The following is a 72089-nucleotide window of genomic DNA, read 5'->3' on the forward strand; positions in this document are numbered from 1 at the left end:
GGCAGTTAAGCCTATAAGTAACAGTCCTAAAAGTAATTCAGAGTCCAATAACTCAAACAAGCAGGTTTTCTTCTTTTATTCTTTTGGTCTTCTTTGTTCTCGTTAAAAGCACCAAGATAAGAACAGTAGCCAACACGTGTTTCGTCTCGGGTAAGTTGCCCGGCGACTTCCTCAGGGCTACAACAACAATAATAAAAAAAAGATTCTATTCAGAATATTAGCCACTTATAAATTTCTCACAAAATCTGAGTACAAATAAGGGCAAGCTATTAATAAAAGTGTAACTCAGATAGAGAGAAATGAGAAACTATAGGTTAAAAAAAAAAAAAACAGAAAACTCCACCCAGTGAAAAATGACCGGAAAGTCGTGGTGTTAACCCACACCAAAGATCAAGAAAAAGACACTCGCAGCAGAAGATCACCTCTTAAAAAAGAAGCAACTTCTTACTACGCCTTCAATGTGTTCCCATCAATGTGAAATTAAAAAGGAGGCCAAGACTTTCTTAATATGTTACAGAAAGTAGCAAAGAACTCTCAATCACAGCCAGAGAAAATGCTTTCCAAGCGTTTTACTCACCCTAGAAATATAATCGCATATAAGGTGTGTGTTTATTGGTCCGCCACACCTATAATATATTGTTGGTGTGGATCCATACACTTACAATCATAAATGTACAGACGTCTAAAGGGGAAAATACAAGGAAAGGCATCAGTATAACTCCTGTCCCATCCTTGTCACACACAACCCAAATCAGGCAACCCTGATGTCCCAGAGTCCCAGTGCGAGATGGAGAACCCTTTCTGTAAATGCATAGTACTCCCAATCATATACAGATAGCACTACCGTTTAGAGCAACTTGAAAGAGTAAAGTTTAGACCTTTCTTGTTAAACTGATGTCTTGTAACGGACACTGTTTTCTGAAAGTACTCAAAAGGCCAACTAATGAGCATATTATAAACATTATACATGCGTTACCTTAAATAATTTCACAGTCCCGATCAAAATCTCAGATGAAAGGGGAGGTCAGTATCTACGAATGAAAGACCAAAAATAAGGACAAACATAGCTATCACAATTACTGTCCCAACTATACACAACGTAAATCCATTAAGAGAAATATATCGGAGATATAAAAGTCACCGACACGCAACATCTATTATTATCTGCAGTAAGGATTCATGAGTATCAAAGTTCAATATTCATATACCATATAAGACACATTATTGCGCGCCGTAACTAAGTTAAAAACCAAAAGTTAAACGTCAGCTGTAGACAGACGCAAAAGAGCCGATAGTTTTACAAAGTCCCACACTATCTATATAGTGTTCTGATGCACATTGACGTTCTTCTTCCGCATTGCGGAAAAGAGATTTGAAACAGAGCTCACCTAAATCCGAAAAGCAAGAAGGGAGAGTACACCGATCATCGCCAGTATTCAGTTCGCGTATCAAACCGGGCGCTCCCTTGGGTTCCATTTTATCTGTATGCACGCCAATCAGGCCTGGGACGGCTCCGACAGGTGATTAAAAGAAGGACCAGTTGTTACGACCTCAACATTGGCCGCCATCTTATAAGGTGCAACTGCTCCGTATTTGGCTACCGAAATATATTTAAAAGCCAATAAGGGCACTCGACAGAAACAATATCATATATAAAGCACAATATTCAAAATTCAATATTCCAATGCCAAAATTGCATAAAGTCCAATAAAGTTACCACTTAATATGCCGGTATCGCAACCAATCTGCCAGTCAGATAAACCATGGCTCCATCATATAATTAGTTAGGAGACCAGTCATTTGAAAATCTATACTGGCCACCATCTTACAATGTGTAAGTAACCTGTGTATAGGTCCCAAATCGTAGGTACCGCATCGTATCAACAGCAACCTAATTGGTGCGATTTTCAAGTCGCCAAGAATATCTGATGCTCAGGCTATTGTCCCCATTATTTATCAGTACTGAAATTTTCTGATGCCCGATCAGCCGATCACGCATCATAACCGAACTGCAAATCGCTGTACGGTACCTAAATAACTAGTAACTAGCGGTATCAGTAATCAGGGATCATCCCGACCGCAATCAAAGGTACCAAGGGGGTCCAGGGAGAAAGGAAAGTGAATCAAAGAAGCACAGATATGTGCAAAGGACAGATGATGTTCTTGATACACGTGACGGAAAAGTAAAAGTGTAAAAATTTAAAAATAGGAAGTAAAACTTGTGTTGTATAGGGTCATTAGACCAAAGATCCCAAGAGATCAGTTAGCATTACAAGTTCTGTTATACAAAATAATACATTGGATCAATTAGTATTACAAATTCTGTTATACAAAATAGTACATTGGAACAATCACTGTCATTCACAAAGACTAAAGATGCATATTGGCAAAGACAAAAAGTATATGGAAATGCAGTAATGCCCGTAAGTTGGTACATACATGTAAATTCATAAATCCATATTCCCTTATTTGTACTCAGATTTTGTGAGAAATTTATAAGTGGCTAATATTCTGAATAGAACAATTTTTTATTATTGTAGCCCTGAGGAAGTCGCCGGGCAACTTACCCGAGACGAAACACTTGTTGGCTACTGTTCTTATCTTGGTGCTTTTAACGAGAACAAAGAAGACAAAAAGAATAAAAGAAGAAAACCTGCTTGTTTGAGTTATTGGACTCTGAATTACTTTTAGGACTGTTACTTATAGGCTTAACTGCCTTGTTTCTGCTCGGGAACGTCTATTTTCTTTTTCATACTCATAACCCTCTGCGGTGGGGCGCACGCTGCGGGAGCTTGATCCCTAGTCAGTGAGGGGAGCATTAGGCTCTGGCAGAGCGAAGGTAGCAGGCCATGGGGGCACCGAACGCGGCGCTTTCGTCGGCTGGGGAGGGCATCGGGCACTAAGCTACTTGGGTGTCGGTCTTCCCCAGGCTGCTCATGACTGGCGACTTGGCCGGTCGGCAGGGCTGGCTCAGTTGGGGCAGTGGGTGTGCTTGCTGGCCTTCTCCGGACGACTGGTCGCATGCTTGCGTTGGGTATGTGTTGCTTTCTTACAGCACGATGTGCGGCGTTCCACGGGGGTCATTGTGGCCAATGGAAGGATTGAGTCTCTGTCTCTCAAGATTTGTGTAGAGCTCAATGTACATGTAAGAGCTCAGTAGAATGGAAGGCTTGTTGCTAAGGTGGAATGTTGATGTTTGAAGGAGAGAAGAAGATTGTGAGCTGGAAGAGCAAGCTGGAGGTATCTCTCTCTCATGCTACAAATAAAGTTTACCAACTTATGTTCCTGTGTTGGGTAAATCTTTACATTGGCGACGAGAATGGGATCCGAACCTACGCGTGCAGGGAGCAGTCTACGAGTACCTCCATCCCTGGATAAACCACTGAGTTTAATTGATTCAAGAACCTACGCAATTGGCAGATTGGCAGATTCTGAAGATAAACAAGCAAGATATTCACCCTTGGTATGTACTGTATATCGTGCAAGTATCTTTCTGCAAGCTCTTCCAACACGTTGAAGTTTAATTGATAACGTGTGAAAGTTTACTACGGATTTCAAGTTTCATTAACTGGAGTTTTGCATCTGCATCTGGCTAATATAGCTAACAAAAGGAAACTGTATTTGATTTCGAATAATCAACAAGCATGTTTACAAGCTACAACTAACTTTGTCTAACACGCTCCCACAAAAAGATTAACTGTCCTAGCAAGCCTGCATCACATCTTCCCCCTTACATATATTACGTAACACATTAAATGTAGCGGCATTGAGGGGACTCTCTCTTACTTGTGGTTTTGAGGGGCTAACAGATTCACTTATACGTGATCAAATTGTCAGATGCACCAATAATAAGAGGGTATGAGAAAAGCTTCTTATTAAAGATTGTAAATTAGAGGAAGCAATACAAATAGCCAAGGGATTAGAACATTCGGATTTATGGATAAAAGAGATGGACAAGTGTAGTAGTTTACTGGCGACGAAACAAATCACATCAAAAGATTTGGGGGCAAAAGATTTAAATTCTAAGGAGTCTGATATTCAAGCTTTTGTTGATGAAACCAAGGTTGTGAAGTACATGGGGAAAACACAACCTAAACCAATAGCTAAGTCTGCTGATAGCCTCCGTACAAGAAATAATATACCAGTGGCTACTACACGTTCTGGAAACTTGTCGCAATCAACTAGTGCACGTAGCTTTAAGTGTTACAGGTGCGGTGCTCCTGGGCACATTGCCTCAAGTCTCAGATGCATGGCTAGAAATGTGATTTGCAGAGCATGTGGCAGGAGGGGACACCTTGCTAAGATGTGCAATCAAAAATTAGCTAGCATTCGTGCCAAGAATTTTCAATTCTATTAAGGACACGGAGGCAAGGATTATGCTTCTCTTTCTTGTATTTGCTACTCACAGCAGCCAATGAAAAACGTTTTGTATGCAAACAAAAACTACATTTCCCATGATGCTCTTCCATACATCACATCCTGTATAGCCCCATAAGAGCCACAGTGTCCCGTTTCTCCTCCTCTTTCTTTGCTCGAACCTTAATAATCAATAACATTAATACAGTAGTCCAACATAAGGAATATGAGTCCAATAATCATCCTCCAATCGTGGCAGATCCATATCCAAACCGGAATTGCACGTCTTCTAAACCAGAAGTACACCTGCTCCGCCTTCTTGTCCGCGAACCTGAAAGGAAGGAGACAGGGAAAACCCGTAACTTCTGCTTACACAGAATATCAAGTACATGCGGGTGGGTAATTATTACCAATATTGTAATAAACCGGGTGGGATAATCCTCGCCTCCGTGTCCTTAATAGAATTGAAAATTCTTGGCGCGAATGCTAGCTAATTTTTGATTCTATTACAGGACCGGAGGCTTCGGATTATGCTAGTTTAACGCTTATCCGACACAACTACAGTCATATCACCCACCGGTTTAATAATAACTGTTTAAATACAGAGTGAGAAAATCAATCAGTAGATCTTGAAACATCCTGTACTATGGAAATCAGCAAACAATATTGAGAGATATGGCCCCACTAACAGACTGTCTCAAACAGTTGGTGATGGATACCGAATGCTGGCATAACTGCCATCAACCACCGGCTATAAAGCCTGAGACATATGTAAAGGGTCTATAATGTAATACACAGTTATAGCACAACAATTATATCACAACCGTAGGTAGTAACACCAAGTAATCTCCCATGTAAACCTTGAGGCATGGAAACCACAAGTATATTGCATTAGTTGGAAAACATAGCATGAACAGATCTTGACCAGAGTAATTCTGACATTAATTATAATGAAACTTCCTGGAGTAGATACTGTACCTGTAAAAGCGTGGACCTGTCCCGTTGTCGGAACACCGAAAGGTAAAAGATCTCGTAACACAGCCTGACGATAGTCTAGTCCTTGTCGACATATTTTGGTGGCCACCTTTCAAAGAAGAAAAACGAGCGAACCTTCACAGAGGATTATTTTGGTATGGGTGTTTATGCTACCCATTGCCTCTCAACAGCTCCCAGGGAAAAAACAGACGCAAGCCCACCAACTTGCCTGTATCGAAAACGACCTGCATAAATGGCCGAGATGGCCAGTGCGAAGTGAACGCCACGCCAATCCGAATTTACCTAATAAAACATACAAATTAGGAAAGTCAGCCCTCACGGAGATAACACGACGTGTACGTACCAACAAGCGCGATCTGTCGACGCCGAGAAACTATTGTGTTTGCATGGAAGGACCCAGGGTTGGTAAATGAACACCGACGATGTGTCCGAAAACGAAGAACATAACAAAAAAACGATGCTTGAAAACATATACCACCTGGGAAAACTGAATGTACAGCCCTGACAGGTTTCGAACCCTGACCTTGTGCCACCAAAGGCGCCAGCCTAACCTTTGAGCTATAGTTCCTAGGTATACCATAAAGGACCACTGCCCAAATTCACCATGCTCGCCTCTGCATGAAATGTAATGGTGGAAAGGGTCACGAATAACTCGGAGTCGGGCGTCGCCGACTCAAGGAGTACTGAAAAACAACAATGGATACTTCCTTACAAGCGCTGTAAAGATCGCTTTCGCTAATTATTGCAATTTTTTGCGTCCCCCTCTCCGAAATGTGGATGGAATGGAGGAAAAACATAGGTCAGTCCCACCGACGATCGTGAGACAAGGCATACATCCTTTACCCCATGGATTTTATCCCCAGCGGAATATCTGCGATGAAACAGTCCTGCCACTAAAAAGGGGTCTGCAGAGCAAGAACCCAAAAAGGCTTATGACCACTGAATGTCCTTCGGATGAATCTGCCACCTCCTGCCCTCTGGAGATACCAGAATCACCAGTCCGCCACTGCGCCCTGTTGTTATGGATTCTATTCCGTAACGATCGAAATCTGTCACTACCGGCAGAATGCCAACAGTCTGTGACCAAATCCGCTGGGAACATGACCTCGTACCCTTTGGCCTATCGATAGCTCTCACAACCGAGATATTACACGTGGTGAGAAGAACGTGTCAAGAGACCTATGTGGAAAAGACTCGAAAGGAGTGGAGGGCAGGAAAAAACCGTTTGCCAGACCATGCTAAGCGCCCCACTACACCGGCAACCGCCCGAAATGGAACTCACTGCATGGGTAACGTCAGAATGGGCTCCATTGAAGCTCCCAATTAGGGCTTGTAAGACATAGCTGATCTGCGAGGAAGGAGATAACACTGGAAACAAAATTGAAGCCAAGCGACACCAGTGTACCCAAGTGAAGAGCCGAAAAGGCCATGACACATTGTAGCCCCGAGGGCAATTGGAATCCAAAGAGGAAGTCTGACGTCTGGAAAGATGCGGGGCTAAGGCCTATGTCCGTGTTAAGATAACACACACACATATATATATATACACATCTATACATACCTACCGACATAGACAACCCACGAGATGCTCCCCGAAAGCAATATAGTAAACATTTGTGGAACATAGTGGGAAAGTAATTGCTAAACCAACAGAATCCCTAAACGGTCTACAAAGGACCGGCCTCGTGAGAGTCCTCCCGAAATCCAGAGGTTGTGACCAAAGGTTAATGATGCCTACCTATCTTAGTTGCGACCCGTAACGAAGCTGTCCCAGACGGGGTCCGTCGCCACGGGTCCGCGCAGTCAGGACGTCAGAATCGTCCATCGCTGCTTGCGTCCGACCCTGACCAGGGAGGTTGCCAAGGCAACCTGCCAGCTCCGGGAAAACCTTTTCTGAGATTCTTGTACAAGTAGCAAGTAAAGGAGGAGACCGGTGTTGGCGCCGGACGACTCTTCCGCCGAAACCCGCGTATCCGGCCGCGGTACCCGAACTATAACTATTGTGTCCTTATCTAAGTCCCGTCGCGCGCGTGCGATGTCATGTGGAGTGATATGAGAAAATAGATGCCCATGGAAAATGACTCAAGAATGATGGGCGTCGATCAAATTTTGCGTCCCCGAGCTAGGGGCGGTCACATCTGGGGCCCGGTTGACCTACTCAAGGACGTGTAGAACCTGAGCGTCAACATAATTAGTGCAGGAGCCTTGTGCGCTCCGTTCGACTAAATCACATCCTCCTCATATATCTCACCCATGCGTTGCCATGGGGTGTCCTGTATTCAATATAGCAGTAAAGAGAGAAATATTCCCTTGTTGTTATACTTAAAAGAGCATACAATGTTATGTCAAAAATAAAAGGGGGTGGGATATTCTATATCAAATATTTATTATTCTCTTAAAAAACATGTTTATCCTTAAAAACATACACAATCATAAAAACATTTCATGGTACATTAAATCACATTAGTAAAAACATCATATAATACACATTCATTTGATCTCAATCACATATACAATTGTAACCCAATTATAACCAGCATAAATGGAGACAGACAAAAATAAAAAGATCCAACTACTCTTTTTCAAATGCACATCAAGAGGAACCCTAAAATACAGCTTGTTACACGTGGATAAATCTGTGCATAATTGAATCTGTATTGGGGCTTTGATTGTGCAAATCCTCTGCGTCAACGCGTTTCGATGGCTCAATGGGATGCGACCATCTTTATCAAGACAACTTTATACTGTCTCCCTCCACAATACATGTAATTCCTAAAACAGACAAATACAAATAATTAATTTTACTGTTCTGGATTGTCTATATTTCTCCCAATAGGGTTCTTAGAAATTTTTGGAGATTTTTCCGTGCTAGTAATCTTATGGGCCCTCTACTTGGTTGATTACATTCCAGTGGCCCTCTCATCCGATATGGCACATACTATTTAAATTACGCATACGTTATTAGGCTCTCAGTTCTACTATTAGCTTTTTTAGTTGTTCGAACCAACCTACGTTTATCCTTCCCCACATTGGGTGTAGTTCTATGAATTGATTCTACCAAAACTTATTTTTTACCTTTTTTCTATCAATTGTTAGACTCAAGCGACTCCTCACCTGTATTATAAGAGACTTTCCTATGTGCTCCTGGCTCTGTAGATATTGAGCAAACACCAACTTGCCATATATGTTTCTCCTGATAAGTACAATGGTGTGTTGCCTATTGTCTGCAATAGAGGCAAAGAAATATGTAACATCACTTCAATACACTACCATCCTTATTACTGGACTAACTAAATAATAACCGTGTCTCTGTTATTTGTCTAATAATTACCTTTTCGTTGGTATAAAAGGTGTATATATTTTTAAAAAAGTTTCTTCTTTGAGTTGATGGTGCCACTTAATCACACCGAGGAATTATATACACATCTTCTTCTTTTCTACAGCGTGTCTACAAATAAAGAGGGAAGAGTGGGGGGAACACTATAAACATATTTAGTCTATACGCGATCAACGGTTTTACTTTCTACCATATAAGCGTTTCTATTCCCTCACCTCAATTACGCTGTGTTCTGTCCGTCGTGTTTGTTGCTGGATCGGAGCAAAATCGCTCTCTTGTTTTGGCATTTCCAATTTATAATTAGTAAACCTATCTCTTATTGGTTTGCTACGCACACATGACTCGTACTCCAAAAAGCTCATTATTGTGCTGCACGTTTGGATTGGTTGCACGCTACACCTGACGTGTCTTCCATGGTGCATACTCAAAAGGAATCTTACTAAGACACACAGGGATTGGTTGTGAACGGCACATGACTTTTTTTCTTTTTCCCCTTGAGTGTGCTTTTTTCTTTTTTTCTTATTTGTTTCTCAGTCCTAACTTTATTGTTTTCTCGCCGCGTTTAAATATTGCATGGCCCTAGTAGGGAAGTCCAATGTGTCATGATCTTATTAACTCCTTTTCTTAGTACACCTACTGAAACCTAATGTCCGTGTGTCGCCTAAATATTAAAAGCATTACGTGATCTGGGAGGAATTTGTAACCACGAATGTATGCTAATGGCTGACATCTGCGTGTTATGCTTACCATATTATGTTAACTTTGTTATTTATACTTTATTATTTGTTCTTTGTTCCTAGTATACTAACTAGATATTTGTGAAGTAAATATGAGGTAAATGCAAGCAGCCTGACACAGACAGTTTGTCAAAAAGGCTTCTTTATAAAGTGCAAGTGCCTGAGGAATCAATTTTATCCTAAAACTCATCATATCTCAGTTTGTCAACTGTCTCATAGAGGCACCAGGGAATTCATAAGGTGGACAAGTCAACGGAAATTCTTAACGCTTAGGGCGGCTTTTGATATGTAGATTCCAGATAGGATGGATATACGCTTAGCATGACTCAGTGAGTAAGAACTTCATCCAATCCTCTCTGGAGTTAAGGCCTTTCTCTACGGTATTGCAAATATACCATTGTTCTCTTTTCTTACGAGTGTACTCTGGATTGCCTCCTCTTCTATTCATCAAAATCTTTTCCAATATAAACCACTTGAAATCATTACAGTCATGGTTTGTTTTGACAAAGTGATCTACCAGGGGCGCATTCTCTTTTTTCGTTCTTATTGCCGATCTATGTTCTAGCAGACGAACACGTAGTTCCCTGCCCGTTTCCCCTACATAGCCTAACCCACATGGGCAGGTTAGAAGGTAGACGATGTTTTTACTGCGGCAGTTATTCAATGTAGTGCTTGTCAAGTTTTTACCAGCAAAGGTGATGTTTTTGCCTTCCAAGCATTGTGCACATATTGAGCAGGTGCCGCACTTATGGTTACCCTTTGCTTTGTCGCCTTTTAGAGTGCTTTGTTTTTCCACTTCTCCTGGATATGTTCTCACCAGTGCATTTCTGATGGTTTTATTTCTCCTGAATGAGAACAGTGGTTTATTGAGCTGAATGTCAGTGCCATGGTTTAAAATTTTCCAATTCCTATTCACGATGTTTTTAATTTGATTGCTGATGTTTGAGAACTGAGTCACAAACACCACTCTCTCACTAGCTATATTTTTCTTCTTCTCTTTTTCAACATCTAAGAGACTGTCTCTATTATAAAACCTAGCCCTTTTCAGGGAATTCTTTATTAATTTTTTGGGATAGCCTCTTGCTTGTAGCTTCATTTTTGTGATCTCTGCGTGGTGATAAAAATCTGCAATACTGGTACAGTTTCTACGCAGTCTTAAAAACTCCCCAAAGGGTATATTATCCTTCTGTGCATGGGGGTGGTTACTTGTATATTCAAGGAGAGTGTTCTTGTCAGTCGGTTTTGTAAAAAGTTCCACCTGAAGCTCGCTATTAGCCTCTTTGATTTTTATATCTAAGAAGTCTACACTGGTATCACTATAGTGAGCTGTGAACTTCAAATTGGGATCCCCCAAATTTAACCATTCCAGGAATTCAGTTAACTCTGTACTGGCACCGTTCCATATGAAGATAATATCATCTATGTAACGGTGCCAGCACGTGATGTTTTCATAAAAAGGGGCAACCTCATTGAAAATATTGCGGCGTTCAAACTCGCCCACATAGAGACAGGCCAGACTGGGAGCACAGGTGGCTCCCATGCTGGTCCCTTTGGTTTGTAAATATAGTTCATCCTTGAATAAAAACATATTATTTTTCAATACCATACGGACACAGGCTATGATAAAACCTTTGTCCCCTCCCTTCAGGTTTTCGTTGTTCAAGACTGTGGAGATAACCTCTATAGTATCTTCCTGGGGTATATTAGTGTAAAGGGCTTCAATGTCCAGGGTGACCAAAAGTTGGGTCACCCTGTTGAAGCCCTGCCCCTCAAAGATGGAAATTGCATGAGCCGTGTCCTTGAGATATGACCTTTGTTTTTGAACTATTGGTCTGAGGAATACATCTACATATTTGCTAAGTGGTTCTAAAGCTGAGCCTATACTGCTCACTATAGGCCGCATGGGTGGATCTAAGACATTTTTATGGATTTTTGGTAATCCATAGATAGCTGGAATTACTGGATGTGTATTCATTAAAAACTTGTACTCATTTTCGCAAATCCAGCCTTCTTCTTTTCCCCTTTCTAGGAGAACTTCCACTTCTTTTTTTAAACTTTCAATTCTAGAAAACCTCAAAGGCTGGTAATGTTCTTTTACATTAAGTAGTTTTCGCATTCTCGCATCGTAATCCGATGAATCAAAGATAACGACTCCGCCCCCTTTATCTGCAGGCTTTATAATAATTTCCTTGCAGTTTTGTAAGGTTTTGAGGGCTTTTCTCTGATCTATTGACATATTGTTATGGTGATTGTAATATACTGTTTTATTAATATTTTTGATTTCCATCTCCACCACTTTCTCAAAGATCTCGACATTTTTGTCTACCTGGGCTAAATTAGGTGTGACGGTTGATTTAGGTTTGAGTCCCGATACATTGGGCGGGGATACATAAGTTTTATTTTCAAAAAACCTATTAAGTCTTATTTTCCGAAATAACTTTTTTAAATCTCCTTCTAGTTCAAACATATCCTGTTTATTACTAGGTGCAAAACTGAAACCCTTCTGTAACACCTCTTGCTCTTCTCTACTTAAAGCTCTTTTGGATAGATTAATTATAGGGAGTTCATTTACCTCCAATATTGCTTGTTCCTCGTAGTGAGGTATTCTTGTCCTCCATTCTGAGGTAGATGGTTTCTCTGGGGTTCTTGTCTGTTGTATCCCCTGTAGCCCCTTCGTCCCTGATTCTGGCGTCTTCCTAAAAAATTCTCACGTTCAAAAGATGGAATTCCTCTATTCCCCTGGGGCCCTGTTTCTTCCTCTTCACTACTAGAGCCTGAGGTTTCTGAAAATGTAATGCGTTTGTTGCCTCCTCTAGAATATATAGGTCTCTGCATTTGTGGTCTTTCCCATTTAGAGTCTCTTTTGTTGTCAAAATAATCTTTATTAGTGTAAGGATATACTCCTTCTATGCTATATCTCTCTATATCCTTTCTCAATTTTTTAGTTTTTTTATTCATTAAATATTCCCTATAACAACAAGGGAATATTTCTCTCTTTACTGGTTTAAAGTACCCCATTTCCCTTGAGTTTCAAGGGGTCCCTCTCAAGTCTTTTCTCACTTCAATATAGCAGTGCCAAGCACAACGTGACGGAGGAGTAGAGGGGGAGCCAACCCTATGCACACGAGAATTGGAAAATAATGTCACGGCTCCTCAGCAAAGCTGTAGTCAAATTATTCAAGCCCCATGGGCGTCCGAGTCATAGAGAGATATCAGGAGCGTGTGCGCACTCCAAGGGCCAGCCGATTGTTACAGCCTGGAAGGCGTACAAGAGATCTGCCTATGTAAGGCACGAGGCACTGAGCCTATGAAGCAACACAGGGACGTGTGCGACGTGCGTAGACCAAGAACGCCCAAATGCAGCCCAATTGGGTTACACACACCGGAGCGTTATGACTCCATAACCGCACTCGGCTACTAGGGAAAGCCTTGGCGGAGAAAGCGCGAAACCGCGCAATGATCAGAACAACCCCATGGAAGTGACAGGAGTAAAGCTAATTCAGTAACGATAATCAATGAAACACCTAACCTTAAAGCAATAATCTAGACATAACCTCTGTCACAAGTGACTCATTTGGCATGCTGTAAAGACAGCGCAGTATTTCGGCTCTTGAGGGAGCGTTATAATTCCGTGTTCGGCCATACCAAGTCCTTCCCATGAGGATCAAACGTAGGCCCGATCAGTTATGTCGCAGGCAACATCAGTGCGCCCTCTCCACTCCTGTGGGAGCGACCCAATCTGAACCCTGGCGGGCTAAAGCAAGAGCGCTACCACGCGCACACAAGCCAGTGCAGTATTAAGACTGAGCATTCATGAGAGAAAAAATCACGCCTAAAGTTTAATAAGAGTTCAAAATTCAATATAAAATACATCTAAAGACAATCTTGTCAAATGAAAGCACAACCCGGCGAACCTGGGTGCGAACCCCGAACCTCCGGGGTTGGAGGCAAAAGCCTTGCCCCTAGGCCACATAGACTCGCTACAAACCTGAGAATCTGTGGCCTACAACCGGCAATGGAAGCTGCCGAGGTCAGCGCAACATTTCGAGGCCTGCAGGAGCACCAGTAAGCCTGATCAGGCCGCCCGCATTCAGATTCCCCGCTCCTGACGGGGAATGCCCCGCAATACAACTAGTAAATGGCGGCGCGCGCCCGTTTTAAGACTTAATTGGGCAATGCGCGTGAAAAAAGCGCGGTACGCAGCGGCCAGCATGGGAGGGAAGCGAAGGCCGAGCGGCCGTCAGCGCACTACCACAGCTCTGCTCCGAGCGGGAGCGTATCCCAATCGGGAATCGTTAAGGGGGTCTGCCGGCCCTCGGGGAGGGAAAAAACCATGCTCAAAGGGGACCCCAGATGATCATGCACAACGCGTAGTGGAAGCTGCCCCACAGATCGCACATCTCCCAGCGGGAACCTCTTAAAATACCGGTAAGCCAATAACAATGGCGCCCGCGAGCGTTAAATCGAGAAAATACATGGCAACGTAAACAGAAGACCAATTGCCCCCAGCACAAGAACATACATGTGTAAACATAACAATGGCGCCCGCAAGCGCTAAATCGAAAAAATACATGGCCACGTAAAACAAATTGCCCCCTGTTTAAACATCGTTATTCTACCTAGCGCTAATGAGCGCAAACATAACTGCAACATCATCAAGGAGAAATTCAACAGTCAAATGAGACATAATCACAACATAACTTTCTGAGCACTTAACTGTCTGCGTGAGCAGCAAAGAAAGAGGAGGAGAAACGGGACACTGTGGCTCTTATGGGGCTATACAGGATGTGATGTATGGAAGAGCATCATGGGAAATGTAGTTTTTGTTTGCATACAAAACGTTTTTCATTGGCTGCTGTGAGTAGAAAATACAAGAAAGAGAAGCATAATCCGAAGCCTCCGGTCCTGTAATAGAATTCTAAAACTCAGTATGTGCAAGAAGTTGATGACACATGTGAGAATATTCAAGAGTTGATGCTTTGTGTAGATGGGTCTTCTGTTCTTGAGGAGGTAGATTGTAATTTGGTAAATAGTAATGGTATAGTTATGGAAAGCACGGATAAACTAGAAAAACCTCACTCAATAATCAGTTTAGATGGAGGCAATGTGAAAATGTTAATTGATTCTGGGAGTCTTTACCAAAGACATGTATCTCAAGGTATGGAAAGACACAAGTAGAATGGAGGATTGGGGTGTTCCTGACATAAAAGCGGTAGGTTACAGTGGAAAAACTATAGATATAATTGGCCTTAAATGGATGGTAATAGGCTTTGCAAGGGAAAAATTTATGGTAGAGTATACTTAACAAAGCAAGGGTCCAATTTACTAGGCTGGCGTCACCAGAGGGACCTTGGGATAATGCTGAATCCAAATGCTGATCAACCTGTCAAGTCCGTGGTTGTGCACGATGTAGATGATTATGACACAAATGTGATGAAAAAGTTTTCCAATGTTTTTTCAGATAAGCTTGGTATGCTTGTAAACTTTTCTCACAGAATCCTCCTAAAACATAAAGCTGTGCCAGTTGTCCACAAAGAAAGGTATGTTCCCCACTTAATGAGAGGCCCCCTTCAAGAAGAACTGAACAAATTGTTAGATCAAAAAATCATTGAGCCTATTGAGGCCTCAGAATGGTTGGCGCCCATAGTGGTCGCACCCAAGGAGGGAAACAAGATTCGTTTGTGTGTGGATTTGCAAGACCTGAACAAGAACATCTGGGTTGATAGACAACCATTGCGTAAAATTTCAGAAATGCTGACTGCAATGGGTGGTGGAGCGATTTTCAGTGTTATTGACATGTCGTCAGCCTATCACCAAATTAATCTCAGTGAGGAATTAAGACATCTCACCTCTTTTGTAACTCCATTGGGTGCCTTTCGCTATTGCAGGATGCCATTCGGTCTGGCATCTGCTTCTGCAGTGTTTCAAAGGGTCATGAAACAAGTATTTGAAGGGGTAAAGAATGTTCTGTTTTTTCAAGATGATGTGTTATTTGTGGGAAAAAATGGTGAACATCATGATGCGGTTATGGAAGAGGTCTTGATGCGTATGGAAAAGCATGAGTTGACTATAAAGAGGGAGAAGTGTCAATTGAGGAAGAGTAAGGTGACTTATTTGGGACATGAAATATCTGAAATCTGAATCAAGCCTAAGAAAAGTATTGTGTCAGCCATCAACGATGCCTCTGTCCCAAACAATAAGGAACAGCTAAAGTCGTTTTTGGGGCTGGCAGAGTACTGTTCCAAATTTGTATGTAGGTTCACAGAAATAGTGGAACCTTTAAGGCTTTTAATGAAAAATGGGGTGACATTCAGTTGGGATGAGAAATGTAACGCAGCATTCAAACGTATAAAGTATTGTATACTCCATGCTCCCACTTTAGGACATTTTAATGTGAATGCCAAAACTTTTGTCACTACAGATGCTAGTGCAGTTGGCATTGGAGCTGTCTTGACTCAGGTGTACGAGGGTAATGAAAGAATTATTGGATTTGCATCAAGAAGACTCCAAGGGGCAGAGTTATCCTATTCGGTCATTGAGAAAGAGGCCCTGGCATGTTGTTGGGGTATAAAACATTTTCGCTATTTTGTCTGGGGGTTACCTTTTAAAGTCCGCACTGATCATAAGCCCTTAGTGCATTTGTTTAAAGGTGGTAGAGGATTAGAAGGAAATGTTACTCCAAGGATTTCTAGATGGATTCTATCTGTAATGGAGTACAACTTTGAAATGGAGTATATGAAGGGTGTGAAAAATGTGGTGGCTGATTATCTTTCCAGAATGCCTATTGACGCAGTTGATGAGGACTTGGATGAGGGCGTAAATGTAATTAAGCATAGCGAAGAGCAAGCATTTGATAAAGAACAATGGGAAGAAGCGATGTTGCAAGATAAAGTGTTACAAGAGGTGATGGTGTGTGTGTCAGCAGGATGGAAAGAGAACTGTGGTCAAGACGTTAACTTCAAGGATTATTGGAATGTGGGAACAGAGTTGAGTATAGATGAAGGAAAGTTGTGGCGGAGAAATAAGTTGGTACCGCCGGAAGGTCTCAGACGCAAAATAATAAATATAGCTCATGAGGGTCACTTGGGCAGGAATATGACCAAGAGACGTGTGCAACAATCGTTTTGGTGGCCAAGCATGGACAGTGAAGTTGAGGAGTTGGTCAAGGACTGTTATGCCTGTGCTAGTAGTGATAAGACAAAAGTTGTGAGGCAACCACTGCTTGCGTGTCCAGATTTTCCCAGTTGTCCATGGGAAAGGTTGGCGATAGATTTTTTAGGACCCATTATGAAGCTTGGTTCTCGAAGCAAATTTTTAATGGTTCTAGTCGACTATCACTCTAAGTGGTTTGTAGTGGAAAGTACCGATAGCATTGAGACAGAAAAGGTGATTGGCTTTATGGAAAGGGTGTTCTTAAATGAAGGCATACCGAAAACCCTTGTGTCAGATAACGGGGTTCAATTGGTCTCCAATAAAATGAGGGAATTTCTTTCAAATATGGGAATCAAGCATGAAAAGGTTGCATTATTCAGACCGCAAACCAATGGCCTAGTGGAGAGAGTTAATAGGTTGATAATGGACAACATCCAACTTTCCATTTCCAATGGTTTGTCGTGGTCAGATGAATTAAAAAAATTGGTGTGGTCATATAGAGTTACGCCACACTCGGTAACAGGTGTTTCCCCTTTCATCTCTCTTAAGGGTCGTGAACCAGGAATGAAGGAGGTTCCAGGATGGCTGAAGAGCAAAGAGTGTGTGTGGGTTGACCGTAATGCTATTAAGAACGATGTTGTTGAGCAACAGAAGGCTGCGGCCTGGCATTATAATATTAGGAAAGGTGTTAAAGATCATGATATAAGGGTTGGAGATTGGGTGGCTGTTAGACGTGGGGGAAATGTCATTAAAGGAGAAAGCAAATTTTCTCAACCTATACAGGTTAAGATGGTAAAGAAAAACATTCTCATTCTGAGGGATGGTTCTGCTTGGAGTACTGGGAATGTTTCCAAGTGTCGAGCTCCTGACCACATTGTGCATGATTAATATTGGTTTCTCATTTAATGTGTTATGTAATATATGTAAAGGGGAAGATGTGTAGAGCTCAATGTACATGTAAGAGCTCAGTAGAATGGAAGGCTTGTTGCTAAGGTGGAATGATGATGTTTGAAGGAGAGAAGAAGATTGTGAGCTGGAAGAGCAAGCTGGAGGTATCTCTCTCTCATGCTACAAATAAAGTTTACCAACTTATGTTCCTGTGTTGGGTAAATCTTTACAATTAGGTGTTCAATAAGGAGTAAAATAATGTTTACTTACTTAACTAGGTTGGATTTGTTTATTTCCGGGCCGCTTACCATGTTGAGCGCTGAAGCACAGTATAGAGCAGGGCATTCCGGCAGCCAGTTGGGTAGGCCTCACTCAGAGGGCTTTTGATAAGCGGTGAACTGTTGAAGCCTGCCGGGGTGGGGGCGGTATGCCAGGTTGGATCGCGGTGCCCGTCTTCGTCCATATTATGGACCTCCACCTCGGAACCCCGTCCCAAATTTGGTGCCTGCCAGCTCCGCGGGGCCGTCGCCTGCGTGTTGGGGTGGGGGGGGTGTGACGGCGGCAGGGCATGAGGGGCGGTGTGCCCCCGAGGCAGCATCCGTGTTGTCGGGCCACATAGTGCGGGATTACACCCGCTACCCAGCTCGGGATCTTCTACCTGAGCATCACGTATGCGGTGGCGCCCGGTTGCTCGTGGGGAGGGGCTGAGATGGGAACGCCGGGTGTCTAGGGGCATGAGTCAGGTCGCTTCGCGGAGTATACAGAGACAGGGTTGCCCCCCCACCCCCATGTGCCCTTACTAGGAGCCTTCCAATAGTGGTAAGATACCGGCCAACCCCCCTGGCGGCTGCCGGTCATGGGGTACGGGGCGGATGGGATCCGGACATTTATCCAGGGCAAACGGGTTTGAGCATAGGCAACGACGCTCAACTGCCGGGCAGTCCGGGCATACCAAGTTTTATGATGGTGCCTTACAAGTGTAGGTGTTACCAGGTAACGGACCTGGTGTTCAAGTAAAGCGCTCTGATTCCCGACAGACCTGGTGCTCAAGTAAAGCGCTCTTATTCTGAAGCAAATGTATCTGTGTCGCAATTTGCAGGAATATTGTTGGCATTTGTTTGAGTGAGGTGGGATATGTTTTGGATCTGCTAGGTTTCCATGCCATTATTTGCATGCTTTCTCCAGCTATGGGGCAATTCGCAGCTGCAGGCAGAACAGGTTGATGGGGGCACAGTTGGTGGTCGCTTGGTCGGTTTTGCGCGTGCACGTTAGCGAGTCAATGCTGTTGTACTTAGCGGCAGATTACTTATCTACGTGCCTAGGGCATTGTAATGTAGCGACTTGGACCACCGATTGATCAACCTCGCCCCCATTACCCAACAGGGAACAAGCAACAGGACATAGGTATGGAGATATCCTGGTGACACAAGCTGCGGCGTAAGCAGGGCCTGACGGCTGGGGGGAGAGAGGAGTTCCATCACCCAGTGTAAGTGAAACGAGGTGTGGCGGGGCAGCCCACCCTCCACGCCCTTCTGGACGGGGGGCAAATGCTCAGGGTCAGACCAGTGTATGGGGAAGAGAGCTAATTTATTTTAACTTCTTTCCGCCACAGATCCCAGCGAGCTGCTTCGATTAAACTCGATAACCACATTCAGGATAGTAAGTACGAACACGGGTTTGAACGAGCATAAGGGACAACATGAGTAATTGGGCGTGGTAAATGTCACGGTGCAAGACCACAGTGTGGGGGGGCAAGCTAACCTAACCTCTGCTTCATCTCCACTACAGAATTCATTGAAGCACCCTGCGAACCCCATCCTTCAAGCACTTTAGCTCACATTCAAGTATAGTAAGTACAGGCGCAGGTTAGAGCGTCGTGGAAGGGACAACTGGAGGATCAAGGGAGTGCCTCCTCTCAATGGTCTAGGTTGTAGCTCCCAGCTGTTTTTCTTTGAGATTGAGTCGGCCAGATCAAGAGTGATGGATAGCCAGGGATCCCCTTCGCTTTTCACGTTGACGTCCCAAATCGAGGAAACACAGCAAGGCACTTCCCAAGACGCACAGCTAGCAGCCATCATCGAACTCGCCAAGACCAAGGGATTGGCTTGGGCTGCTGAACTATTGAAGGCTAGCAATCCGGAGAACTCTGGGGTCATCTGTGGGGGTTCAAACACAGAGCAGGAGCCTAGCAAAGAGGCAGGCCCCTCCCGGTCCAAGCGGATTCGCAGGGCAACAGTCAAAGATTTCCCGGCAGACCTGCCGCCACCGAAGAGTCGGGCAGTGGCCACTACCCAAGTGCCCCGCTGCCCGTTCCCCCGCCCGTGACACAGGGACTAGTCCCCCCCGGCCGGTGGCACGCCTAAAGTGAACTTCACAGCTAATGAGGATTTAGGTAAGCTCACTGACACTCTAAGGAGCTTCATGGAAGAGGTCAGATCTGGTCTCGCTGGGGCGGGCGCAGCTGCTGGAGCCACCACTGCAAACAATCTGGAGGGAGGGGTAGCAGTGGCAGCGAATGTGTGGCTCTCCAAGGGAGCACCACCCAAGTGCAACAGTTGTCCCCCCCGGCGGGGCACCCGTTTTAGGAACTCAGACAGGGGCTGGTTTACCGGGTACTAGCAAAGATGCAGGAGCTGTTGGGACAATTGGTGTCCATGGGCTAGGTAACCAGACTCTGACTTCCCCGATTGTGGCACCTACGGCTGGGATTATTGGAGTGCAACACGTCGAGGTGGGTGTGTCTTCTGTAGCGGGGGCAGCGGCTATCATCTCTCAGGCCGTGCACAGCATTCCCCTAGTCACTCCTTCCACGGCAACCCAGCCGGGTGCAACAGCTAATGCCCTTACAGTACAGACCCCGATGACGCAAACAGGGCACAAGCCGGTCACACACGCGCCACTCTTGTCAGGCCACAGCTCCTTGTCCTGGGAAGTGCCACTTGCTGTTAAGGAATTCATATGGAGGTGTAAATTTCTAGACATTTTTTCCCTACTCCTGCTTGGCCAACATGGCCAGGACGCTCTGAGGGTTGGGGGGAAAGATGAGGATAAGAAAGTCCGGTTAGAGGCCTGGCCCGAGAAGTCTATCGACAGCTGGCTCTCTGCCTTCTCCATTTTCGTCAGTGATCCAGGAAAAATTCCCAGAGCAAGGGCAGACGCTTGTGCAATACCAAAGGCTGATACACACAGAAGCACAGAAGTGAGGTGGGTCAGGGTGGTTGAACTATGACCGCGAATTTAGGAAGAAGATGGCAGTATGCCCGGAGATGGGGTGGGACCAAAAAGAGGTCAAGTTGTGGATGGACCATATGGGATCCTGCGGGGCGCAGAGCGCAGTAATGCAGCCTAAGGCGCAAGGGGGGGGCCCATACAGGTTCAGGGTACTCCCAGACAAGCACGAGGCCTTTTAAGCAGCCCTTTCGAGGTGCGCGTAGGGGGGGCACAGAGGGGGGTTTAAGAGGGTGTCACCTGGGACATGCAATCTCTTTAACTGAGGGGCATGCTCATGGGGGATCAAGTGTAAGTTCCAGCATGCATGCAGCAAATGCGGTGACCGACATCCCTCAACCTCATGTCTGTCCAAGCAGGATAAGAAACCGTCAGCCAACGGTAAACAGGACAATTGAGGCAGCACTGACTGAAGCAGAAACACCTATCCCTCCAGCACATGACCCGCCGCGCAGCATCCCAACCGCTCTTGCCATTTCACCTAAGCGTAGCCATCCCCTGGCATTACCCAGCACGCCAGCTCCCCCCACATGCAAAGGGCCGTCACCAGTGATCATGAGCAACATCCTCCCCCTTCTCAGACGGTACTCCAACAAGGTAGATGGGGCGCTATTGCTGGGTGGGTTCTCAGAAGGTTTCGTGATCCCTTATATGGGCCCCATGTCTTGCAGGGAGGCGGACAACCTCAAGTCAGCCAGGGACCGTCCGTCAGCAGTGCAGGCTAAAGTCAGGAAGGAGCTAGAACTGGGGAGGGTAGCGGGGCCATTCAGGGAGCCACCACTAGACAACTTTGTAGTTTCCCCGCTGGGGTTGGTACCAAACAAGGAGCCGGGGGCCTACAGACTTATTCATCACCTATCCTACCTGGAAGGGGACTCAGCCAACCATGGGCTTCAAGAGGGAGCTTGCTCAGTGTCATACTGTACTCTGGATGTGGCTCTGGACTTAGTCAGGAGGGCGGGCAAGGGGGCCTGGTTAGCGAAGGCAGACATTGAATCGGCGTTCCACTTGCTACCAGTGCACCCAAGCAGCCAACACCTGCTGGGTTTCAGGCTAGATGGCTGGTACTTTTTTGACAAATGCATGCCCATGGGGTGCGGGGTGTCCTGTGCCTTCTTTGAGGCATTCAGTTCCTTCTTGCAGTGGGTGCTACAGGAAACCTTTGGGTGGAAGGAGTTTCCCACTACTTGGATGATTTCCTTTTCATTGGGCGGGATGGCACGCAGGAATGCAAGGCAGCACTCTGATTTTCAGACCCTCGCGAAGCATCTCGGGGTCCCCCTAGCTCCAGGGAAGACCGAGGGCCCTGCGCAGGTACTTACGTTCCTAGGGATTGAACTGGACACGGTTTTAGGCGAATCCAGGCTGCCGCCAGACAAAGTTCGGGATCTAGGACAGCAGATTCGTCTAGCTATAGGGAAAGACAAGGCCCCCCTGGCTTTCATTCAGAGCCTCCTTGGGAAACTCAACTTCGCTGCCAGAGTCATTCCCGCAGGGAGGGTCTTTGCGCGCAGGCTGGCCAGAGCCACGGCTTCTGTAAAAAAGAAGAACCACATGGTGAAACTGAGCAGAGGCATGAGAGAGGACCTACTAATGTGGTCGGACTTTTTAGACAACTTTAATGGGTCTGTCATCTGGCGCGCACCCTGGGCTAACAATTCAGAGTTGTCGTTGTTCACCGACGCTTCTGGAAGGGAAGGGTTTGGGGTGATTCTGGACAGGGAGTGGTGTGCTGAGAGGTGGCCGAACGCTTGGCACAAGAGAAAGATAACTTCCATGATCACTGTTTTGGAACTCTTCCCCATAGTAATTGCTTTCCACCTTTGGCCGGGGGTGCTGGCAGCGAAGAGGGTCCTGTTCTGGTCCAACAACCTAGCGGTTGTCCAAGCAATCAACTCACACTCAGCTAGCTGCCCTCTGGTGTTGTGTCTGTTGAGAGAGCTGGTGAGGGCATGCCTGAAAAATAATGTTGATTGCAGGGCTCACCACATTCAAGGGGTGCAGAACGTGGCTGCTGGCGCTCTCTCTCGTTTTCAGTGGTGCCGTTTCCGGGAGGCGTGGCCGAGAGCGAGAGAAGGAATGACCCCTTTCCCACAACACCTGTGGCTTCTTCTGAAGTGGTGCAGCGGATGAGGGGTTTGGGGGAGCTATCTCTGGCACCGAGGACGGTGAAGTGCTACAGGACTTGCGTGGACAAATTTTGTGCAACTATGGGAGCATGGGAGGATGAAGGGTCTTCTCTGGAGCTCAGAGTGCAAAAGTTTATCCTGTGGGCCAAGGATGGTGGGAAATCCCACTCTTGGATCTTGGGCCATTTGTCGGCCATCAGTCATCACGCCAGGTTGAGAGGACAGAGTGACCCTACCAAAGCCTTCGTAATCAGGGCTGCACTTAAAGGATGGGCAAGGAGTGAACCTAGATCCCCTGACAATAGGTCCCCCATCAGTTACACGATCCTACAAGGGATGCTGGACAGTATGCCAAGACCACCCGCTCCGGGTATGAGGCAACTCTATTCTCTGCTGGTTTTGCGCTGGCCTTCTTTAGGGCCTTTAGGATTGGGGAGCTGGTGGCGCGATCCAAGCAGGTCACCTCGGGGTGGCTTTGAATATCAAGGATGTTAACATTGGCACGTCTTGTCTCAGGATAGTGGTGAGACAGTCTAAAATGGATCAAGCAGGGGAAGGGAGAGTGGTCCTGTTACAAGTGCTGGGAGACGCTAGGTATTGTCCTTTGCTCTTGGTCAAGGCTTATTTGGCCCTCCGCCCGGGGTTTGCGGGGTACTTCCTTGTGCACGAGGATGGGTCTCCAGTCACGAAGTTCCAAGTAGACCACATTATGCAGGCGTGCTTACAATTGTCTGGGCAGACAGGGGTGGGCAAGAGAGTCAGTAGCCACTCCTTCAGGATCGGGGCAGCAATCACAGCCTTCCTTTCAGGGATGCCGCCAGAGAGAATTAAGCAGGTAGGGCATTGGGAGTCTCATTGCTACAAGCGATATATAAGTCCTTAGGCGGGAGGGTGTGGCGAGAGGGCTTTCAGGCCCACTGCCCCAACGTGCAATGATGTGTATAAAGAGATACAGCTTTGGCCCGAGTTGCCACGTGATGTTGCAGTGATGTGGTTTGTTGTGCAATTGTAGACTAGCAGTGTGTAAACGTTTACAATAAATGTTTTTTTTCAAGCACAACAGCTCTTTATTTACCAAGAACCAAAGTGTGGGTAATTGGCCATTCAAGCATCGCGAGAGTGGCACGGTGGGCCGAGATCAGAAAATGGCGGCATGGCTTCTCCGCCACTGAGATAACGTGGCTGGGTTACCCGGGGATGCGTTGGAGCGCACTGACGAGGAAGCTGCAGCAGAGACTTGGGGGTGGGGTTGCTCCACCTCACATGCTGGTCATACATTTGAGAGGGAATGACCTGATCGCACTGGGTGGGAGAGTACTGCTCCAAGATGTGAGAGACACCATGTGTCAATTGAGTAATCAACTGGGGCCATGTGAACTGTGGTGGTCAGAAATTACACCACGGGCAGTTTGGCAAGGAGCTCAATCTGGGGACGCTATTGAGATCTCACGTAGGAGGGTAAACAGCGCCATGCGTAAATTCATGGAGCAAAGGAGATTTGGCTTTCTCAGACATGGTTCACTTCATGCCAAGTCCACGGGATGCTGGGAGGTGGATGGGGTGCACCTCTCAGGGTTGTGCATGGACTTATTCCTGCTGGACCTTGGGGAGGCCTTGGAAGCAACAGGATGTAAGTAGGAATATCTGTCTTGGTGGGGGGGCCCTGGTTGTGACGGTGGCCACCCCCAGAGCTGTTGAGGAATTACAGGGCGATCCAGAGTCTGCAAGGTACAGATTGGTACTATATGCAGCAGCACAACAAGGGTGCTAAGCCAAGGATACCCAGGGATGTCCTAGCATTGTCTCCTGGAAGAACTACGGTGCCCCGTTAGTCCTACGGGCGGTTGTGGGTCTGAGCAACCGGGGGCTACCTGGAACGCTCCGCCCACCTTTTGAGGGACGTGAGTAAGGGAGTGGTCTGGGGGTCCACTGATGGGAGGGGTGTCCCCTCCCAATAAGTGGTAAGCACGATTGACGACGGCCACGGTGTAATTTGGCTCATCAGGCGGGCAGGCGGCATAAGGGCTGGCCTGCCCGGGGATCGCCCGTAAGATGACCCACCATGTTGGCATATTTGTTATGCAAATAAACCTGCAGCAATTTTCTCCACTAACAAGGTGTAGTGTGTGGTTTATTTATGTATTTTGCTGTATGATAACTGAGGACTGTTGCCGATATTGGCACTATGCCAAGGCTACCCGGGGGGTCACGTAGGGGACCCTCCAACAGGGCGGTTGCCTTAGTGCCACGGGAAGGCACAGAAGTCTGCTGACTAGGCTCCCTTGGCTTGGGACCAGGGAGTCTTCCGGCTGGCCACTTCTGGCGTGGGAGGGGACAGGGGTACAAAAGCCTTCCCCCGCCCACTGGGCAGTCTCTTGACCGCTGCCCGTCTCACCGTTTCCTGCCCCACCGCTTACCCTGCGGACGGCCAAAGGGTGGTATTGGGGGGGAAGAATCTAACCTATTGTTTTGTGTTGCAGGAGGAGTTACAGGGCGATCCAGAGTATGCAAGGTACAGATTGGTACTATATACAGCAGTACAACAAGGGTGCTAAGCCAAGGATACCCAGGGATGTCCTAGCATTGTCCCCTGGAAGAACTACGGTGCCCCGTTATTCCTACGGGCGGTTGTGGGTCTGAGCAACCAGGGGTTGCCTGGAAAGATCTGCCCTTCTTTTGGGGGGGCGTGAGTAGGGGAGTGGACTGGCGGTCCACTGATGGGAGGGGTGGCCCGTAACCACCGATTGGCGACGGCCACGGTGTAATTTGGCTCATCAGGCAGGCAGGCGGCATAAGGGCTGGCCTGCCCTGGAATCGCCCGTACGATAACCCACCATGTTGGCATATTTGTTATGCAAATAAATAAACCTGCAGCAATTTTCTCCACTAACAAGGTGTTGTGTGGTTTATTTATGTATTTTGCTGTATGATAACTGAGGACTGTTGCCGATATTGGCACTAAAAACTGGAAAGTCCAGTCTGCACTTCGGAGGAGACGGTGCTCGCAGTAGAGGCTCCAAGTGTTGCGGACTCGGGGGTGGTACAGTGATATCCTCACTGCCTGGTACCAACGGAGAGGTAGAGGTGTGGTGTATTGGCTTTCTGACAAAAAGGATGCTGTGTTGGATGTAACCTCCCCACTTGCGATGCATCTTGAAAAAAAAACTGTTGGCTCTGATCTCGGGTCACCACTTATTTCAAAATCGACAGAGTTTCTAGACATGGTCTTCCCTGAAAATGACTATTAGCATGCGCGTCAGTATGAAAACAACCCAGCACCGTTTCAAATCATATAACACGTTAGGCTGACAGGTACAAGCACAGGACTGGAATCTTGGTATACCACCCTACCCCTATCCTAAGTGTCAACGCGGTTCAGCGCGACGAGCACGAAAACTCAAAATATACCAATGATTTCCATATATGAGAGAAGTGGTTTGCCCCCAACTCTCTAAAACAAAATTCGGGGAAGAATGAAAAACATGCATAATCACCCTTGATTCAGTATAAGATAGGGTTACAGAACTCACAAAATGGGGAATAGCGCTACAGTGCATAACTGGGTAAAATGATGACAAATTGACCATTTTGAGCATCGATAATGACGGCGAAAAATAGTCTGAGGAATCGGCGGATGGGAAAAAAAAGAAAAAGTATATAGAGAATATAGTACAGACTGAGCAGAGAGAGCAGAGATTGGTGTTGTTGACAATCTATGCAGCACAGGGGGAGTAGCACACGTGTCCTTGTCACAGTAAAAGCAAAACACACTGCTGGCACTGGAATCGTGTGTTTGCTGGCCCTGGAGTGGTGCATGCGTGCGTGCTCACGCAGGCGGCTCTTTTTGGAAGCACACACTCGTGCTTGTGGCGCGCCCCTGCGCGCTCCCGCAAGGTGGATGCCGCCACAAGCACGAGTATGTGCTTCGTAAAAGAGCAGAACGACGGCTAAAGGTCCTCCTATGCAGCGCATGCGCACTGCGTAGACGAAACCTAAAAATGATTCAGCGGTGGCACAGTGAGCTTGTAAATAAACCCCTCAGTATTTACATGCTTATTAAGTATCCGAGCTTTATAGTGGTCAAAGGTGATGTGATGGCAGAGAAGTGCGCGGACAGGACAGAGTGAGGGTGATGGCAGGGGAGATAAGGACAGAGTGGGACTATGGCAGGAGACAGCGAGGCTTGGGGGCACTTTAGACTACGATAAACCAAGAAATATTGGTAAAATAAAGGGCGAAATTGCAGCAAAACATGCAACTTTGTGCTACAAAATTGCCTTTTTGATTCGGCAAAATTTTCTATTTTAGAAGCGTTGTTACTCACCTATTGATCGTGCACAAACCTGCTGGGACATGCCAGTACCCTCCCTTCAAAGGGAGCCAGTCCAGGTGCAGAGTACGTGTGAGTACCTGCCCATTAGAACACTGAAGCGTTCTGTTTATTTAACTGGCATGTGCATACCCGAAGCCTTCTTTCCAGGCGTGCAAGAGCCTAACATTCTTGCATTAGACAGCTGCTGCAAATCTATAAAGTAATACTAAAGAATGTATTTATTTCCGTCAAATATGGGTAGAAAGTATCCTAATGTAATGCACAATACTGTATATGTACACCCAGAGCACTGAAACTCCCGCTTACGACATATAGGTAACAGAGCGGCTTGTCATCAGGCGGCGCTGTGGCTTAGTTGGTTAAAGCGCCTGTCTAGTAAACAGGAGATCCTGAGTTCGAATCTCAGCAGTGCCTAAGTATTTTTGTTTTCTCTCTTAGGTATAGGTAAACGAATATGTATTAGCGATGTATTTTACAGTTGTCGTCATGTACAGCAGGAACAAAAACACATAAAAAAAATATATAGCTATCGGGCCACCGACATAAAATGTGCTAATTACATTTTTGCAACCGAACGCACACTTCTTTTAAACAGGCAAACAAATATACAAGCATCGTCTACAGAAATAATATTTTCACTGGTGCTTTTGTGTTTATATTTAATACAGTCTGTAGTACGCTGATGTAGCAGAATAGCTGTAGAGCTACAATGTAATTCTCCCATCGACACAGAAGACGGACATATATAGTTTGAGAGCTACAATGTAATTCGGAAATCGATATAGAAGACGGACATACACAGCTTTAGAGCTACAATGTAATTCTACCATCGACAAAGAAGACGGACGTACATGGCAACAACCGAGAGTCACGGCCCAGGGGCCACGTACACTGACCTACCAGCCTTATGGAAATGGTGTAAGTTCATAGTTAGTAAAATATAATCAGTTAGATAAAGAGAAGCACAAACAGCGTACGTCTTTCAAATGATGTCTGCTATAAACACACACGTTACAATAAATATATCAAAAGCCAATACGTATACAAATTGTCATTTGTTTTGCTTTTTCTTCTTGTAACATGTAATAAGCTTGGATATCAGCCTTAACAAATTAAACACTATGCTTATCTGTGATACTGTCTTGAAGAGCCGTTACTAACAGAAGTCACTAACATTAATAATAACCGTTCCAAGAAGGACGCTTAAGTTACATGAGTCGGAGCCCCTTCGGCGTTAGCCCGTCTTCTCTTTCTCTCTTGTCTCGTAGATTCTGTAGTTACTGTTATTTGGAGGTGGGAAGCACAAGTGTTAGACTTGGCTCTATGATCCTGATTCCTGCCCTCAAGCCCAGCCCTCAAAATTTTAGGCATATACATAGTGTCAGAAAAGTGATGCTCACGTAGGATAAAGAATAGGCTGCAACGTTTGTATTTCTTTGTAGCTAGAGAGTGTTTCGCTTTAGTACATTCAACTATAGCATGGATTGCGAGCCGTTTATTAGAACTGCGAGCTTCTAAATATCAATTAAAAAAAAATGTGTAAAGAGCCATCCCCTTATGATGCTATTAGTGAAAAAAGCAGCAACTCAGGTGTCATGCGCCCTATATGGCTCATGCTATTATTATAGATTGAACCAGTGGCCGCTCATGACATTTGAAAGTGGTGTGGCATAAAATAATTCTATGTCAGGACAGGAGGCTCCGATTATGCTTTCTCATTTCTTTATTAGAAATGCCCAGCAGCCAATCAGAACCGTTTATGAAACGAAAAAACTACAGTACCCATGAGTACCCGGGTACCACGTGACAACCATAGAGTCTCTCCTATAAAAGGTACAACAGTAGATAGTACGTCCTCTTTCTTTGCTGCTCCGCAGCCAGTTAAGTGCCTTTTTCGCTTTATTACTGTAACATTGTTGCATTATTGTCTGTGCACTACTGTTGGGACGCGCTCGCTTCCAAATTGTATTTATTATTGCTACATTGTTGCGCGCTGTCCCACGCGGTTCATTTATTTAGCTTGCTCCGCTTCGCGCGGCGCGCATGCAGGGAGCGTGGTCTCACCTCCCTAGGGCGTGACGCTCGCTCGAGCGTCGGTGTCCGAGTTCGGTGGAGTGGGAGTAAAGGGGCTGAGAAGCTCGCGCTAACGCGCGTGCTTCTCTATTTACTTAAGATCTGAGGCGGCCGTTCCGCGCATGCGCGGCGGCCATTTTCATTGTTTACAAAGCGTGTTTTCACACGGAGCTCAGGAATCGGTTGTTCTTCACACCGCTGCCCACTGCCTCAGATTCTCTTCAGCCCCATCGACGCCCTTTGCTGTTTAAAGGCCTGGGGCTGTATAATTACGCATAGGCTCTGCCTAGAGTGACTCAGCAAGCCCTCCCTCCACAATTAATTTAATTATTTATTTTTTGGTCAGCCTTTTTTCTGTCCATTAATTGGCTTGCTGTGGGGTTTTTCACTCCCCCTGAATTGTGCCTTTGGCATTGTAATATTTATTGACATTAAATTGTCATTTGGTGGGCATTACTTTCACTTTCCAGTGAAACTAAGAATAATGGAGGAGTATTTTGATGAGGATGATTACTCCTATGAGGAGGAGAGCTCAGGTTTCCTTGAGCAAGATTTAGTAGAAGCATTGGACCAAGGAGTTCAGCACTCCGTTACCAAGGCCCTGGTCCACGCTATTAACCCGTTGAAGCGTCATTTGACGCAATATGCAAAGCAGCAAGGTTGGTTGCCTTCTTCTCGCTCTTCCAAATCCCCAATAAATCCACATAAGGCGGATTTCAAACGTTTGGCTAAAACTCTAGCCTCAGAAAAGGCTTCCTCCAGTCCTTTGGTAGGCGCTTCTACCTCGGCAGCCTGTCATACTGACTCTGACGGTCCTCCTTCTTCCTCTTCTGACCAGGATGTCCCTCCACCACGCAAGAAGGCTCGCAAGGAGCATTACGTGGACGCTCCTACTCACCCGCAAGTCCTAACCTTTGAGCCTTCGGAGATATATCACCCCCATTCATCTTCATGGCTTCCTTCTCCTGCGGTAGCTGAATATGTCCAGGCGCACATCCGTCAACCTTTTGAAAAGGAGGTTAGAGCTCGCCTCCGCTCCGAGTGCCCTCGCCCGGATCTTGCAGATCACCTGGCAGACACTCCTGAAATTGACCCCACAATGCTTTCCTATCTGAAAAAATTTGCTAAGGACCCTAAAAAGGGTCTGGACAGATCTTGGCGGTCCTGGCAAGATAAAATGTTGGATTTAATGGGACCTCTCACCAAGATCCTTGATCTCGGATTTCAGGCCAAGGAAGCAGAATCTCTTGTGGATCCAGATGAACTCATAGAATGGGCTCAGAGGGCTATTTGCCAGTTGGGCAACGCAAATTGTGCCATTTCAAGTGAGCGTCGCCGCTCTATTCTTCTAAAGATTGACCCAAAATTGGCGGAACTCTCTACTTCCGAGTCTGGTCCGGTGGCACAAGGTCTATTATTTGGCCAACCGTTCCTTAAGGAACTCACTAAATTTGTAGCAACCTTCAGTGGTTTGGATAAGGCGCAAGCTTCTATCAAGCGTGCACTTCGTCCGGTTTTTGCCAGGGCCGGACGACATAGGGGACGCTCGTTCGGCCGTGGCTCCAATAACTCCTCCCAGAGAGGTTATCAGTCCCAGAGAGGCGGGGGTCAGGACTCCGGCTACAACACCCGCTCAAAATTCTATCCTTCCCGAAAAGGGAGAGGTCAATTCCGGAAAGGCCGTTCCGGTGGCAACCAAGGTGCTTACCAAGACTCTAATACCTCAGGTGAGTTTGATTTGTTTTTCCGAGGTGGTTCTGGGGGGCAGAATACGTTTTTTTCTCCAGAACTGGCGTCAAATCTCCAACGATGCTTGGGTTCTGCAAACTGTTCAAGGTTTCAAAATAGAATTCTATCAGACCCAACATCAATCCCTCCCCCCTCCTCCTCTCCATTTTTCTCTTCAGGACCAAAAGTTTATTTCGGCAGAGATAGAATCCCTTCTCGCCAAAGGGGCAATCAGGTCAACTGTCCCCCACCCTCACGGGTTCATCAGCAATGTTTTCCTGGTTCAGAAAAAAGGGGGTGGCAATCGTCTGGTCCTCAACTTGAAGGATTTCAACGGAAGTGTAGTTTACAGACACTTCAAGATGGAAGGGATCCATCTTTTGCGCGATCTTCTGCGCGAAGGGGACTGGATGGTTCGGCTCGACCTCAAGGATGCCTATCTTTCCATTCCCATTTACGAGCCTCATCGTCGTTTTCTTCAATTCAGTTGGCAGGGAATATGGTACGAATACACAGTTCTCCCATTCGGCCTCTCGTCAGCACCCTGGTGCTTCACGAAACTTCTGAGGCCTGTAGTGGAATGTCTGCGTGCTCGGGGTGTCCGCCTGATAATCTATCTCGACGACATTCTTCTCATGGCGGACAAACCCCTCACAGTATTAACCCATCTGGAATGGTCTATCGACCTTCTACAATCCCTGGGTTTCCTAGTCAATCCGCAGAAGTCTATCTTGAATCCTACTCAAGTAATCGAATTTCTGGGTTTTCAAGTGAACTCCCTATCCTGTCAACTATTACTACCACACCAAAAGATTCGGTACATCAAGAGAGAATTGAGGTCTGTTCTTTCCAGACAGATTGTGTCCTTGAGGTCGTTAGCACGTGTAGTCGGTCTCCTGGCGTCCTCCATTCAGGCGATATTCCCAGGTCCGCTGCATTACAGAGCACTTCAGAGATTGAAGATTCGTCACCTCCAAAAAGGTCTTCGCTATTCAGATCTGATTCCTCTTTCCGAGGATGCGAAGAGCGAGATGCAATGGTGGTTGGACCACATGGAGGCCTGGAATGGACGAGCCCTGTTCGGCTCCGCTCCGGATCTGGTGATAGAATCGGATGCCAGCCTTTGGGGTTGGGGAGCCAGGTGCGGCCCCATCTCCACCGGGGGTCGCTGGTCTCCCCAGGAACTGTCTCTTCACATCAATTGCCTAGAACTTCTAGCGGGGTCTTTTGCGATTCGGTGTTTCTCCCCTCATCAGACCAATTGTTGTATTCTTCTCCGCATGGACAACGTTTCAGCGGTCCGGTATGTCAACAAGTTGGGGGGAACACGATCCAAGATTTTGGCGGAGATCGCCAAGGATTTTTGGCACTTCTGTCTTCAACAGAAGATCACAGTTATTGCCGAATATCTTCCCGGTTGCCGCAATCAGATTGCGGACTGGAACTCTCGCCATCTTCGCGACTTCAGCGATTGGCGCCTTCACCCGCGCATTTTTCGCATTCTCCGTCGGACTTGGGGTCATTGTCACCTAGATCTGTTTGCGTCTCGCCTGAATACTCAACTCCCTCTATTCTTCAGCTGGAGGCCGGATCCGAAAGCCCTGGCTACAGATGCATTTCTTCAGACTTGGCCGTCCACTCTGTGCTACGCCTTTCCCCCGTTCATGTTGATTCCCAGGGTTCTGGCCTACTCGAAACGTTTTCAAACGGAGCTGATTCTCATTGTTCCGCTGTGGAGAGCTCAACCATGGTTCCCGGACCTTCTGGAGATGTGTTGTGCGGTTCCGTTCCTTCTTCCCCAGAAGTGGAATCTGTTGCTGGATCCCCTAGGCGATCCGCATCCCCTGGTTCTATCCGGCAATCTCCTACTGTTGGCGTGCCGAATTTCGGGGATCGCTGGTCGCTCCCAGGCCTTTCATGCGACGCTTCCAAATTCATCAGTGACGCCTGGTCTCCCAGTACTCACAAAAGATATAGAGCCTCATGGAAGCGTTGGTGTGACTGGTGTGTTCAGCGGGAAGTTGATCCCGCTTCAGCTGATGTGGCTCTGATTATTAATTTTCTAGCTTCTCTCGCTTCTTCTGGTCTGGCCTATCGTACGGTCAACAACTTCCGTTCCGCCATCTCTGCCGCCCATGTTCCCATTAATGGCAAACCGGCGGGTGAACATCCTTTAATTTCCAAATTGCTTAAGGGCATTCGTCTAGCGAACCCTCCGTGCCCTAAATATGTCTCCCTTTGGGATGTCTCCATTGTTTTGAGATTTTTGGAGGCTTGGCCTTCTAATTCCTTACTTTCTCGTAAACAGCTCTCCGCTAAATTGACTATGCTGTTATGTCTCGTTTCTTGTAAACGAGTGTCTGACGTGCGGGCGTTAGACTTGGCAGGTCGCAGATTTACACCTGAGGGTGTCACTTTTCTAATCTCGAAACGCACCAAGACTGCTACCTCTTCGGTTACTTATCCTTCCTTTCCTCATCACCCCAACCTTTGCGTTGTTCAATGTGTCAAGGATTACGAGGTATGTACTGCACCTTTACGTTCTGATACACAGGGTCAACTACTTATTGCCTTGCAAAAACCTTTTCGTCCTGTTACTCCTGCTACATTAGCTCGCTGGGTTAGATGGCTCTTATCTGAGGCTGGAATTGATGTTTCCATTTTTGGTGCTCACTCGGCTCGCGGGGCCATGGCCTCTAAAGCGTTCTCGATGGGTGTTTCATTACTGGACATCATGAAAACCGCAGATTGGTCTTCTGATTCTATGTTCAAAACCTTTTATCACAAGCCTATCGAACATATTGCTTCTGTTGTGGTGGATCAGCTTTGAACAAGCATAATCGGAGCCTCCTGTCCTGACATAGAATTAAAAATTTGCAAACATTCGTGACAAGAATTTTCAATTCTATTAAGGACAAGGAGGCGAGGATTATCCCACCCAAATTCAGGTTTGATTCTCATGTTTATCATTGTCACAGTGGCATTTGTTTTATGACAATGCATTGTATTTTCTCAATGTTTACCCTTCCCTTTTATTGCCTTCACTCTCTTTATTGGATGAGTATTACGGCTGTACTTTTCTTTTCAGGTTCTGATCCGAAATAGTGATTTCTACTGTTTATCCTGTTTACTCCGCTTGGATCATCTGCTGCCTTCCTCTGTTCGGCGTTTGCTGTGTTTCTAACGTCAGGATGATCACCGACTGTGGCTGATGGACTTGGTTTCCTGGCTTGCTTCTTTTTCCATTGGATTTCATGTTTTTCATGTGAACTGCTCCTCACCAAAGAAAGAGGACGTACTATCTACTGTTGTACCTTTTATAGGAGAGACTCTATGGTTGTCACGTGGTACCCGGGTACTCATGGGTACTGTAGTTTTTTCGTTTCATAAACGGTTCTGATTGGCTGCTGGGCATTTCTAATAAAGAAATGAGAAAGCATAATCCTCGCCTCCTTGTCCTTAATAGAATTGAAAATTCTTGTCACGAATGTTTGCAAATTTTTAATTCTATGTCAGGACAGGAGGCTCCGATTATGCTTTCTCATTTCTTTACTAGAAATGCTCAGCAGCCAATAAAAACACAGTATATATAATGAAAAAACTACAATACCCATAAACACAAGGGTATGACGTATATAACCATAGAGTCCACAGTATAAAAGGTAATATGGCAAGTACAACATCCTCTTTCTTTGCTGCTCCGCAGCCAGTTAAGTGCTTCTTTCCTTTTCTAATGCATTTCCTGTGACTAATTGTATGCATGCTTGCTACTGTTGCATATTGCTTCCAGGCTTTCATTTGTGGCGTTCGAAGTGTGGTGTTTACATCTCCATGGTTACTTTACCGGCACGCATTGTTTTTTCATTCCGCTCGCCGCGCTTGTCTTAATGTGCGGGGAGCGTGTGGTTTCACCTCCCGTGTCTTTGTTTTGTGGAGAGGGAGACAGGGGCTTGGAAGCTCGCGCCAGCGCTGCGAGTGCTCTGTATTTTTGAAATACCAGGCGGTCGTTACCGCGCATGCGCGGCGGCCATATTTGTTTACAAAATCAGGTGTTTCTCGCCTGTCAGACCGGTTGCTTCGCGCCGAGAGCCCACAGCCTGAGTATTTGCCCCATTTTACGCCCATTTGATATTTCAAACGTTTGGGCTGCATAATTAAGCATAGGCATTGCCTAGAGGGCTAGATTTTTCTGACAGCAAGCCCTCCCTCCACATTTGAACTTATTTGGTTAAGTGTTCAGATTTCTAATCTACACTTTGGCTTGCTGTGGGGTTTTTTCACTCCCCCTGCATTGCGCCTTTGGCCACTATTGATTTTTAGTCATTCTTGTGGGCATTGAATATTGTTACACTCTGTGTCAGTATGGCGGAACATTATGAGGAGGATGACTATTATTACGAGGAAGATCCTTCTGGCTCTTTGGAGCATGATTTGGTGGAGGCGCTGGATCAAGGGGTGCAACACTCCGTGAATAAGGCGCTTCTGCGCGCTATTAATCCTTTGAAGCGTCATTTATCGCTTTACGCACAGCAACAGGGTTGGTTACCACCTGCTCGTGCGTCAAAGTCCCCTGTCAACCCTCATAGGTCTGATTTTCAGCGGTTGGCTAAAACACTGTCTTCGGACTCGGCCTCTACTAAGGGGTCGGCTGGGACCTCTTTTTCATCCTTCCATGATCCTGATGCTGACGATGCGCATTCCTCCTCTTCTGAGTTTGAACCACCGCCTCGCAAAAAGGCTTGCAAGGAGCATTTTGTAGACGCTCCCTCAAATCCTCCCATTCTAACATTTGAACCTTCGGACATTATGCATCCCCACTCTTCTTCTTGGTTGCCTTCTCCAGTGGTGGCGGATTATGAGCAATCACACATTCGCCAGCCTTTTGATAAGGATGTCCGGGCCCGCATGAGATCGGAGTGTCCCCGTCCAGATCTGGCGGACCATTTAGCTGAGACCCCGGAGGTTGACCCTACCATGGTCACCTACCTTAAGAAATACGCCAGAGACCCCAAAAAAGGTTTGGACAGATCTTGGCGCTCCTGCCAGGATAAATTATTGGATTTATTGGGCCCACTCACAAAAATTTTGGATTTGGGTGTTCTGGCTAAGGAGTCATCAGCTCTTGTAAACCCGGATGAACTAATTGAATGGGCTCAGAGGGCCATATGTCAATTGGGCAATGCCATTTGTGCGCTTTCATGTGCACGACGCCGCTCCATCCTTCTCCGCCTGGATCCCAGGCTGGCGGAGCTCTCCTCTTCGGAGGCCGGTCCCTTGGCTCAGGGGCTCTTATTTGGTCAACCATTCCTCAAAGAGCTTTCCAGTTTTGTGGCCACTTTCAGTGGCCTTGACAAGGCCCAAGCCTCGCTGCGGCGGGCGTTTCGGCCGGTTTTTGCAAAGGCCGGACGTTCGTTCGGCCGAGGATCCCAGCAAAATTCTCAGCGAGGATTTCAGTCCCACGGTGGAGGTGGACGAGATTCCGGCTTTACCACCCGTTCAAATTTCTATCCCTCCCGTAAAGGGAGGGGACAGTTCCGGAAGGGTCGCTTCGGAGGACAACAAGGAGGTCATCACGACTCCAACACTTCAGGTGAGGCTGATTCCTTTTTCAGAAGTGGTTTTGGGGGGAAGGCTCCAGTTTTTTCTCCACAATTGGCAGTTAATCTCCAGCGAAGCTTGGGTTCTCGAAACTGTTCAGGGCTACAAAATAGAATTTTATCAGCCCACGCCTCAATCCCTCCTTCCCACCCCGTTGATTTTTTCTCTTCAGGATTGGGAGATCATTTCATCGGAAATCGCCTCCCTTCTTTCGAAAGGGGCTATTCTTCAGACTACCCGTCATCCTCGAGGGTTTGTGAGTTCGGTGTTTCTGGTTCCGAAACGAGGGGGCGGTTCCCGCCTGGTCCTCAATCTAAAAGAATTCAACGGCGGAGTGGTTTACCGACATTTCAAGATGGAAGGGATCCATCTTTTGCGAGATCTTCTCCGAGCGGGAGATTGGATGGTTCGTCTAGATCTCAAGGACGCCTATTTGTCAATCCCAATCTTTGGGCCACATCGGCGGTTTCTCCAGTTCCAGTGGCAAGGGAACTGGTTCGAATACCAAGTCCTCCCGTTCGGCCTCTCGTCGGCACCCTGGTGCTTCACGAAACTTCTGAAGCCAGTGGTGGAACACTTACGCGCTCGGGGTCTCCGCATGATTGTTTATCTGGACGACATTCTGATCATGGCAGATTGTCCTCACAAATTGATCTTGCATCTCGATTGGACGATCGATCTTCTCCAATCTCTGGGATTTCTTGTGAACCCGCAGAAATCTGTCCTCATTCCTTCTCAGGTGATGGACTTTCTCGGCTTCCAGGTCGATTCTCTGACCTGTCAGCTTCTTTTACCCACTCAGAAGATTCCTTACATCAAACGGGAGTTGCTTTCGATTATCTCCAAACGGATTGTGTCATTGAGATCTATAGCTCGTGTAGTCGGTCTTTTAGCGTCTTCAATTCAGGCGATTTTCCCAGCTCCTCTGCATTACAGGGCATTACAACGGTTAAAGATCCGTTATCTCCAGCAGGTGGCTGGACCACATGGAGGCCTGGAATGGGCGAGCCCTGTTCGGTTCTTCCCCGGAGATAGTGATCGAGTCCGATGCCAGCCTGTGGGGCTGGGGAGCCCGGTGCAGTCAAATTTCAACGGGGGGTCGATGGTCCCCTCAGGAGTTGTCTCTTCACATCAATTGTCTGGAACTCCTGGCCGGGTCCTTTGCGATTCGTTGCTTCACGCCTCTTCGGTCCAACTGTTGCATTCTTCTCCGCATGGACAATGTGTCCGCGGTTCGCTATGTCAACAAGTTGGGCGGCACGAAGTCCAAGCTCTTGGCAGAGATCGCCAAAGATTTTTGGCATTTTTGTCTACAGAAGATCACTGTTATTGCCGAGTACCTTCCAGGCCGCAACAACCTGATTTCGGATTGGCATTCGCGTCATCTTCGGGATTTCAGCGATTGGAGGCTTCACCCTCGCATCTTTCGCTCCCTCCGGCGGTTTTGGGGGCAGAGTCACATCGACCTGTTTGCCTCTCGCCTCAACACGCAGCTTCCCCGGTTCTTCAGCTGGAGACCGGATCCGGAAGCCCTGGCCACGGACGCATTTCTCCAGACCTGGCCTGCCCTTCTGTGTTATGCCTTTCCTCCGTTCATGATGATTCCGAGAGTCCTGGCTCGCACAAAGCGTTATCAGTCAGAGCTGATTCTGATTGCTCCTCTGTGGAGGGCTCAGGCTCGGTTCCCAGTTCTTCTGCAAATGTGTCGTGCGGTGCCGATCCTTCTTCCCCAGAAGTGGAATCTTTTGCTGGACCCTCTGGGAATCCGCATCCCCTGATCCAGTCAGGCTCTCTCCGTCTTCTGGCTTGGCGACTTTCGGGGACCGTTGGTCGGTCCCAGGCCTTTCACGCGACGCTTGCAAATTTATCAGTGACTCTTGGGCACCCAACACTCACAAACGCTACTCAGGTGCTTGGAAACAATGGTGTGATTGGTGTGTTCAACTGGAGGCTGATCCCACTACAGCGGATGTCTCTCTAATTATAAATTTTTTGCCGTCTCTTGCCTCTTCAGGCTTAGCTTAACGGACGGTTAATAACTTCCGTTCTGCCATTTCGGCAGGCCATGGACCTCTGGAGGGTAAACCTGTTGGAGAACACCCTTTAATTTCTAAATTGCTCAAGGGTATTCGCCTGGCGACTCCCCCTTGTCCTAAATACACGTCTTTATGGGCTGTATCTATTGTCTTTAAGTTTTTGGACGCCTGGCCTTCCAACTCCTTGCTTTCCCGCAAACGGTTGTCTGCCAAACTGACCATGTTGTTATGCCTTGTCTCTTGCAGACGGGTGTCTGATGTTCGAGCATTAGACTTGGCTGGTCGTTGTTTTACCCCTGAGGGTGTCACTTTTCGACTCTATCATCGTACCAAAACGAATACTTCATTGATTTCCTATCCTTCTTTTACTCTCCATCCCAACCTTTGTGTGGTCCAATGGGTCAAGGATTATGAGGTATGTACTGCTTCTTCACGTTCTGATTTGCAGGGTCAACTGTTGATTGCTTTGCAGAAGCCTTTTCGCCCTGTTACCCTGGGTACTTTAGCTCGTTGGGTTCGCTGGCTTATGTCTGAGGCCGGCATTGATGTGTCCATTTTTGGTGCTCATTCGGCACGGGGAGCTATGGCTTCTAAAGCTTTTTCAATGGGTGTTACTTTGTCTGACATTATGAAGGCCGCAGATTGGTCTTCTGATTCCATGTTTAAATCTTTTTATTATAAACCTATTGATCATGTGGCCTCAGTAGTGGTGGATAAGCTTTGAACAAGCATAATCGGAGCCTCCTGTCCTGACATAGAATTAAAAATTTGCGAACATACGCGACAAGAATTTTCAATTCTATTAAGGACAAAGAGGCGAGGATTATCCCACCCATTGTGTTTCTTCTGATGTATTTCTTTGCATTTATACTGATGTTTTTGCAAATGTACTATATATTGTCTGATAATTCATTGCTCTCTGATATTTTTCCCCCCCCTTTTTATATTTATTATATATTGGATGGCTTTTACGGCAGTCTGTCTCTTTTCAGGTTCTGACCCGAAGCGACGATGTTACTACTTCTCCTGGCTTCTTCTGCATCCGCTGGCTTTCTTCTACCAGGATCCTGTGGCCTTCCAGTGCTGCGTGTTTTTTCCTTATGGATTCCTGCGGTTATTGATGGTTGTCCCTCCTGTTGGTCATCGTGACTCTTGAACTGTTCCCTTATATTTGAACTGCTCTCCTCACCAAAGAAAGAGGATTTTGTACTTGCCATATTACCTTTTATACTGTGGACCCTATGGTTATATACGTCATACCCTTGTGTTTATGGGTATTGTAGTTTTTTCATTATATATAATGTGTTTTTATTGGCTGCTGAGCATTTCTAGTAAAGAAATGAGAAAGCATAATCCTCGCCTCCTTGTCCTTAATAGAATTGAAAATTCTTGTCACGTATGTTCGCAAATTTTTAATTGTCGTACAGCAATGTGGCGAGCGAGCGTAGAGAGCAAGTCCGAACAACCTACAGGGGATTCCGGGGGTTCCGCCCTGCACATTTTGAAAAAAGAGTGGACAAATGTTGCATTTTCAAGCAAATTTGAGAAAATAAATAAATAATAATACATTTAAATGACCTAACACATGAAGTCAAGTTGGAATAAAGTAATTAGAAGTAGCAATGAGAAGTAGACCTTAAAACATGTAACCTAAATTACAACATGGGTTTAATGAAATGTAAGGTGTAATATAATGACTTTCTCAAGTAAATGTGCTGGAGATTATTGGCCAATTGAAAGTTTTGCTTTTATTACAAAAAGAATTCAGCCAAACAACTGTAACTAGCCTTCCCTGCAATAAATATGTTTACAGCAGCACATTAAAGTTGGTTGTGCAAAGCCCATTTGAAAAAACAGGATCATATGACTGGCTGTAGTGAATAGCTGAGATATATATGTGTGGCCTACATTTTGTGTATGATCACTCTAATCGTAATGATGCACCTTCAAATTGACAACGTTACTCACCCGTCTGATGTAACCAAGTGCCTTTCATTTAATAAATTCCCAATTGGAAACTAAGCACAGCACCTCTGGTAGAAGAACTAAAAGTTGCACTGAACAGATGAGTTCACCAAGAAAAGCAAGTATGCTTGACTTGTTTAAAAAAAATCTACAACTAACGTGCACCATTAGTCATTCCCACATATATCATTAGACTGTAAAAATAGAGCACACCCCAGCCCTTTCCACGGCCTCTTGGCACTGTAACTGGGATTTTGTGTTCACAACAGCTGATTATATGTTGCATGATCTCAGTTTCCACGAAATTCACCCAATGGAACATAGCACACGGACAGCCACTTCATTTGTATTTATTTTTTAGTTTTATAGCGCAAACCTAACCTGCTGCCTGACCTGCACAATGACGCCGTCAGACCAGGCATCCTGCCTTCCATGGTTTAACTAGGGTGACCAACCGTCCGTAAATTTCACGGACAGTCTGTAATTTCGGCCGTCTGTCCGTTGTCCGTGAAGGATTCATTAACGGACGCCATTTGTCCGTAATTTTAACCGGGCACCGGTCGCACCACCCTAAAGCCGGCACAGCTTCCACCCACCTCCCTTCTTGACTCCGATGCTGTTGAGGTCGGGTGTGACAGACTCCGATGCAGTACCAAAGCTCAGATACCCAGCAGCATTGGAGAGGCACAGCGGGATGGCAACCCTCACACCTTCAGCCCTTGATGAGCTGTTAAGAGGTGCTTGAAGGTGACTGAGAGGGAGGGGCTGCAGCTTCAGGAGCAGGGGCATCTATTCAGATGCAAACAGCCCTGAATGCGTCATGTCTCTGCAATTTAGAGGGGCCTCACACAGTCTTTTTCTGCCCGGGGTCCCAAACATCCTAGAACCGGCCCTGATTACCTCGAGGAAGCACCTGGTTCTCTTCACAGAGCTTAATTACTGTCACTAAATTTGTAAGCAAACCTCGGTTCTTCAAACATGCAGTCTATAATGTAATAAAATAAAGAAATGGCACAATCGCACCCACACTGATTAACAAAGTATGGAGGACAATCAGTTAAATCAGTTCTCTTGGAGTATCTCCTGTAAGTACTGTACATCACAGTGGGGAATGGCAAAACTAACATTTTGGAAAGAGAGCCTGTCTTCTCGTTGTCTTGTCCAGGAGGGGGTGAGGAGCCCTACCCCACCCTGGAAGAGACCAAAATGATACTAGAATACTGCATGCCCATCCCTGTTTCCATCCTGGTGGATCCTGTTCCCCCTCCTGTGATGGCTCCTGATCCCCCCCCCGTGATGGCTCCTGTCCCCCATGTGATGGCTCCTGTCCCCCATGTGGTGGCTCCTGTCCCCCCCTCCCCCGCCTGTGATGGCTCCTGTCCCCCCTGTGGTGGATCCTGCCTCCGCCCTGGGTGGCTTCTGTCCCAGTCCTGGAATGGCTCCTGCAGCGAGGGTGAAGTTCTTGATGGGCCTCTTCTCAAAAAGGCACAGCTCAAAATTAATATGAAAAGGTGGGCTGATGAGTAAGTGAAGGGATGGGTGGATGGCTGGATGAATTAGTGAAAGGGTGAATGGATGAATGAAAGATTGAATAGATGGATAATGAGAGAGGATGGATGGATTGATGAGTGAGTGGAAGGATGGATGAGAGAAAAGGTAAATAGCTGGATGCATGGGTGGAAGGGTAGTTGGATGGACGAGTGAAAGGATGGATGAGTGAAAAGGTGGATGATGAGTGAGTGGGTGGATGATGAGTGAAATGATGGATGGATTGATGAATTGATAAAGGACGGATGAGTGAAAGGGTGGATGTAAGGATGGATGAGTGAGCGAAAGGGAGGGTAGATGGACAAAAGGATGAATAGATGAGTGAAGGAGTGAAAGGATAAATGGATGAGAGAAAGGATGGATGAGTGATAGGGTCAATGGATGGATTCATGAGTGGATGAGTAGATGGATGGGTGTGTGGATGGGTGGGTGGATGGAAGGAAGGATGGCTAAGTGAAAGGGTCGATGGAGAGAGAAAGGGAGGACGGATGGATGACTGAAAGGGTGAATGGGTGGAAGGATGAGTGACTGGGTGGATGGATGGATGAGTAAGTGAAAGGATGGCTGGATGGGTGAAAGGGTAAATGGCTGGATGGATGAGTGAATGTGGATGGGTAGAAGAGTGGATGGATGAGTGTACAGATGGATAGGGTGAAAGGGTGGATGGATGGATAATGGATAGATGAGTGAAAGGATGGCTGAAAGGATGGATGAGTGAAATGATAGATGGAAGGATTCATGATGGATAGGTTTGCAAATGGTTGAATATGTTTGGATATGGCTGGGCTTACTTATATACTACTGTGCGACCTCCTCTGATGTGTCTGTAAAACGTAGCTATTGTCCTGAAGTTTTGTCCTGAATTTTGACCTCCTGGCCTGAATTTGTGTCCTGAATTTTGACCCTTTGTCCTGAATTTTTACACTCACCGTCCTGAATTTGCACCAATGCCAGTTGGTCCCCCTAGGCTGAATAGTCAGGAATGGCCGATGGCCCATCTCATGTCTTGAGCTGCTTGGCAGTAGTGTAAACATCACAATAGAATGACCAGTCAAACGTGGAGCACTGTGATCATTATCTTGACTGAAAGCAACAAGTCCTCTTTTCTTGCTGCTCACAGTCAAGATAAGTGCTCTGCTCATTTCTTTCATTATCTATAATCAAATTGTTGGCAGTTTTATCACGTTTACTTATTGTTATTGCTGTATTTGTCATTGCACTAAGAGTATTTACTTGCGGTCCACGTAGTGCGCGCTCACTTTGTCGGATGCTCTGTGGAACGTTTGACACAATGGCTGTTTTTTCTCAATGCGGCAGCTCCTTTAGGTGGAGCGCCTCCTTATTTCAGAGCATCAGGCCTGGCTTTGTGGTCCCTCCTGCAGGAATACTCATTCAGATTTCGGCTCTGCTTTTAAGCTTTCTTTAGCATGTGCCTTTCAGTTAAGCCCACATCCTCATATATGCGTCTGGAGCTCACGGCTGTATGCATGTCCCCCTTGTGCCTGTGTCCTTCCCTGCTCATAGCCCCGCTTTTGACACGTGATGAAGCAGGATTTCACAAAAAGTAACCTGCTTGGATTGACACCCCCATAATACATACTAACAGTGTGCGGTAAAAGACTAATATACACATCACATGAACACGAGGGGAAACTGCTTTGCGCATGTGTGCATTAGCGTGATAATGCATGAAAGAACAAAACAGTATTTACATTATGCTTCGAAAGAGACGAGAAATAATGCATGACTATTTATTCATTTATTTAAAGTTTTGTATAGCGCGAACATGACCCTAGCTGGTATCAGAGCGCTTTACACACGGGTAATGGAAGACATAGGTAGATAGTTGCGGGAGAAAAGTAAAGCAATCTACATCAGTAACGAAAATGTTTGCAGGAGACATAGGTAGATAGTTGCAGGAGAAAAGTAAAGCAATATACATCAGGAACAAAAATGACATGTAGGCGGGCGACACAGGCATCTAATAGAAGCCAGGTAGTAGCTAAATCAGCTAAACAAGATAGGCGACAAAAGGAGAAAAGCTTCTAGTTCAGTGCAGTGTTCCTCAGTAGAGCTTTCACTTCCTTTTTGAAGGCAACTGTTGAGGGAATCAGTCCACAGGTAGGGAGTTCCAGATTCTCGGGGCAATGCCAGAGAATGTACGCTTGTAGGTTTTCATTTTTAAAAATTTCTTCGGCTTAAGGAGCAGTGTACAGGTGCTCCTTGAGGGCCGGGAGCCACCCGATAGTTCAAGCATATTTGTCAGGTTGAAAGGGGCATTGAAGTGAAGTGCTCAATTGGTCATACATGCAATTTTTAACTGGATCCTTGCCTTAAATGGAAGCCAGTTGAGCGATTTCGGGTCCTGCGAGATGTGGTTGAATTTCTTGGAACCAGTGACGGGTCTAGTCGCAGCATTCAGGGATGCTCTGAGGGGAACTAGACTGAGTTTCGGAAGTCTGCATAGACTAGCACTGCCGTATTCCAGTCTTGAGATGACGAGTGCTTGCACCGCTGATTTGAAGTCATACTGGGGAAGGGTGGGGTTTAAGTTTTCTGAGGATGCTCAGTTGGAAGTTTGCTCCTTTGGTAGATGCTCTGATGTGATCTTGCATGTTTAGGTTCTTATCTAGCACAACTCCCAGTGATTTTGTGGAATCAATGATGTGTGGTGTGCAGTTGAGAGCGGTGAGATTTCTTAGATATTTCGCAACAGTGGGGGTTAGCCTAGTGGGTGAAATGAGGAGGAATTCCGTTTTAAGGGTGTTTAGTTTGAGATGATTAGAGGTTAGCTAATTTAAGATTTTGTGGAGGGCTCCGTTGAGTGACTTGATATCTTCGGGTGGAAATATTTTCATGTACAGTTGGGTGTCATCCTCATACATGTGATTTTGGATGTTGGATGCTTTGAGGATTACGGTCAGTGGTTCGATGAAAAGGTTAAAGAGCGTGGGTGAGAGTGAGGACCCTTGGGAGACACCCAGCATGCAGGGACTGGACTGGATAGATTTTGATTGGATTTGACTCTTTGCGTTCTATTGCTGAGAAAAAAGGCAAACCATTTTAGGACAGTGCCTGAGAGTCCCATCCTGCATTCCAAGAGGTTAAGTAGGTTGTCATGTTTGACTGTGTCAAATGCAGAGGAGAGATCGAGTAGTATTAGTAGGCAAGCTTCATTCTGGTCCAGCAGAGTGAGAGCATCGTCCACAATATGAGTGAAGGCCGTTTCAGTGCTGTGGCCAGAGCGGAAGCCCGATTGGAATTGGTCGAGATGTTGGAATTGCTCAATGTGTTTGCGCAGTTGTTCATGTACACATTTCACAAGGAGTTTTGCCAGGGTAGGGATGTTTGTGATAGGTCGGTAGTTATTCAGGTGTTCAGGGTCCGCCGTGGGTTTATTGAGAATAGGGAGAACTAGGCCCGCCTGCAGGCAGACCGGGATCTTACCTTGAAGAAGAGAAGCATTGATGATCTTGGACCAGAGCGGGACTAGTGATCCTATCATTTCTTTAAAGAAGTTGGGGGGAGGGGGTCACTGAAGTGATTTGAAGGTTTCATGGGTGTTAGTGTGCTGAGGATGGCAGTGTCGTTGAGGGGTGTAAATTGACTCCAAGAGGCATTGTTTTTGGCGGAGAGACAGGGCGGTGGTAAGGAGGAGTCATGAGAGGGTGAGAGTTTGATTAAAGCACACGGGGTGCCGCTCGCAGCCGCTTTCCTTGCTGCAACTGTTTGCTGTTTTTCCAGGACCCTGTGATCCTTTGAGGACCGTGAGGACTGGGAGGATTGGAGCTGCTGAAGCCTCTACATCGCGGCAGCTACCCGGCGGGACTGCGAGGACCAGCAGGCTTAGCTGTAAGCATTGGCCGCAGCTGGGTCCTCTTCCCGCCCCCTCCTCCCTACAGCACTTAACAGCTCGCGGCCCCCGCTTCGTGGGAGCCGCTCGCAGCTGCTTTCCTTGCTGCAACTGTTTGCTGTTTTTCCAGGACCCTGTGATCCTTTGAGGACCGTGAGGACTGGGAGGATTGGAGCTGCTGAAGCCTCTACATCGCGGCAGCTACCCGGCGGGACTGCGAGGACCAGCAGGCTTAGCTGTAAGCATTGGCCGCAGCTGGGTCCTCTTCCCGCCCCCTCCTCCTCCTACATAGTCTCGCATAGGCACGCGCCACGCGGGACGTGCGCGGGCGAAACCCGGGCAAAGGGCGGGCCCTCTGTGGCCCTCAGAGGCACGAAGAGACCGGACCGGGCCCATACTTTAATACATTGATTAGGACTACCTGGGTATTTATCCTGTTCGTTTTTGTTATGGCCGCGATTTCGGACAAACATCTACCTGTAAATGTAGGGGGTACTAACAAGGGAACATTAGATGATTACTTCACTAGGGTTGCTTCAGATATCGAAAGAGAGAGTGTACTGGCTGAGCGTAGGGCTCAGCGGCGTCGCTCTATTGAATGTATGAAAAATAGATCCTCTCTGGAATTCTTGAACCAAATTATTCCTTCTCATGCAAGCTCCCTCACTGGAACTCAGGATTCCTTATCCACGGATAGCACTCCCATACTCTTACGAGACACGCCCCCTCGACCTGATATTTTCAACAGTTCGTACACAAATAATAATATATCTCTCTCCAGCATTTCTATCATAGGAATTGATATGATTGCCGAACCCCTTTTACCAGCGGTTAAGATCATTAAAAAGAAGGTTGGGAAAGTAGCTACGCCTAAAGCTCATGGGCCACCTCCAATTAAAAGAAGAAAGAGGGTAGGTGACCCACAAAGAAGCAAGATTAACCATTCTGATTTTGGTAAAACGTCAAGGGCCACTGTAACTATTGTACCTACGTCAAAGTCCAGTGTAACAACTATTTTAACCCCAGCGGTTCCCACGGAAATAGCTTCAATCTCAAAAGTCCCCGCATTGGCTGCATTTCTTTCATCTGGCCCAGTTACCCCTCTACACTGTCCGCCTAAGGAAGTACTGCCCGCTGCCCCTCTTGAGAGTATCGAACGATTAATAAGGTAATTCGTACTACCTATAATAGAGAGGTTAAAAAAGATGGAGCAGCGGTTGGGGAATCTAGAACTGGCCATTAGTAATAATGCGGGGGTACTCAAGGACCTTGTAAATCTAGTGCCCCCCAATGCAGCCCCAGTGATACCTCCTACCCCTGTTACCCATAAGGGTATAAACAAAATTAGTAAGTCCATTACCAGTAGAAAACATAGGGTTATATCCCCCAAATTAGTTCAACAACCAGTACAGCATGATCCTGGTGAAGCCCCTAAGGGAGGGAAACAATCTCTCATAGGAAATATGCAAGATGAGAGGGGAAGCACCAGCCCAGCCAGGACAGAGGATCACAAGAGACGCCAAGTTGAATTACCCCCAGAAGCGGTCCCTTATGTGGTAGTGCTCACAAGAGTCCAGGCAAGCGTGTACGTCCAAACCCAGTACTATATGGTACCCCCCTGGAAAGGGTTAAAACATTTATTTATTTGGGTGTCACTCTTACTGAGAATTTTGACTGGAACAAGCAGATCGCCAAATCCACGCTTAAGCTATCTCAGTTAGCGGGGGGTTTAAGTAAAGTTCTTAGGGAATCTACTTTTAGGCCGGTCTCCCCAGCACTCAAAATATATTGCCATCAAGCAAGAATGGCAGCAATTTATGGGGCTGAACTTTGGGGGCACAAGCAGATTACGGATCTCAAAAAGGTGGAGCAGTCTTTTGTTAGAAACTTAGTCGGGTTACCGTCTAGTACGCCATTGATCCCTGTTAGATTTGATGTTGGCTTGCTTCCTATAGAGGAGATCATAAGTGCTAGACCAATTATGTATTGGAAGAGGTTGTGGTCCGTCCCTGAACTGGCTGATTACAGAGCAGAATTCTCTGAGATTTGGCCTATTCTTAAATATAAAACGATTTCATGGCTTCAGTAGATTAGTACAGTTAGCACCCGGCTAGGCTCCTCCGGATTATGGGATACCCCTGAGACCTGTTGCCCCGGGATATCTAAGAATATACTCCTCTCTCAGATACGTACGTTAAACTACCTAACACTAATGAGCTCTGCATCACTGGGTAGGCTGACATCTGAGTTCCTTCTAGTAAAATCAGAACCCAAGGTTGAGGAATTCATGGATCTAATTGAACCCCCAGCAGCCCGAAAGCTGTATATCCAGCTAAGGCACGGTACTCTTCCCATAAGGTCCCTTACTTCCAAATGGTTTAAACCCAATATTGAAGCTTGCCCCGCATGCACTTATAAAATTGAGAATATGCCCCATGTACTGTTCTTTTGCTCTGCCTATTCTGCAATTAGAAAACGCTGGCTGACCACTATCTGTAAGAACTTGGGACTTTTGGACTTTACACAGGCTTGTAGGATATTGACCTACGACACTCATCCTCCTATTGTGTTTGCGGTTTCTCGTTATTTGTTTTACATGTGGCGTAGGAGGCGAAATTTTTTAACCTAAATTGTTGTGTCTATTGTTTTTTAATATTATGCATTGTGATAACTTACAGTTTAACCTGGTCTTAAATATTTATGACCATTTATTGTTTTAATTTTCATGTTGATATAGTTTATATGCACTTTTTATGGTCTGTTGACCGAAATAAAGTTATTACAACAACTAGCACACTTTAGGTCTGATTCGATCTTATTCGCCTTTTCGCGGAAAAAGTCAGCAACGGCATCGCAGTTTGGCTGACGGCAGGAGATGTGTGGGGATTGGCCAGAAGTGTTATTAGATTGTAGCTTACTCAACTCAAATAGCATTTTGGGCGATTTTTGGCTTTGTCAAGTTGGGATTTGAAGAAGGTTGCTTTCGCCATTCTAATGAGTTTGTTGTATCTACTCCTTTTTGGTCTTAGAGTTTTTAGTAGACCAGTGGATGGAGCAGATCTTCAAGCTCGTTCTGCTAATCTCAGGCTGCGTCTGTGAGCATTCAGACTGCCATTGAACCAAGGTTTGGAGTCTTTGATGGGTTTTCCTTTTTAGTTGAAGAGGGGCAGTTGCATTCAGGGCAGACAACATGGCGTTGTTATAGTGCTCAGTGAGGTCGTGAACGTCGGCCATGTTTGCAGGCGGCAGTAGGGAGATATTGCAGTGAGATATGAGCTCATTTACGTTTGTACTATGGAGGGATCTTTTCCACTGTTTAGGCCCCGCCTAGCTTTGCAGGGCATGCGCTGCTCGCTTTGCGAGGCATGCAATATTCGGTATAGCTGGAAGCTTCGTGGAAGCTCCGCCCACTCTCCGCCCACATTTTTTCATTGGCTTGAGTTTCAAATGCTTCCTTCCTATTGGTTGTAGGCTTCTAAGTCCCTCCTTCTGACGAGCATTTTGTTATTTGTGTCCTTACATGGCTACCGGCCCCTTTACTGGACAGACTACTTTCCTCATACCGCAGCCAATGCTCGCGTAGTTTGCGAAGTTCGCGCTACTTCGCACTACGCGAACTGCATGTAGCACAGTGCGAACACGCGTAGCGTAGTGTTGCGTAGTGCTGCGGTCATTTTTTGCTTGCTCGCGGTGAGAAAGTTGCCGCTCGAGTAAAAATCTACTCAAGCAGCGGAAAACTACAGCTGGCACTGTGCAAGATGCCATTTTCAATAATTGCACAGTGCCGGTTGATTAACCGCACTGTGCAATCATTGAAAACGACATCTGGCACAGTGCGAACAAGGTACTACGCAGTTCGCGAAGTGCTACGCGTAGCTCGCGTAGTGCGAACTGCGCTTTGCGTAGCTTTGCGAAGTGCTACTTCGCGAACTACGCCCAGGGTTAAAGCCGACGACCTAGAGTAAAGTGAAATTGAAACTGGTGTGTGCGAGCTCCAGAGGGTGGGTGTATGCAAGCTTCAGAGGTGGTGACCTGAAGGAGAAGTAGAGGTATTATTGCATAGGTAGGTCGACAACTCGAGATGGGCATTTCCCAACAGCAATTGATTTGAGATTGTGACCTTCTTTAACGTACCAGAAGATGAAAAGCTACTTGATTCAGGGAATATGGGGGGCTAGGGTGGTGGTGGGGGGAGGTGTAATGTCAGTGTTTCGTGTACCTTTGTGTTTCTCTTTCGTGTCTGAACCATTCTCTTTTTTAAGGGCTACTGTTTTAATCAAAGTGACATGCGTTGGTGTTTACCCTGCGCTGTCAGGTTTTTCTGTGCAGAAGCAAGGCTATTGTATCTTTCATCAGTGACTTCTAATTCCTTTGGTGGTCAAAGCCCTGTAATATTCTATTTATCTCTTGTGTCTTTAGTGCATCGGCTCATCCTGGAGAACAGTCATATTTTCACCGATTCCCAGTGTAAAGGTTGCAGTGCCGTTCTCATCTCTGAGTCGCACTATCAGGTGCTGAAGGTTAAATGTACATTCTGGAATCGTTATTTAATACGTGTTTTTACGTAAAGCTTGTTCGTCATGTGCGGATGGACAAGGCTTTAGTTATAAGCACACATACTTGCGAATTGACTATCAGCATTACTCTAGTGGTAGAATGGGCATTGTTTTCTCAGTGCCCCAGGTTTGAATGCAATGCGCTTGTTTACGATTTCTGTTCTATATTCTTCTTTGTTGCTTCATGAAAGAGTTTAAATGGGTCTGGTAGCTCAGTGGACTAATGCATCCACTGCAGGGGCCTGTGTTTGACCTCATGGTCACAGGTTCAAATCTCCGCAGGTCCCCTCAGCCTTTCATCCATCTGAGGTCGCTAAAATGAGTACCATTGAGATGGGTAACAATAAACATCTGTTATTGAGTGCCAAGAGGCCCCCTTGGGGTGCTTTACTAATGCACATGTTATATCCATGTAGCAACGTGGCCTCCAGTGAGAAGCCAGATATTTCCAGTAGGACGGCAATGTTTGAAAACTTGGAGTGGTGGCAAAGCACTTTCTCATATGTAGTGTTGCATAAGCCTTGTGTATTAGTCTGACTGGAACCTTGCTAATTACTTAATTGCGAACATTAATCCTGTGTGGAACAATACACAATGGGTACAACTGAGAATTGATTGCCTCTTAGGAATATGTTTGTATTATAAGCAAAATTGCTTGTAATGTTTAAAGGTTGATGAAAGGTGAGTAGTACCTACAACCCAAACATTCAAGACCGGAAATAGAGTCATTAAAGTGGATTGGTTACAACAGCGCCCTCTTCCTTGTGTGCAGCACTTTATAAATAAGCCTGGGCAAAGCACTTCGCTACGCTCGCGAAGTTCGCGCTACTTCGCACTACGCGAACTGCACGTAGCACAGTGCGAACACGCGTAGCGTAGTGTTGCGTAGTGCTGCGGTCATTTTTTGCTTGCTCGCGGTCCTCAACGTCAAGTTGGCGACCGCGAGCAAGCAAAATGACATCCCGGCGAGACTTTTCCTTGTTCGCGATCAGCAACATCAAGTTGGCGATCGCGAGCATGGAAAATAAACCTCCCGGCGAGATTCCCAATGCGAGGAGGTCAGGTTTCTCATTGTGAGTGGTTGCGTATGCTCGCGACCACTCGCGATGAGAAACTACCAGTTCGCGTTGAGAAAGCTGCCGCTCGAGCAAAAATTTACTGGAGCAGCAGAAAACTACAGCTCACACTGTGCAAGATGCCATTTTGAATGATTGCACAGTGCCGGTTGCTTGTCCGCACTGTGCAATCAGTGAAAACGACATCTGGCACAGTGCGAACAAGGTACTACGCAGTTCGCGAAGTGCTACGCGTAGCTCGCGTAGTGCCAACTGCACTTTGCGTAGCTTCGCGAAGTGCTACTTCGCGAACTACGCCCAGGGTTATTTATAAACCATAGCAGCAATATAGCTAACAGAATGTCCCCATGATCTGAGCACCTTATCTCCCTCCTCATATCATCAATTTTCAACACACCTGCCAAAGCAAACAATCTTGATCCAAATTATGTTTGTGGCGAGATAATTTACTGTTTTAAACTGCTTTTTTTTACGTGGGTTGTATGCTTCCTGGATATAAAAATGATACTTTTTTTTTCAACTGCTGTCTCTAATTAGCTGACTGTCATTGTCTGTTCTTTCCAGAACAAGAAGCATGCAAACAAAACTCGAAGGTATATGGCTCAGCTCCAGGAGGGTGAATCATCGGCAAAAAAACTAACAATGGATGGCTCACTTGATGGGGTAATCTTCTTTTTAAGGGGGGGGGAGGCGTGGGCGGCATGGGTATTGTATATGCCAATCACAGTAATGTACTGAATATTTTGTTTATGCTTACATATAAAATGTTGCTGTTTCTTCAGTTGTAAAAGGAGATTAGCAATTTATTCTGTCTCAAATTGGAATTTCGCACTTTTATCAAGTGAATGGGTGGCTGTTCAGCAAAGCTGTTGACTAACTTTCTTTGAGCGCATGCAAATGACTGATTAATCAGTGCTGTGTCAAAGTAACATCCTGACTTCTCAACAGAATTTAAATCCGCCAAACAAGATGTCTGACTTTTAGTCAAAACGCTGTTTTAAATCAATCCTCAGAACAAACGCGGGCAGAGAAGTTAAAATGCATTTATCCCCAACCACTCGGGGGGCCCCAGATGTGGTCTACACATGCTGGGACTCACAATTCTGACATGATCATTTTGAAGGTGCAAACAAGTGAGTAGTGGGATGCTTCAGTTAATGTTGGCCACTAGTAATTACTTGGGATGCATTCCAAGCCACTGTTCATCAGCTAGTGAGTGCCACCACAGACTGGCACCAACAGTGTTATTAAATCTTGGCCCTGTTCCATCTGGAAATGACAGGCAAGGCCTCCTTTGAAAGAATACACAATTCAAATCTTTATTTGCGCGATTCCACTTCAAATTCTATTTAACTGTCTTGATAGAAAACAACCAGCAGAGGTCAGTAAAATACCAGAATCGCTTTCTGCTTGTTCAGCTACCTCTATTTAACTTTCTTGATAGAAAACACCCAGCAGAGGTCAGTAAAATACCAGAATTGCTTTCTGCTTGTTCAACTATCTCTATTTAACTTTCTTGATGGAAAACAACCAGCAGAGGTCAGTACAATCCCAGAATTGTTTTCTGCTTGTTCAACTGCCTCTATTTAACTTTCTTGATAGAAAACAACCAGCAGAGGTCAGTAAAATACCCGAATTGCTTTCTGCTGAGGGACTTTTTTTTAAAAACAATTCTCGGCAACTGCCTCTATTTAACTTTCTTGATAGAAAACGACCATCAGAGATCAGTAAAATGTCAGAATCACTTTAGCATTCTCTTGATTCCATTGTCTTCCACGAGCACCCGTAGACAACAATACTTTTTTCAGATCTTGTATTTTCAGTGATAAGACCACCGAAGGCCCTGATTTTATATTAAGAACAGAGCTTTGGACTATACCATTTCCCCCTGAAAGGCAATATTTCTCTCCATGTGTTCCTATACCTGGCGTGTCACGCAGTTTGGTGCTTACTTTCCCTCGATGTTAAAGAACAGTAGATGTTTCAGCACCGAGGCTAATGTGCTGCATAGCTAAATAAATATGAGGTCCCAAAGGCGAGACTAATTGCATTGCAAATGCCTGTTTTGTTTTAGTGGTTGTGATCTTTTGGAGTTCCAGCTTTCAAGGATACGGAAGGTGATATAGTGATGGTCCGACCAGTCACAGGGGAGAATATATTCGAGCTGAATGGAGTTGGGATTGGAGATGATTAGATCTAGGGTCGAGCCTGAGTTGTGCGTGGGACTGTCACAGAATTGGGCCAGGGAGAGGTCAGTTAGGACGTTTTTGAGAGTATTAACCGCGGGTCATTCCAATGGAGATTGAAGTCACCAAGGAAGATCTGGGGACAGTGTCGGTCCAGGTTGGAGGAGATGGATTCCATAGTTTGTTCAATTAGGGGGAGGTTGTCCCCTGGAGGGTGGTAGAAGATGTGCAGGCTGCATAAGGGTCTATGCTTGCTAGTGATGTCTATGCATAAATATTCACAGGATGAGAGATTCGCTGAGGGGGACTGTTTTGCTGAGAGAGAGTTGTGGTAGATAGATGCTATGCCACCTCCCATTTTCTTAGCTCGATCGAGTCTGATAATGTTGTGGCTGGGAGGAACTAGGAATGGGACCTGAGGAGTCGGTGAGCCAAGTTTCGGTGAGGATATGGAGGTCAAGTTCCTGAACCAGGATGAGATCTGCAAGGTCCGTGGCACGTTTCACCGCTGATCTACAGTTGAGTAACATGGATTTCAGGTGTGATTTGTGGTCAGTGAGCGAGGGGGCAGAGTAATGGGGATCTGCATGAGGTTAGGCCGCATCTTGCATTTGCATCTTGCATGTTGCTTTAAATTGAGTAAATAATGCTGCTTTGCCTTAAGCTTCTGCTAGGAAAAACATCAACAGGGAATAGTGCAAAGGTGGGTGGTAAACAGTGGAAAGTGCATTATCATATAATTAATGAATATTTATGTTCCATTTGCCACAGTGAGGGGCTGGAGAAATGAGTAAAAGTGACCTGTCAGAACAGACAGAAGCGCTGAGTGCTGCAACAAAGGGATAAGAGTTCCAGGAGACTAAGCCCTGAATGCATTGTTCGCCTGCCAGAGGATGTGGCTCACCGTGGGACTAAAGACTCCTTCCGCGGACATTGCTAAAAATTAGGTATAAAAATGTTTAAATGTATCATGTGTTGAATCGTGAGAACGAGTCAAGGATTAGGCAATAGGAAAGGATGTAGAACAATAAACATGACTAAAATATGAGTGAAGTCACAGTGGCGTGACACACCATGTCCCAAATCGAGCAATCAACGGTCGTATTTTGTGAAATGTTTCAACTGATGTGGGACGGACATGTAGGTTTTAGGGTATGATTGGGGTGCCTTTGGGGGTGTGGGTTAGGTCGTCCTGGGTTGTCTTGCAAGGAGAGAGAAGAGAGGGGTGATGCGTCGCTGTCTGCCGGTTTGCAGAGAGGCCTAGCTGTTCCTGTCTTGCCCTGTTCCTGTCCTTGAAATCTTTGTTCCCTAACTCTATTTTCAGGGCACACCCACCATTCCCTTGGCCAGGGGGCTGGTTTTCTACAGATCCTTTGGGTTTGTATTATTATTCTGACTCGTACTTTGCATAATTATTTGCAAATGTATTTTGGTCTCTGAAACTTTTGCCCCTTCATCTATCCACTCTGTCATATATATATTGTTCTTGCATTATTTTTGCTGAAACTTATGTCTCTTAATCTAGCCACTCCTTCATCTGCCTACCGTATATTGAATGATGAAGTTTTACTCTGGTCGCATTTTATTGATGTTTTCTCTCCCTTTGATGGATTTCATTGTTTGCATTTGTGCCGTATTGTTGCAAAGTCATCCTGTACACTGGGCACCCCCCAACTTTTTGCTGACTGATGCTGGTGGTATCTGACTCTGGGCTCTGCCTAACCAGGCCCAGGGTCAGTGCTATGCTGAAAGAAACACATTAGAATACAGTTAAAACACCTACATACACTAGGGTACACAATAGTATGGTGGGCAACCCCTGTGATTGGCAGGACCTACCCTATAAGCCCCTAGTTTATAATAGGTTAGGGGATTGAAACTACCTAGAAGTCCCCAGTACCCTGGGGCATGGCAGTTTAGAGGCCAGAAGCTTTTTCTACACTTGCATGTGTGCACTGCTGAAGCCTGAGGTCAGTTTAAAAGCAGCACTGGGTGTCAGGACTGCTTTTAAAAAGTAAATGGTTCCCAAACTCGACTTTGGTGTTTGGGGCACTTAAAAATGGATAACCTACAATGTGTTGTCATATTATGGACCCCCAGGGTCACCCCTAGGTATCCCAGGGGTGGAGGGTCAGGTATTTATAAGGTACAGCCTTCTAAAAATGAGTTTATATATGTCTGGGTAAAGTGAAATTTCACATTTCACTCCCCACATTATGGTAAAGTGCTGTTCAAATTCGACGTTGATGCTAGGAGCACTGTGGAGGGAGATTCTGCAATATTTCTACAGATTCAGAACCCTTAAAGTCTCCCCTAGTTGCACATGGGGTGGGGTTCCTGTAGATATAAGACAAGTACTTATAAAATATGTAAGTCCTGGTGCTGGAAAAATGGCCCAAGTAATTTTTCCTATTGCAAATCCCGTTACATAGGTTAACATGCAATAACAGGAAGTTATTGATTAATAACTATGGATAGGAGAGGGATAGAAATGCCATTCAATGACTTCCCAGAATGGAAATATAAAATCCAACAATATCATATTGTTGAATTTCTCCTAAAATGTACATACAAGAAGTTATAAGACTTTCTTATTTGTTAGTCCAAATTCAGCCTTCCAGTGGTCTGCCTTGATTGGTCAGAGTTAAGTGGATTAGCCAGGCTGCCTTGAAGAGGTGATAAAGAGCCCCTGGGGTTAACCAGCCTTGCTGGGAGGGCAGTGTGCTGTGCCATAGGAATGCCAGGCCAGGGGGAGGAGTCGTAAACCATTGTCTTCAAAGGCAGAGGGATGGCCACAGTGTCAGTTTCCACTTTAAACTTTTGACCCCCACCAGAAATAGGATTAGGGAAGGTATGTGCAAATGGTAGGGGGAGAGTCTATGGAAATAAGCCAGCTCTTACCTCCAGCCATTATGGATTTGGAAGATTTGATGCACTCTGGGAGGACATAATGCTACACTCTACAGGATGTGGTCATAACTTTGAGGAGTTACCCTGCTCCCATTGGTCAGAAGTGACCTCCTGCATGACCCAGAGAACTTGGAATAAGTATCTGGGAGGGGCAGAGCCTCTCAGATCTGCTGCTTGAAACTTACTGGAGCAAGTAGTGCACTGCTGAGAAGTTTTGCTGTGCAAAGATTTCTAAGGCCTGACCTTTAAAAACTGCACCATCTGAAATTATTTTGCTGAAAAGAACTAAAGAGTGGACTCCCTGAAAGCTATAGGTTAAAAGAGCTCAACTGGAACATCACCAACTAAATCTACACCATGGAGAACCATCAGTGGATTTGTACGAGTTTTTTACCAGTGGATTGTGGGAACTGATGTCCTCAACTTTCAAGGACCATCTTGGAGCTTCCAGACCCTTGGAGTTAGTTTGAGACACTTTGGGACCCCTTGAGGAACTTCAGGAAGAAGTTTAAGAAATTTGGAGTACTTTGGAGCAACTTTGAAAAAAAGCTTCATAGAGGGACCGACTCAACCTGGTCAGCCGGCCAAGCCATCCAGGTTCGTCCCGCTAAAAGCTCCATGGGTACAACTGCCAGCGTTTGACCGGAACTAGAAGAAAACTGAAGCTGGCGAACCCTCACCGTATCTGGCTACATGAAGAGCATCGAGAGACCCCAAGAGAAAAAGCTCCAGGAAAGTTTCTAAGTCCGCTCGTAGAAAAGGTGACTTGGAGCAACCGCGAGAGCCTGTCTTCCATCGTGTGTCGGCCTGGATTCCTGGGTTGCCCCGCTGAAGCAATCTTGAGACATTTTTTAAGTCGCTCCAGAGAAGTTGACCAGGACCTCGTCACAAGTCAAGCTGGCAAACCCTCACCGGATCCAGACTGGCCTGGAGCTTTGAGGGTCCTCGGGAAGAAAAGCTCCAGAAAAGTTTTTAAGTGTGAAGGTAGAACTGAAACCGGGACTTGCCGGGAGCTCCATCGCGCCCGGACTGAATTTTTGACTTTGGTCCGGTCTATCGCGAGCAGATATCACAATATGGTGCTATAATCTTCTAAGTGCTATTTTTTATTAAATCTTTGAAAATTCATATCTCCGGTTCCCTACATTGGATTTTTGTCGTTTTGGTGTAATTTTAAAGATAAGAAGATATCCTATTTTCATAAATTGGTGTTGGATTTTTATTATGTGTTGTATTTTAATTAGTTAGTGAAATTGTGTTTTTAAATGCTTTACATACCTGTCTTTGAAGTTAAGCCTGTCTGCTCACAGCCACGTGACCAAGAGTTGAGCATAGGAATAATTTTCTAAGACCTATGCTGAGTCCTATCATGTGTTAGTGGCCTTATTACCAGTGGCAGACCTACATTTGCCCCTACCAATAACGCACTTTCCAACACGTATGCAATGAGCATTTATAAAATTTACAATAATTTGAGATAAAACTTTATTAATCTTACCGAGAGTCTGTGATTATTTAACTGACTAGTTAGTTCGTTATATAGTACTATGAGCACCATCAACTATTCAACTAATTGGTCCATCGACCAAAAGGAAAGAAAGTTGATATAAGCTAGCTATGTATTTTCAGATGTTACACATGAATCTATGAAAGTAAATAATGTAACATCTTTTAAAGTTGACCCCCAGCGCATCAGGGATTTGGGTGAATGAATATGGGCCATTGTATTGTGATGTTATTGAATATTGATCCCTGATTAATCATGGTGAGCGCTGGATCACACGCCTCCCCTCTTAGGCCCTTCCCCTTCATAGCAGGATCCTCATTCAAGGACGAAAGTGAACCCTTTCATTTGCCTTTATTTTTTCCCCCTTTTTCTTGCCTTTATAGGGCGATTTTTTTCAGGGCATTATGTCTAAAGATGAGGAATCTCAGACAATGAAAGATAATTTGAAACCTGTCATTAAGGATTCAGTGCAACAAGCAGTATTTGCAGAAGCAGCCCGTGCAGGTAAGAACGGTGGTGCAGTGGGGGCAGTGGGGCCAGGTAAGGGGGCGGGGAGTTCGAGAGACGCCGATGAAGGAAAATTAATTATTTGTTTAATTTTCCCTCGTCATCGTCTGTCGAAATCACCCCCACCCCGGCCCACCGCTCTTACCTGCACCACCTGTGGGTGAGTATTTGTATTTGTGTTTGATGTTTCTAAGTCTCTTGAAGCTTCCAACCCAAAGATATTGCACAGTTGGCCAGAGGTGTGACATAGATGTTAAACAAGGTTGGTGACAATGCTGAGCCTTGGGGAACTCCACAAGGGAGGGAGAACCTCTCTGATTTAAAATTCCCCCAGCGCACCCTCTGTTCCCTAGAAGTAAGGAACGAGAAGAGTAGGGTTAGGGCTCCTCTTGAATTCCTATTGCCTTCAGCCGCTGCGTTAATACCAGATTGTTAACAGTATCAAATGCTACTGATAGATCAAGTAGGATGAGGACGGCTCTTCCTCCACTGTTTAGAAGTCTGAGAATCTCCTCTGTGGCCATAATTAAAGCTGAGGCGGCTTAAAACGGAGTGGTGTGGTCTGAAGCCATGTTGTGTGGGGTCTAAAAGGTCATCGGAGTCGAGATAGCAGGTTAGGTCTTTATTGATTGATTTTTCTAAGATTTTGGCTGCGAGTGGTAGGCCGGATATAGACAGTCGTTTCTCACATTGGAGGGGTCTAGGGATGGATTCTTTAGAATGGGTCTAATGCAGGCTTTATTTCAGGACGCAGGGAAAGTCCCTGACCTGATCACATTATTCAGAAGTGGGGCTAATTGGATGCTAATCTTATCCGAGGTCTGGTTTATTATAGCAAGGGGACAGGGGTCTCTCGGGGACCATGGTTTAGTGGATAATAGAAGATCATTTACTTTCTCCACAGTTGGAAGTGAGAAACTGGCCAATTGTCAAGTAATAGTATTCGGGATAGAGTCTTCTGTTGATGTAGTAGGGGCGGTGATAGGGGAACTCCATGCGAGTTCATCATAGACTGTTTGAACTTTGGTCAGAAAGAAGTTAGCCACTTAATTACAGAAAGCTTTATCTGGTGCAAATCAATTCTCCCCCTGCAATTTGGACAGAGCGATGTCTGTCTTAAACAGCTCTCTAGAGGAATTTTAAGCCGCCTCGATTTTGTGTGTAAAATATTTCATTTTAGTGCTTTTAATAGCTTACTTGTATTCAACAGGGGCTAGTTTATAGGCACGTTTACCCTGTTCGGTGTAGTCTGACCACCACGCACCTTCTACGCGCCTACACTTAGATTTTATAAGTTTAAGATCTGAGTTGTACCAGGGGGTGGAGCTTTATTTCTCCACAGTCTATTTATTTTTTTCTAGGGCCAACCGATCAATTGCTGATCTAATCCAGCTATCAAGATTGTCGGCCGCCTTGTTATTTTCTAGAACCAGCATGGGAGGATTTTTATCAAGAGTCTCTACTAGATCATTGTTGTTAATTTTATGCCATGGTCGAGACTTAACCGAGGGCAGTGCATTTGAACGAGGCACATTTCTCTCCAGAGAGGAGAATATGAAGAACATGTCAAGGGGAGTGTTTTTCTCCACTGTTATATTGGAGTGATTAGTGAAGATACTGTCCAGTGTTTTGCAAGCCTTATGCATGGGCTCTGAAATGATCTGGGTCAGTCCGAATCCCTAAATAATATCTAGTAGAGTGGAAGTATTTGCGTTATTTTCACATTCAAGGTGAAATTTAAAATCACTTAGTATCGTAAAGGAAGGGGAGTCTAGACATAATTCCATGAATGTCTGCAGGTCTTGTATGAACTTAGATTTCAGCCCTGGCAGCTGAAATAAGAGTAGACCAGGGAAGGACAAGGTGTTAGTAATTTTAATATTGAAGGTCATAGCTTCAGCTCCTAGCTGCTGAGTAGTTTCAAAGGTGTCTTTAAAACCAGACCGGTATACGATTGCTATACCCCCACCCTTTTGTCCTTTCCTGTCTAAACTGGCCAGTTCATAGCCTACCGGTAGCGCTATAACCCAATCGGGCTCAGACGTTTCTTTGGCCCAAGTTTCAGTTAGGAGAACCAGATCTGGGTATGACGTCTGCAACAGGCATTCAAGCTCGTATTTGTGCTTAATCACAGATCTAGTGTTCAGCAAAATGCCAATTAGGGAATTCCCAACAGGTTCGAGGAGGTTAATTTCCCCATTTGAGGAGTTAGGTGAGGGGGCAGGTGAGGGGTCAGGTAAAGAGGTTGCTCTGGTGAGTTGAGTGACTGAGTCTAATGAATTGTTATCCACCCTCGGAGGGCGCGGAGTTTATGTAGTAGTGGAAGTCTATAAGGTGTCCCTGACCGTAAATGTAAAGTTGCAGAAGATGCACTGAAAGGGGAGGTAGTCCCTTTCTCCAACCAAAGTAGTGGAATTGCATCACCTAACCTTGTTGTACGCCAGTAGCTGTTCCCTAGAGTAAACCTGGCACATTTCGGGTGTTGATGGGTGCAGATGGGCTTGTCTGTGGCCTGCCCATGGCACGCCTGCTGCTCGCGTCTGCTGCGCAGTCGTGTCAGCATGGTCGTTTTATTCCCAGCGTGCTAAAACAACTCACATGCCGATCATGCAAAGGGCGAGCCCACTCTTACATACAGGCACTGCGGCTCACAGGGAAAAATGCTAGAGCAGTCTGTGCCTATTTGTGTCATGCCCTGGATAAATCCTCGAGAAATAAACTCAAACCTGAATGCCCTCGCTCTTCCCTTCACAATAAAGTGGCCGTTATTCCTGCCATTGACTACAACATGTTGTTATTTTTCACTAAGTTTGGCAAGCACCCCAAGAAGGGCATTGATAGGGCCTGGTCAAACTGCCAGGACAGAATTTTGGATCTGATTGGTCCTTTAACCAGAGGAGGCAAAAATTGAGGGTATACAGGTGGGCCCAGATACCCTTTCTAATTGGGCTGAGTTAGCTATTTGTATGTTGGGTTGTATCCATGCATAGATCTCACAGGAGAGATGGACACGTCTTCTACTCAAGATTGACCCTAAGCTGAGTAGCCTGCCATTTAAGGAAGAGGGTCCTCAAGCCAATGGGCTTCTTTTTGGCGAATCCTCCATCAAGGAAATGGGAATGTATGTGTCGACCTTCACTACCATCGACAAAGCCCAATTTTCTCCGGACAAGATATTTTCGTCTTGGGTTTTTGGCAGGGCCAGCAAAGTAAGTAGTTGCTTTGGTGGCCATCATCCTTCAAGAGGTCAATCCTTCCAGCGAGGCTCCTCAAATCAAGGATCCCAAGACTTTGATCAAGACTACAAGCCTAACGAATACCCCCATCGTTCCAGTGAATTCCAGACAGGGGTTATCGAAACAAAGGAGGGAAGTACTCAGGTAAGACTTTTCAGTTCTTGCCTTTCATCCATTGAAGGCAGACTGGCTCTCTGTCTAAATGCTTAGCTGTCTCTCACATCAGATCTCTGGGTAATTCAAACCATTCAGGGCTATCACATAGATCTCTACCAGATTCCAGTTCAACTTCTTCCGTCTACCCCTCTTGGTTTTTTACAGGAGCAATTTCTTCTACTTCAAGAAGAGGTGCAGTCACTTCTTTCAAAACAGGCTATCGAGCAAGCTTCTTTGGATCCTTCAGGTTTCCTCAACACCACTTTTCTGGCTCTCAAACAGAACAGAAATGTTGTCCACTCATCAATTTGAAGGATTTGAATAACTTCGTAGTTTATCATCACTTCAAAATGGAGGCTATTCTCCATCACTTGGACTTACTGCTTCAGAATGGTTCGTTGGTGCATCTGGATCTCCAGGACGCTTATTTGATAATTCCACTTCACTCGTCTCCGCAGTATCTCCAGATTCATTGGGGACAATCATTTTTCAGTTTCAAAACTCTCCCTTTCAGTCTCCCTTCAGCCCGTTGGTGTTTTATCAAGATTCTCAAACCTATGGTTGCCTTTCTAAGGGCTCCGGGAGTCACACTCATCATTTACCTAGATGATTTTTCGCTAATGGCTCAAGACAAACATTTCTTCTTGCTCATTGACATTTGTGTCAAGATCTTCTCTCAAGACTCTGTTTCCTTATCAATTAAAAAAAATCCTTGCATTTTCCATCTCAACGTATGGAATTTCTGTGCCTCGTAATAAACACCTCCTTATCGATTCTCCAACTACCCGAACTGAAGGTCGATCTAATTAAAAAATAGGTTTACCATTCTCCTTCTCTAATCCACTATTCCCTCAGATCTCTGGCTCATCTTGTGGGCTTGCTAGTGTCATCCATCCAAGTCATCTTTCCCGGTTCTCTCCTTTATTGGGCCTTACAGAGATAAAAGAATTGTCATCTTCTGAAAGGTCTGTCTTACTCCGATCCTGTGTGTTTTTCGAATCAGCGGCTAAATCATTTAGAAACCTGGAATGGGAGAATTATTTTCTCTGCCACCCCAGAGTTTGTCTTAGAATCAGATGCCAGTCGGACAGGATGGGGTGCAAGATGCAATCAACTCTCGACTGGAGTTACATGGTCTGTTCAGGAGTCCTCTATGCACATCAATTGTTTAGCGATACTTGCAGTTTCCTTTGCCATCCAGTTCTTTATGAAAGATAGGGCAAGATATACCATCCTTCTGTGGATAGACAACCTGTCGCAAGTCAGGTATATAAAATATTTTGGGGTACAAGATCCAAAACCCTAGCAGTGCTAGCCTAGAGTCTATGAAAATTCTGCCTTCAAAGAAACATCTTGGTCAGAGCAGAATATCTTCCAGGCAAACGGAATGTGGTAGCAGACTGGTACTCTAGACATCTCGAAGATTCAAGCGATTGGCACCTGCACCCTTCTGTGTTCAGTAAACTTACTTCGATCTTTGGCACCAGGGCCATAGATCTCTTTGCTTCTTGCACAAATTCTCGGCTGCACTCCTTTTTCTGTTGGAGGTCAGATCCTTTAGCGCTAGCCATGGATGCGTTTCTCCAATCCTGGCCTCAGACTCTTCTCTATGCTTTTCTTCCCTTTCTCTTTATGACACCTGTCCTAGCTCAAGCACACAGGCAGCGGTCATCCCTCAGCCCTGATACCCATCTCTTCTGGAACTGGCGTCAGAATTTCTGGTACAGATCCCCTCATTCCCTAATCTGCTTCTCAGTCCTCTAGGGTTTTATCACAATCTTATTCTAGAGGGCTCCCTTTCCCTCATAGCTTGGAGGATTTCGGGGCTTCCTGGAGAACCTTAGGAATTTTTGGAGGAGGCTATCCGCCTTATCCAGCAATCTTGATCTCCTGGCACAGCAAGACTTTACAAGCAAGATTAGCCTGGTGTAGCTGGTGGATGGACAGGGATTCAGATCCCCTTTCAGTAAATGTAACCTTAGTGGTTAGCTTTCTAGCTTCTTTAACTTCCCAAGGAAAAGCTTATTGTACCATCAACACTTACAGGTCGGAAATTTGCGCGGAACACATCAGAGTGGGTGGAAGACTTATTGGACAGCATCCTTTGGTATGTTGCTGTTAAAGGGAGTACGTGTTGCTAATCCTCCTCATCCTAAATATAGTATCATGTGGGATGTTAGTTTGGTTTTGCACATGTTTATTTCATGTCCAGACAATATGGAGCTCTCGCTCAAACATTTATCCGCTAAACTGACTATACTATAATGTTTGGTTTGTCTGAAATGTGTTTCTGACGTTAAAGATCTTGATGTGTCCACTTTTTGTGACTCTTCCCTGGTGTTAATGTTCAGGTTAAGAAGTGCACTAAGACCAATATGATATCTGTTTATTGCCCCTTTTTCCCTTCACAACCAAAGTTGTGTGTTGGAGATTGTCTGAAAGCATACGTTTCACGAACTGCAGATCTGAGATTGACTTCTGCATCCCAATCGCTCATTTCCTGCCAGGACCCCACACATCTGTCTCCTCTCTTAGCCTGGCTCACTGAGTAAGGTGGGTTGCGTCCTTAGCTGGCATCAATGCTGATTCCTTTAGTGCCCATTCAGCCAGTCCATCAATACTTCTTTTTGCAATTGTCACCCTGAGTGGGACGGGTATGCTCAGACGTGAGTCCCGTGCTCTCCATGCCACTGGAATCAAGCTATCCTGGCTGAAGAGGGGTCAAACCCCGAAACCGGTCCTAGGATGCTTGTTTCCGGTCCAGGGAGGACCTAGCTTGGCAGTTCGGGCTGGACTGTTCCCATGAGGCAAAGGGTCAAGACTGATTTGCATATGGCCAGGTGTAAACTGAGGTGGCATGGTGAGCAAAAGAATGATGGATTTAACCCAGATCTCTTGACTGGGGGTGAATGTTTTGATTTGTTCTGCATTCCGTCCATCAATACTTCTTTTTGCATCATTCAGCCAGAGGGGCAACAGACTTTAGGGTTTTTTGGGCAGCTGCAGGAATTCATGACATTCTAAAATCTGCAGATTGTTCAAATGTTAATAAGTTGAGGACTTTCTACTGTAAACCAACTGCTTATCCATTTGAATCTTTAATTGATATGCTTAGAACAAGCATAATATGAGCCTCCGGTCTTGTAATTTGAGATTTTCCTAGCCTTGGTGTCAGAAAGGCTAGATACTATTCAAGACACAGAGCCAAGTATTATCCCCCTGCTGTTTTATTGACCCTCCTGTTTTCTCCTGCAGTCCCAGTGACTCCAACCATACTGCAAACTCAACCTAACGGTGTCGAGATCCTCCTCCTTTAGATTCTGTTTGGTGGATGCACTCTCATAAGCCATCTTTTCGGATGTTCATTCCTATGCTTCTTTTAGAATTTCTCAAGGATTTGGTGACTGTTCTACTGTCTTTTGCTTTCAATCTGCTGTGGCTCTCTGGAACTTATGTAGACTGGCTCTTAGCGAGAAAAGAGAATTTGTTACTCTCAGCCAAAATAATTATCACATTGCTTGACATTTGATTGAGATGTATTGGTGTAGTTATGGGCCCCGGGTTTTCTGGGTAATGTAGCTTTTTTTCTTGTCTGCTCTTGAAATTAAAGGAAGAAGTAAGCACAATACTTGCCTTCGTGTCTTTTATAAAATCCAGCATTTCTGACACTGAAGCTAAAAAAATCTCAATTATTAGACTCTAAAATGACAAAAATCTAATTATCAGAACAAGAGTTAAGAATTTTTAACGTTTTTTGCAAAAACTAGTGCCTAGAAGATCAAAGTGCCATTCCGGGTCGCGCAAAACCAGTTCAAAGTTGAAAAATATGGCTGACTGCGATGCAGCCTGGGTTGGATACAAGAAGTGGATTGAGCATGGTCAGCGCTTACCTTCAGACTTGGAAGTAATTCTGAGACAAAATATGTCTGAGAAGGTAAATGTCAATGGGATATGGCTGCAGGAGTTGTCCAAGGAGGGAGCTTCAATGTGAAATGGCCTTGGGTCGAAGCTGGGGTGAAGACTTCTACATTCAGACTTAGTCTCCGAAACGGATGTCGAATTTTTTTTCCTGTGGGATGATGCAGAGGGCTGCAGCCAAAGACAATTCAACAACGCCCGATACCCCTTTGGCTAAGTACCGCTGAAAAGAATTTGCTGCAGTGGAGAAAAACGTAGAGGGAGAAGCCGCAAGGTCAATCGTTCTGGCCATGGACCTTGGACTTATAGGCATTCAGGTTGGTCACAAACTCTTCCTGGTTCTCAGAGCAGTTATTTGGCCGAACATTTTGTAAGTCCTCTGTTTGTGATTTGAACATCTAGGTCCATTTAGCACCACATCCATGGGTCAAGGACTTTGGGACACCTCTTGGGGTTCAGAACTCACTAGGGCTGGGTCCAGGTGCAGGTTCAAGATGTTGGAAGCCTTTTGTGTCCCTGTGGCTCTGAACTGAAGGCCAGTAAACTAGCCCTTGGAGTCACTCTGGTAGTCCTGGGTTCAGGTGAAGATGCAGGGCTCAGCAGTAGGGCTGGCCTCTGAGGATTCAAGGCAGGCTCCAGACAGCAAAGCAGTCCTTCAAGGTTCAGCAGCAGTCTTGCAGAGTTCACAGCAGGTTACAACAGCAGACCTGAGAGTTCTCCACAAGTCCCGAGGTAAACTGAAGAATGGGTCTGAAGTTCCTGCTTTTATACCCTGTGTCCTTCCTCTGGAACATGTGAGAAGCTTCTAGAATGGTGCTTTGAAGTGCATGACATTTCATGACTCCCCTGTCTTGGCTCCAAGCTGGCTGCAGTGACAATGTGAGATTGCATCCTCCTTTGTGTGATGGCAGAGCATTTTCTGTTCAGTTGCAAATGGGTCCGGGATCCGCTCCACCCACCTCCCCCATCCTGCCAGCAGATGGCCCATTGAGGCAACCTATCCTCTCTATTGTGTGACTGGTTAAGTTTAAATTATTAAAACCAGTGTGATATCCCCTATCCAGTTAACTTACCTTTACACATATTGTTCACCACCCCACTAGGATACTGTCACACTAATCAAACGGCAAAAAAAACCAAAAGATCTTCGCCAAAGTGACCCTTCGGGGGACCCATAGGGCATTGCAGAGCCGGCCATAAGAGGAGCACCCGCCCGATGATGAAGCATGACATCCCTAGAGGTGTGTGAGGGCAACAAGAAACAGCCTTTTTGGCTGTCCCATATAGTCTGTACAGCAACTAGAGTCCTCCTTCTTCTTTTGCCTATTAGGAACAGTGACCCCCTTTTTTAAATATATGTAATTTTTTGGAGCATAGGCACTGGACTTCATCAGATCCTAGTCCCCCTTCTTCTTTTTTGTGGTACACTCCAGTTTAAACCAGCCATAGGCACATCAGTCTTGACCCTTCTCTTCATGGATACAGTTTCAGCCTGAACTGCCAAGATATGTCTTAACTGGACCAGAAACAAGCATCCTGGGACCGGTTTCGAGATATCACCCCTCATCAGCCAGGCTAGCTTGAATCCAGTTGCACAGTGAGCCCCGGACCCATGTCTGGGCATACCCGGCACACTTCGGGTGAGGAAGCAAAAGACTAGCAAATGATGGACGGAATGCGGGACAAATCAAAATTCAACCCCAGTCAAGAGATCTGGGCTAAATCCATTGTTATTTTGCTCACCTTGCCACACTAGTTTGCACCCAGCTGCCGGAAGCTAGCTCTGTATATACTTTATCAAAGAAAGGTATAGTGTGCACAAAGCCCAGTGGATCCCCAAAGGCTTCGAAAGTTAAAAGTAGATAATACCTTACTCTCTATTTGTGGTACAGTGTATGAGCAGTAAGAATTTATTGTACACACTCAGGCAAAAAATTATGTCACAGACTGAACTCAGACCAATTGTTTGTATCAAAAATATTTCTTTGTTGTGTTTTTATTTATAGAACCAAGCAGGACTTGGTAAAAGTAAATTTGATTGTATTTTTCAAGACAGATTGTTAAAAAGCAAGCTGGATGAATATTGAGTTTTCTAACAGGTATTTAAAAATTGCAAATACAGTTGCTTTTACTTTCGGATTACTTTAGATTACTTTTCAGGATTACTTTTTCTACTCTGTGTGATATACCTCGATATCACACTGGGACATTTCCTGGATAAAAGTTAAGTAAGTCAGTTTTTCTCAAACACCATTTCTTAGGTTTACACTTACAAATCTTTCCACAGAAAAACAGCCAATGCTGTCCTACGGCAGAAAATCAGGTTATCTGTTTAAAGGTGAGTAATCAGTCTTGGGAGTTAGGTTTCTGGGGATATAACCAGGGTACCCCCAGGGTCAAGGAGGCACTCAAAGAACACCCTCAGCGGCACTAGGGTGGTTGGGTGCAGAGTGCTGATTTGCTGTCGGGTGCCCTGTTGTTTTCAATGGGAGTTGGCAGTTTGGGATTTTGGCTGCAGGCTCGGTCCAGGAAGTCTTCTGAGAGGAACCAACAGCTGGGAGGGTAAGTTGGAGGGCTCGGAGATGTAGGTGCACCTCAGTACCTCAGGGGTGCCTTTTGAGGTCAGATTTCACCTTACTGAGTGACTCGCAAAAGCTGCAGGCGATGTCGGGAGTCCTGTAGGGGTCAACCCACTGGGGACCTCGTAGGGAGGGTGGGCCACTTGGACTTGGGCCTTTGGTGTTGGGTGCAGTGGTGGTTCCAGGCATCGGGTTTCTTTGTCCTCAGCAGGCTTAATGTTTTTCTTTGGTGATTCTTTTGAACAGAGCTGCTGTTCAAAGGAGATCAGGTCTTTGTTGAAGGCAGTCAGTCTTCTCAGGGGTTCTGGAGGTCGCTGGCTGCAGGACAAGGTGACGTTGGCGCATGTTCTCTGGAAACTGCAGACAGGCTGGTAGGGCTGGGGCCAAGTCAGTTCTTCTCTGCAGTCTCTTCTGCCGTGCGTCTTCTTTCATCTGTCTTCTTTGTAAGTTGCAGGAATCTAATCTTCCTTCTGGGTTCAGGGTTTCCCCCTAAATAGTGTATTTAGGGGGTGTTAGAAATGGGATTTCTAGTGAAGGAAGTGACCCGATTAGGGCCACCTGAGTCACTTGCGACCACCTCTCAGCCTTCCTCACAAATGAAGGGTCGGTCAGACAGTAGAGAATACAAACCAAAGGTATTTATTAGAAGTGCACTCAAGTGGAGTCCAGTCTGACCAGCCTCCTTGGATTGCTGCAGAGAGACTGACTTCGGACCACATGGTAACACATAATGTACATTTTCAGAACCGCTAAAAACACGCCCAGACTGGAAATTTCCAGTTGGTAGCTGGTGAACAAAGGAGATACAGAAGGATGAGTTGCAATCCCAGGACCGGGTACTTGCTATCTCATTGTCAAGGTTACTCTGCCTGCACCTGCCGCTGTAAGGGTGGGAGCAGGCCTATCTAGTGAGAAAGGTATGTGATGACAATAGAAACAGTCTATTTATTAGTACAACGAAGCTCAACCTTGGAGAAATACAAAAGAAAAATCGAAGCTGCTTTCTGTTGAGGCAGACAAAGCGTGACAGAAGTTAGTTTCAATCATGGCTCAAAATGGCGGCTGAATACAAAATGGTGCAGCAAATGGTAACTTAAGCCATATAATGCATGGAGAACTTGGCTAAAAGCATTTTTTCTCCAACATACCCTCCTTTTAGCATGAGCTAAAGCATTTTGTTACTGCCGAAAAAAACAAATACCCTCATACAGAAGATGTATAGTGCCACTACAAGCTGATATATTCATTGTCAATATTCGAAAATACCTTCATCGATTAACATAAGACTATTTGCATCTTACATCATCATGATAGTGGCTTTAGTATCAGGCACCGCTACTTTTCTTTTAGGCTTCTGGGTGTTCACACAATAAGCACAACAAGCAGGGAGGCAGTGTATGCAAAGGCAACAGGTGAGGATATTACCAGCAATTATCAATAGGAAGGTAAGGATCTTCCAACCCCAGGAAGTGAATATTCTCCAGAACCATCCAGTGTCATAGTACCATTTTCTTGGTGTATATCAGATGAAAGCCTGTGTAACTTCTGTATGGCAGCATATACATTGGGAGCATGGTCTAGGATGTACACACAGCAGCTACTGCCAATTATGCAAAAGGCCCCTCCCCGATCAGCAAGGATTACATCTAACACCATCCGGTTTTGTAAGGTAACGAGCCTTGTAGCCTGGAGCTCAGCAGTAATATTGGTCAGAATCCCTGCTGTGTTATTAATAACCCTGTCTACAACTCTCACGAGCAGACAAATATTAAGACTGGTAGACATGGAGCCCCAAAAAGGTACTATAGCCTTCATGGCATCCTCAAACTGATGCAAAGTGGTGTCTGTCTGATCTATATCTTCTGTGTTAATAACCCTTCTAACTCGGGACAAGTATACAATCTGACGCTGCAGTCGATGTGGTAATTTGATGGAGCTATATACACAGGGGGTATGAGGTGATAAAGCCGGATTCTTATCTGTCCTAACATCATCAAGAATCCTTTCAGGTCACCAGAATCTTTTTATCTGCTGAGTAGTGTAGAGGGGAGGAAATTCAATCTTTAGTACATAGTCAACCAAATCAAATTTGACCCTAAAGGACGACTGACTCCGAATCTCAAATTTTAGGGATTTATTACAAAGCCAAAAATAAATGCACATACAAACACCTCAGCACGAGGTTAAGGAGATAAATTGGCACTAAAACAAAGAATATTCTACGCAGGAGTCTCATCCGACTCAGAATAAGAAGAATTGTCAGCTCCAATAGCATAAGGCAAGCGATGATCACTCTAATCTCTATGTTAGAAGTCATTTACCTAAACGGAATTCAGTTAGTCTATCCCTACTCTATCTCTAAGGTGGCATCCCTACTTAGCATTATCCCAGGCAAGAGTACAAAGGTGTCAGAAGTGAAGACTTTCTTAGAAGTGCACTCACTTAGTCAGAGCTCGCTCTAAGATGCTCCTTCTAGCTTCCCATCTAAACCTCAACTGCTCAACCCACGGGGCACTGTCCCTAATTCAAAATACCAAACACATAGAACACGCCCTCTGGCACACCTCTTCAGCCAGGTCTTCTCCCAGTAGTTTTCCACTGAAATTTGTCTCTCATCCAACGACGGTTAGCTTGACCTTGGGTCCCAGGCACCTTCTCTGCCGAAAGTATCATCCCTACATTCCGGTATACTCCCATATTGGCTTCTCGCACCATCCTAACTCCTAAAACAAAGGGTTAGTCTCTCTAACGAGCTAAGTGTCCTTGCACCTGCAACAGAAACATGAGAACGAGAAACTTTCCACTTCTATGAGATTTTCTAACGTCCTGAAACCCCAAAGCCTTACCAAGGGAAATCATTTTCGGCCCACAATACTTAGCTAACATAAGAAATGAACAGGCCTTTCTCTTTAAACGTATATGTGATCAGGCCTTTACACAGTTTAAACCCACACTTCTAAAACCACACGATAAGCATTAACTTCATTACTTTTATATATGAATAAGCAAACTACATGTGCAGACTTTAATATGGTGCACATTTAAACCTTATGCATCGCATTGCATAAAAACCAATCATTATGCGTTGACTAAAATACATTTGCAGTGAACTACGACATTGCTCTTCATGAAAGGCATGGTTACATTTCTAATCACACTATTATAAGCAGATTTGAGTGATACATTTCTAAGTCACACATTAATAAGTTCCATTAACAAAGATGGGTGCTGACTAACAGTGTTTATGTTGCACCCTACAATTTTCAGAATAACGTGGGGCTCTATCAGGCCCCCCCCCCCTTTGATATCTAGTGTCATCACACCATTTCACAAATCCCTTGGAGAAAGAACCGACCTAAACAGTACTTATTGCCATCCTCCCCCGTTGAAGTATTTCCCTATTCTTAAGGTTCTGATATTGACTGTCCTGCAGTCTGGCCATTCGCATTTCACTCGCTCTGAGAGCTCTCTCAACTCTGTTTCCCCTATACCATTTATAAG

At 45.6% G+C, this 72089-nt stretch overlaps 1 non-coding gene across 1 annotated transcript; it reads left to right on the forward strand.

Moving 5' to 3' along the window:
* The first annotated feature begins 27496 nt into the window (after positions 1-27496).
* On the forward strand, positions 27497-27570 carry TRNAT-AGU (transfer RNA threonine (anticodon AGU)). The gene has a single exon. It is a non-coding gene; the product is annotated as a tRNA-Thr (tRNA).
* The last annotated feature ends 44519 nt before the right edge of the window (positions 27571-72089 follow it).

Source organism: Triturus cristatus, chromosome 4_1 (genome assembly GCF_964204655.1).
Source record: "Triturus cristatus chromosome 4_1, aTriCri1.1, whole genome shotgun sequence".
Classification (NCBI taxonomy): Eukaryota; Metazoa; Chordata; class Amphibia; order Caudata; family Salamandridae; genus Triturus; species Triturus cristatus.